Source organism: Ovis canadensis, chromosome 12 (assembly GCF_042477335.2).
Source record: "Ovis canadensis isolate MfBH-ARS-UI-01 breed Bighorn chromosome 12, ARS-UI_OviCan_v2, whole genome shotgun sequence".
Lineage (NCBI taxonomy): Eukaryota > Metazoa > Chordata > Mammalia > Artiodactyla > Bovidae > Ovis > Ovis canadensis.
The window spans coordinates 47064834-47136922 of record NC_091256.1 but is presented as its reverse complement, the minus strand read 5'-3'; the positions used below and the strand labels follow the sequence as shown (position 1 = coordinate 47136922).

The 72089-nt window shown below is 40.4% G+C and overlaps 1 long non-coding RNA gene across 1 annotated transcript; it reads right to left on the bottom strand.

Moving 5' to 3' along the window:
- Positions 1-49386: 49386 nt before the first annotated feature.
- Positions 49387-57045, bottom strand: LOC138415884 (uncharacterized). The gene is made up of 5 exons (XR_011247434.1): positions 56810-57045; positions 54164-54341; positions 53170-53241; positions 50680-50769; positions 49387-50580 (listed from the first exon to the last, which is right to left on the bottom strand). It is a non-coding gene; the product is annotated as an uncharacterized lncRNA (long non-coding RNA).
- Between the last annotated feature and the right edge of the window lie 15044 nt (positions 57046-72089).

Sequence of the window (72089 nt, the reverse complement as noted above, 5' to 3'; positions counted from 1 at the left end):
TAGCTAGGCTCCTCTGTCCATGGAATTCTCCAGGCAGTACTGGAGTGGTAGCCACTTCCTTCTCTAGAGGCATCTTACCAACCCAGGGATCCAGCTGGGGTCTCCCACATTGCAGGCAGAATCTTTACCATTTGAGCCAGATCTCAGTAAATATGTGTTGAATCTGTGAGTATATGACTCAGATTTTATACAATTATTTGGTCCAGATATATTGAAATAATACCAAAGCATCTAGCTAAACTGCAAAATGTGTTTTTTTGGTCAATATGGTGACATGGCAGAGCAGTTTTGTTGGTTGCTTAGAATGAAACATCTACCATCACAGACTTCTATCAATACATCTTATTCCTCAATACGATTCTTTTCTATATCCACAGTTTTCCCAAGTAAAGAGGCTTTAGATGGAAAGAAGGGAAGCAAAGAGGGAAGCAAAGAGGGACAGGCTAGTTCAACTGGGTTAGTCATCACTGCCACCATATAAATGATTTCTATGTTAAATATATAAAGGAAGGGTTTGGGCATTTTTTTTTTAAACAACTTTTTTTTCCTGTCATATTTTAACCCTAGGAAGCTCAGATAGGCCTAGGTTCTGCAACTTGCCATTTTGTGCACTAGGGCAAGTTACTCTGGGCTTCACTTTCTTCACATGTAGGATAAGATTACTCAGAGGTGGTGGGGAAGTGGAAGAGACCAGGGAAAGCTGAATTTCAAAGTAAAGCTTCAGCCTGGTCTATCTGTAGAGCTCTGGAGTGCTAGTGATCTTACTGCCAACTAGTCATTGCCAGGAAGAGATGGGGGAGAATGTAAATTACCAAGCTCCAGCGGCTTATGTTAGTCTTCTGAAAAAGAGTTTTAAGTGCCCAATTTAGGTGCTTGCACATATTAGAAGCTGGGGGAGGAAAACCTCAGACCAGTAAGAGGGGCCTAAGGAGATCTGAACAAAGTCCTACAGTGTTGCCTTCAGCCTGCTTTGAATGTTAGATGATACATACCTATAAAGCCCTTAGGATAGAATCTGGTACAGACTAAGTATGCATCCGGATGTTTGCTGCTATAATTAATACTTTTATCATCTTCTCTGCAGTATTAGAGTAAGTATTCCCCACAGCTTTCTTCCAAGCAGAGGTTACAAACCCTAAAAGTTTGGGGGTTATGTAAATTAGAGAAACTTCCAGAAAGAAGACCAGGAAGAGGTGGGGTAGGGTCACCTGGGGCACACCTGCTCCCTGCCATCAAAAATAAAGCCTCTGCAATCAAGTGTTTGCAAAACACTATGAAAAAGTCAAAGTCAAAACAAACCAAAACAAGAATTACATCTGGCTGGTGGATTGCCAGTTTGCCAGGCTTGCTCTAAACTTTGCTCACAGCCTCCATCCCGCAAGGCACTCTAGTCCTGGCAGGAAAGGATGGTGTATTTGGGGGCATGCTTGCTGAGGAGTGCTCCCTGCCAGGCTGCCTGGGAAGCTAGGAGACCCTGTGATGAATTTTACTTGGGTGGTCTGTCCTCTCCACCCTGGCCACCCACAGCCACCTCTGGTTGTGAGGATACAATACAACGGAGAGTGGGATTTGTTTTTTTGTACGTTCAAGGAGTATTTATTGAGCACTACCACATTCTATGTTGGCTGTGAAGGGTCCTAATGAGAAACAGGCTCTGTGTGTGTTTATGTGTCTGGAAGAGAGACTTTCTTTCAAATTAAAATGTGGTTGGGAAGATCCCCTTGCTTCCCTTCATTTCCCTCACAGGAAATACAAAGTTAGCAGTGGAAACAATTGCTTATCCGTGTTTCTGTCCTCATCTTGGGTCATTTAACTCACCTCTTTCTTAACACCTCTTAATATACTCTCCATCCTCACGTTGGCTGGTCCTGCCAGACTGGACCATTCAATATTATACTTGCCGTGCTTATAGTTCTATGCCTATTAGTTCAAGGTGGGAGTTTGTGTGCAAGAGAAAAATAAGTCATAATCCTGGGAAACAGGGTAGGCTCTCAAAGAACCATCCAGAGAGCTGTGACAATGTATAATAGCATGCTAACCTATAAAGTTGAGATATAAGAGTTGACAGTGAAGAGATGAAAGATGTGAGATGAAAAAGACTTTGGTTGTAACCTGACACTACTATCATCCGATTAGTACATTATATTCCTTTACTAGATTGATTTTATACTTTATACTATACCTTTATTAGATCTATATTTATATTAATATACGTTTTGTGATTAAAATTTAATGTGTTCACCATAGAAAATTTGAAAGCAAAGAAAACCAAAGAAGGAATTAAAAGTTTCTCATAATTCTATTATCCAGATGCCGCCACAGTACTTACCATTTCAGTACTTTTCCTTCTAGGTACATGCATTTTGACATTACTGGGATGATCTATTCTGAAACTTGATTGTTTCCCATTTAATAATTTATCCTTGAACTTTTCCCCATATAATTAAGTTACTGTCATACAACATGCTTCTTAATGGCTTATTTTGTCACACTGACATACTGCAATTTATTTAAGCAGACTTTCTTCCCTCCCCCAAATCTGTCTCCTTATTTCATATTCCAACTAAAGCCAGTTTTAAAGGTACACATAGGGCCCCAGAAACCAGCTATAGATGAGTGGCTCAATTCCTTCCCAAGAACTTCAAAGAACTGCAAGAGAAATCAGCTGTGATGCTCTATTTCACACTCTCTGGAGTGACAGCTCAGCTTGAGACTGCTACAGAGGTGGTCAAAGGCTAAGGTGGGGCATTTGGGAGACAAGCCTTGGAATTACAAGGTTTCCAATGACCAGATAGCAGTATGAAACCCTTCTCTTACAGGCTTCTTTCAGAAAGCAAAAGATACCAGATGAACTCTCAGGAGTGTTTTGAAAGGCAAGGCAAATGGCACATTTGAGAACTGAATTTGGCTCCATTTGTTCCAGGGAAGGTGGGTGGCTTCAGCTGCCTAGGAAACAGGCTTTGAATATGTGCTTCCTGGAATTCTTTATGCTTCTCTCCTGAAAGGGTTCCTAGTGTTCCTGATAAAGGATTCTTATTATTTGGCATTTGCAGGCAGCCTAGTTTTGGCTACATTCTGTTCAATTCTTTATGTTGGTGAGTTCTTATAAAGCCCTGTATCTCTTCAGAACTAGCCCAGAATTCTCCCTTCTCCCTGCCTCTTTCTCCTTCCCCGTCTCTGTCTCACTCCCACCTGCCAACCTTGCGCACACTTTTATTTTCTTTCCAATCTGAAAGCTGAAACTCTGGCACAGTTAGGTGAAGCCATACACAGAGCATCTGCTTCAATGTTTCAGGCTGCTTCTAGGAGAGTAAATAGCATATGCAAGGCGTGGGAGCTGTGTTGGAAGCGAAACAGGCACCACCGTGAATGGCTGCATGTTGACCATGAGGCAAAGCACATGGTCAGAACCTCCAAGACCTTGCACTCAAAGAAGCAAAAATAAGCCTTGACCTGTCCTTTCATACCATCCAGATCTAAGGTGTCGAAAGCAAAGAGAATGAGAGGAGGAGATCTATAAATAACAGCTGCATTCTTCATTCAATTCACTTGTATGTTCAGTAAATCTTAATTAAGCAACTATTAGTTTCAGTATTGTGCACTTGTGACAATCTGAGTCCTGGTGGGTAGGATACACTTTAGGTAAATGAGACCATGTATTGAAGGACCCAGTAAAGCACTGGTCACATAGTAGGCATTTAATATACATTAATAATACCTAACATATTCTGGACTTTCTACTTGCCAGTCACTATTCTAAGTATTTATATATAAATATATAAAGTTATATATAATAACATATTTAGTCATTAAAACAGTCTTTTGGAATAAGTTACCCAAATGCTCCAGATAAAGTTAAATAAAATGTCCAGTATCATTTGCTTAATTTCTTTGTCTTATCTTTATGTAATGTATGTCACAGGAATCCTGTCCTTTTCATTGAAGATTAGCTGAGCACTTGATCAGATTGGAGAAGCAGAACTTCTGTAGAAAGGTTAGGACCATGAATATTGTTGAGAAAGATGAGAAAGAAGAGAATCCTAAGAGAATATTCCATCCTAGTAGTCTCACCATAATCCTATTGGTTCAGCATGCTGGTAGAGGAAGGTGAGCCATATACATAGCGAGAGGGGCATACACGTACACTCGTATACATGCATATGCACACAGAGTTTCTGCAGCCAAGAATCTTGAAATCTTTTGTGGATACAAATCACAGATACTAGGAAAAAAATTCCACGGTAATGCAAAAACAGCAATTAGATTTACCATGCTAAGTTCTATGAGAATATGAAAGTAAGGGTTCCTTTCCTCAATAACTCAGTGATCTTGCTGGCTATATCTTTACATCATTTGTAAAATTTTGGAACTCAGACCAGTTGGTGTCTGCCCACATGAGCTACTTGCTGCAGTGTCCGAGTGCTCTGCCCAATGACAGGCAAGGTTCAGGCATATCCATATTTGCCACATGATCTTGTCAAAGAAACACAACCAATGGTTTAATAACAAGCTAATAGGCAGCATATTGCACTGGAATCATATGTTATAATTGATGCTTTTATTGTTTATTTTATGTTGGACTTGTTTGACTTTTATATTCATGATAAGAAGTTGCTTACTATTGTTAGATATTACTCCTCTTTAGAGCTTTTGGATCCATGTAATTGAAGCATAGCCTAAGATTGCAAGAGATGCTGTTAAAAACAAAATTATATTGAGGCTGATATAAAAATACAAATGTCATTCATAACCCCTGACTTCAAACTTCCATGTTCATCATTAGAGCTCCATTGTTCTATTTATCTGGCAGTTCACATTCAGCTTTATGAATGTTGGGAGGGTTCAAAATAAAGGAATATCCTTTTGAAATCTCCAGTGCAACAAATGAACACTTTCTGGTCTATCCCTTGTACACATCTTTCATATATAGTGAATTTCATTTGAAACTGTTTCATACCATGAAAGCAACTGAAAACCCCTGACACAGAGTATCAGCTCTGTGGGAAAAGTGGAGGAGAAGACTTGAAAGGCAGACTGAAGTCATATGACGATATTGGAAGCTATGACTGTAAATCTAGAAAGAGGTAGGAAATAGAAGCAGAATACAATGACACTATGCAAAATGTGGCCCTTCCAGAGAGGAGGAATATTTAGAAAGAATTCTATGGAGTCTAGTGGCTGACGCACAATTGAACCAATTGGATAATAAATCAGTCTCTATGGAATATTAAATTTTTCCATGTCAATCAGGCAATAAAGTTAAAATATCATAGGCAACATCGACCTGATGGACATGAGTTTGAGCAAGCTCCAGGAGTTGGTGAAGGATAGGGAGGCCTGGTGTGCTGCAGTCCATGGGGTTGCAAAGAGTCGGATATGACTGAACGACTAAACTGAACTGATTATAGATTTTAAAGAATTAAATGAAAACATCATTAGAAATTTGAGAGTGTAGTTGTGGAAAGAAACAACCCCATTTGAGGCACATGGATGGGCTTGCCAATGGGCAAATCATGTCATGCATAGGTCTCAGCTTTCAAAGTATGGCTCTGGATATGGCCAGTTCTAAAATTCACACCCCAGCCTAAGTCAACCTCTTTTAGTTAAGAATTTTAATAGCCTCCTTGTGCGTTCTAGTTCGCTTAGATGGTATTCCTGTTTCTTTTGTGAGTTGCGTCTTTTCACTCTCAGAAAAATTACACACTGGCTATAGATGAGATGCTATTTTCTATCCATCAAAAGTGGCAAAAGTTCATTAGCTTTACAAATTATATCAGTGAGGCTGGAGAAAGAAACATTTTCATACATTGCTGATGAAAATGTAAAACGTTACAAAACAGGTGTGAATTGTAAATGTTAGTATTAACCCTTTGACCCTAGGATCTACCTTGAGGATATACTTCTAACAATAAAATATATTGTTATTTGTGTTAAAGGTTATTTATTGCAGCATTGTTTATACTGTAAAATTTTGGAACTACCTAAATATCCCAGAATAGGAGATTGAATAAACAATTGTACATTCCCAAAAGAGAATGCTACATGGTTGTAAAAAAATAATGACATAAGAAAAGTCTCTGTGAAAGTATTGAGCAGTGATTACCAGGAGACTGTGTTAAGTGACAGAAAGGTAAGTACAAAAGAACACATATAGTATATTGCCCTTTGTGTAAAAAAGAGGAGGAAATTAAAAAAAGAACTTATGCATATAGTTGTTTATTTTTACAAGAAGAAACATGGGAAGAATAAGCAAGAAAACAATAAAGCTGGCTACCTGCAAGGGATGTTGGAAGGGAAATGAGATGGAAAGGATATGGAAGGGAGTTGCATACAAATTATTCTTAGAGAATAAAAACACCTTTTTGTTTATTTTTGCCTTTTGGAAGCATGTTTATGTACTGCATATTTAAAATATATACAATTGTCCCTTAGTATCCACAGCAGATTGGCTCCAGGACCATGCTACAGACATCAAAATCCATGGACGCTCAAGTGCTTTATATAAAATAGTGTAGTATTTGTATACAACCTGTGTACATCCTTCTGTGGAATTTAAATTGTCTCTAGATAATGAACTCAATTGAAATGAATCTGAGCAAATGCCAGGAGATAGTGAAGGACAAGGGAAGCCTGGTGTGCTGTAGCCCATGAGGTCGCAAAAAGTCAGACACAGTTTAGCCACTGAACAACCTCAGATTACTTAATGATACCTAATACAATATAAAAGCTATAAAATAGTTATAAATACAATGTAAATGTTGTGTTAATAGTTGCCAGCATGTGGCAAATCCAAGTTTTGCTTTTTGGAACTTTGTGGTGTTTTTTTGAGTTTTCAATCTGTGCTTGTTTGAATCCATGAATGTGGAAACTGTAGATACAGGGGGCAGACTGTGTAGAAAATATGCATTAGTTAAATCAGCAAAAATGAGAAAGGAAAAAACCCAAACATTGAAAGCGAACTGAAATATATGAACCTGATAGTATTTTGAAGAAATTCAGAATCTACTTCAGATGTATTCTAGGATTAAGGAAATGAGTAAATATATATATTTTGTTGGGATACAGATATCTCATTATGGAGAAGGCACATATATGGAATGGGAACAGGTAAGAAAAAACCTTTTAGGGTGGACTACATTTAATATTTAATATTGTCTGTGTGAACTCATTATTTCTAAACTATGTTTATGTATGCATAAATATACTGTATGTGCATTTGAGTACATGTTTGTATGTGTGTGTATATAATTATTCATATATTTTATAGCTTTATCCACAGCAAGGATCTAGAAGCAAAATCATCCCTGACAACATTCATAGTAATTAGGTCATCTTGGTTTCTTAACACTATTTCCCAATAAAAGGAATCAAGTCTCCTCAGAGAAATGGCAAATCCCAGGGCTAGGGTAGGGTAGGTAGAAAATGAGATATTTTGTTATGTTAGAAATTAAGGAAGCTAAAACACACACAAAAGACAGAGGATCCTACTTGAAGGGGCTCTCATTGACCAAATCTGGGATAATTTAAACATTAAAACAATTAAAGACAATAAGAAAATCATATAATAATCAATAGGTAGGTAAACAAGTAAATCAATGGATGAGAAGGGAGGGTTCTTGCCTACAGAAAGGCTGAGCTCTGTCTGGAGGAAATGTTGAAGATGGAAATCCGTCATTTTGCAATCTTCCTGGTCAAGATTGGTACAGGCAGGAACCATTAATAGATCTGAAACCTATTGGGACATTCAGGTAGCCCAGGCCTAGAAGTAGGTACTTCCACATGTATTCTATTGCACCAAACTCATTGACGGAGCCACACCTAATTTCAAAGGAGGCTGGAAAGTTGAATCTTGCAGTGTGCCCAAGAAAGATGAAGAGAGCACAGACATCAATGACCCTTCACAGTCCTCATCAGAGTTGGAGATTTTAGCATCGTGGTATCTCCAGCTATGATAGCTAGTTTCAAAGGAGGGTCCCCCAGTTACCCATACCTCCTGATGCTGGGTGCTCTTGTGTAACCCCCTCCCACATGGAATCTGGGCTGGGATCATCTTAACCAAGAGGAAGAGGCAGAAGTGACTCTGCTCCAGTTCTAGGCCTAACCATTAAGAGGACCTGAAAGTGACAGTCGCTCAGTTATGTCCAGCTCTTTGTGACGCCATGGACTATACAGTCCATGGAATTATTCAGGCCAGAATACTGGAGTGGGTAACCATACCTTTCTCCAGGGGATCTTCCCAACCCAGGGATCGAACCCAGGTCTCCTGCACTGCAGGCGGATTCTTTACCAGCTGAATCACCTGGTAAGCCCAAGAGGACTTAAAGCCTCTACTTTTTCTCTCTTGGAACCCTCACTTTTGGAAGTCATTCACCATCGCGTAAGAAGCCCAGCTTTCCTGCTGCAGAGCCCATGTGAAGAGCACTTGTGGAGAGGCCACACGGAGAAAAGACTTGGGAGCCAGGTGGAGCGAGCGAGCGAGAGAGAGAGAGAGAGAGAGAGAGAGAGAGAGAAAGAGAGAGAGGAAGAGCCACCCAACTGCCTCAGCAATCCCAGGGACATCTCCAGATGATTCTAGACAGAGCTCTGGGCCCAGAAGTATGACAGTATGTTTGGCAGGTAGATCATATGACAAAAAAGAGAGGAATTTCAGAAAACTGACCTCAGAATTCCCAGATTCTAAGTTAGAGATAAGATTTTCTGTGATGGGCTTTGTTTTTTGAAGAAGTGGAGATAAGGCCTGAAAACTCTCAAAATAAACACTTTAGAAAGTCTTACTCTGGGGCAATTGAGGAGGAACGATCCATCTTTACACATGATGCGCAAGCCTGTCACTGTGCAGTCTCAATCTTGGAACCGGTAGAAAGATTCCAGGAAGCTGGCTTACAGATAAAGCAGGCCAGGAAGCTGGTCCCTGGTCCGAATCCTCTGATTGGGTCACTCAGACCCAGAGACTGTGTGAAGGGGCCCCTTGGGCACAGATGACCCAATCCTTACAGGCCAATCAGATTAGTTAAGAGAAAAGGCCCAGCAGAGACCCAGTTATGAAAGGAGGGTGCTGTCCGCATCTTTGAGTTCTGCCAATTTAGTCCAGAAGAGAGGGATGTGCTCAGGGTGAACTTAAAGCCTGCAGAAAAGCCCACTGATTGTTGAAAGGGGTGGAGATGGAGGGTGGGAGCTGGAAATGCACAGAGAATGAAAAATAAAGGAGGAAGAAGAAGAACTAGGAGAAGAAAGGAGGAGGAAGGAGGTTTTGGGTTCAGCTCTGTCAATATCTACAGTCAGTGTCTATGTTTAGACAGCCAATAATTTATTTCCAGATCACTTATCCTGCCCTGCTGTCTGTGTGAAATCTCACACATACTTCACAGAAGTGGATTACATGACTGTGGGGGGTGGGGGTTTGGGGAGAGAGGAGATTTTAACCCACGCTCCTAGGCAGTGGAGCATCAGTATTTCTGTGTAGGAAGTACTCCAGATAGTAATGTAGCTGGAGAAGGGTCGGCTAGGAGACTTGCATCGAAATTGTGCTCAAATGTGAGAACATTCCCTCTCTCTCTATTTTTTTTTTTTTAGCTTATATTATATTATCTGTTTGTGATGGATTGGAAGGGGGTCTAAAGTGTCCCCAAGTCTCTACCCCACCCCCAGTCGGGACACGCTCCTCAGCAGGGACCAAGGCAGTTGCAAAATTGTAAGAGTGCCTCTCCGCATGTTTAGTTGAGTTGGCTAGTGGATAAGCTGATGGCAGACTGGCAGCCATTCTCCCCAGCACTCCCAGTGTTTGTAAGACCTTTGTAAGCTCAAGAATCCCCCTTTAAACTAGTCGCATAGGTCTTTTATTCAAGCCACTCAATTTCTGTTTTTTTTTTTTCCTACTGTATCCTTCTACTGCAGGAATGTGACTAACCTTGTCACACGTTTAACCATGTAGTTTTTAAAAGCCTCCACATCTTTATCTAAGATAACTGGACAGTTTTCATCAACTTTTCTCTACCCTTTGGACATTATATTCTACAGTAATGGTACTGGAAGTGTAGTGGCTGGACCAGCAGCATCAGCACCACCTGGGAGCATGTTAGAAATGCAGAATCACAGGCCCCACCCCAGATATACTGAATTGGAACCTCTGAGTCTAGGGTCTAGGAATCTGTTTTAACAAGTGCTCCAGGTGGTTTCGTTGCCATCCTAAAATTGGAGAAACACCATTCCCTTTGTCATTTTGTAATTTTAAAAATCAATGGATTGATTACTTTTTGGCTGTTCTGGGTCTTTGTTGCTGTGTGGACTTTGCTCGAGTTGCAGCAAAAAGGGTTACCCTCTAGCTGTGGCACACAGGTTTCTCATTGCAGTGGCTTCCCTTGTTGTGGAGCACAGGCTCTAGGGCTCACAGACCTCAGTGGCTGCAGCTGCTTGGCCCTAGCTCATAGGCTCAATAGTTGTGCACAGGTTTAGTGGCTCCAAGGCACGTGGGATCTTCCCAGATCAGGATTTGAATCTTTGTCTCCTGCTTTGGTTAGACACATCGTTTGCTACTGAGCCACCAGGGAATCCTTGTCATTTTTTTACCCCCTTTCTCTACTGATACTGTTATTACTGACTGAAACTTTTGAAGATAGGGATGAAACAAATAAATATCTGCTCAGGCAAGTTGATTTGAGATGTTCCATAAATTTTCACATGCCCAAAAGATGTCCCTAAACCACGATGTTGCCATGGTACTTTTGTAACAGGAGGGAAAGGGGCAGGGCACAATTTCTGAAAGAATGACATAGCCCAAGGACACAACACAGACCAATTGGAATCAAATGGGACCAAGATGGCAGGTAAGACTAGACCTTGATCCTCAATCAGCAAGCGAAATGGCACATCCAGAGGTGCCATGACAGTTCCAAGGCACTGTTAAAAGACCAAGGAGTAGGTGGCGGCCCAAATCCCGGAAATCTCTGTCCCTTCCCCAAAAGTTGGGATAATCCTCCCACTCACTAACATATGAAGTTGCCCAGCCTATAAAAACTAGCCACGCTACCTTCTGCAGCCACATTCGCCCTTTGCAATGGCTCACACTGTCTGTGGACTGTGCTTCTCTCTGTATCTGAATAAACCCACTTCTTACCTATCCCTTTGTCTCTCACTGAATTATTTCTGCAATGAGACATCAAGAACCTGAGCTTCATTAGATCCTGAAACCAGGTACTGTGGGTTTTGGCTGGGTTTGAGTCCCAGCCACGTGGATTCAAGTCCCAAGAATGGTTTTGACTGGGTTTGAGTCCCAACTGTGTGGATTTAAGTCCTAAACTGGCTTTTGGCTGGGTTCAAGTCCTAGCACATGGGTTTGAGTCCCAGTCTGTGGTAAATGGTGTCAGAAGGAAGGGAGCAACTGGAATACTTTTCCCCTGTCTGCTTCTGTCTCAATGCAGCCATTCTGTGTGTCTGAGATCCCAGCTGTCACTGGCTCCTGGGCTCTAGAAACACTGCTTCCTTTCTTCATCTTTCCAGTTCTCAGGTGGTAGTGGCTTCTTGCTGTTGTTACTCTCCAGATTTCTTCATCATAATGTTTGGTTTTTAAGTTCTTCCATCTTCTAGAATCAACTTGTTGTCTTAAAAACCCTCAGCTGCTAATAAGGTGGTCAAACACTGTCCCATATATCAAGGGGCTTTCCAGGTGGCTCGGGGGTAAAGAATTCTCCTGCCAATGCAGGAGACTTGGGTTCGATCCCTGAGTCAGGAAGATCCCCTGGAGGAAGGCATGGCAATCCACTCCAGTATTCTTGCCTGGAGTATCCCATGGGCAGAGGAGCCTGGCAGGCTACAGTCCTTGGACTCACAAAGAGTCAGACACGACTCAGAGACTACACAGCAACAATGTATCTAGGGGGGGATTCATAGAGGAAGTGACATTTGTTCTGGATCTTCAAGGTTTGCTGACTGATTGCTATTAATTCCAGTTTGGTATTTCTGGATCCCGAGTCTGGGAAGACACAAGGGAAGAAGTAGTTTGGGGCTCAGCTCATTTGGCACAGGATTAGCAGATCTCAGAGCTGTGGGTTTCGATTGCTTTCAATGAAGGGTTTCTGCATCTGACACACTATCGACATTGTGGGCCAGATAATTCTTTTTTTTAATTTTTAAAATTTTTATTGGATGATAGTTGTTTACAATTTTGGGTTAGTTTCTGCTCTACAGCAAAATGAATCAGCTGTACGTACACGTATATTCCCTCTGTTTTGGAATTCCTTCCCACTTAGGTCACCACAGAGTGGTTACCACTGAGTAGAGTGCCCTGTGGTATACAGCAGGTTCTCCTTAGTTATCTAATTTATACATAGTAGTGTGTATATGTCAGTACCAGTCACCTAATTCATCCCACCTCTTTCTTTCCCCAAAGCGTCCTTACATTTGTTCTCTACATCTGTGTCTCTCTCTTGCTTCGCAAATAGGTTCATCTGTACCATTTTTCTAGATTCCACAAACATGCGTTAATGGTATTTATTTTTCTCTTTCTAACTTACTTACTCTGTGTGACAGTCTCTATGTCCGTCCACATCTCTGCGAATGGCACAATTTTGTTCTTTTTAACTACTGAGTAATATTCCATTGTATACGTGTACCCCACCTTCTTTATCCACTCCTTTGCTGATGAGCATTTAGGTTGCTTTCATGTCCTGGCTCTTGTAAATAGTGTGGCAGTGAATACTAGGGTGCCTGTATCTTTTGGAATTATGGCTTAGTGGGATGCTGTCTTGTTATTTTAGGATGTTTAGCTCCTTGCTTGGCCTCTACCCACTAGATGCCATAGAATGCCCATCCTTGTCAAGTTATGATAACCAAAAATGTCTCCAGATATTGTGAAATGCGTCTGGGTGGGGTGGAGGTGAAGGACTGGGTGAAATCACTCCAGTTTACAAACACTATTCTGTGCTGATGGCTCAGCATCCAGGCACTGTACTGGAGAAGCTTTGAATTCTAAAGGTCAGAAAGTCACTACCTTCCAGAAAGGGCAGCTGCCACCCTGCCCCTCTCCTTCATCTCTACTTCCCTCAGCTGGTGCATGCCTTCAATTCTAATAAACATTGTCCACTAGAGAACAATGATCCCTTAGTCTCTAAGGGACTGTCAGGGTCAAACAATTGAATCCTTGCCAGAAGTGGTGACATGGGAAATGGGGAGTCATCACCATTACAGTATTTTAATTCTTCTCTGAATTATGAGATGAAAGTTGCAAAGCTCTGAAGGATGTTTAATTTTATCCTTACGATAACTTTTCTTTCATAAGACAAATTTTCTGCTTCTCCCATCCTCAAATGTACATCAGTCCTAGCCTTCTGAAAAATAAAGGAACAAGGAAAAACACTAATCCTGTCTGGGAAAAAAACAACACACTTACTACTATCATCATTCCATTAAGAACTGCCTACCACAAGTCAGACATCTTATAGCATGTCAACATAACTAATTAACCTTCAACATACCTGTTATGTCAAGATAGGCTTTTTGTATATTACAGCTAAGGAGCCAACTTGCATAAAGAAATACAGCTAATGTTGGTGAAGGTATTAAAAGCTCTATTACCAGTTAAAGATAACAGCAATCTTTTATATTTGCATTGTGCATTGTAATTTTTTAGCTATTATTTTTACACATGTTATCTAAATTGTACTTATATCTTCAGTACAATGAGAGTTAAGAAAAAGCCTTAAAATGCTTGGTGTGGTTGGAAGAAGTTTCGCAAAGAATTAGGAAATGAGTTGATCTCTGATGGTGACATAGGTCCGAGAACTGTTGCTGGTGTTATTAGTGGAGGTGATGGTAGAGAGTTTGTTTTAGACAGAAAATGTGAGCAAAGACCCAGAGTTACAAATAAGGGAGTGTACAATTTATTATTTTTTTTTCAGACTAATCCATCAGGAGCAGACGATTTGTGATGGTAGGGAGAGAGATGGGGTGTGTATACCTGGTGGGAGTAGATTATGCAGGACCTAGAAACCCAGGCAGGAAAGTGAGGATGTTATGAAATAGTCACGGAGAGGTGTTGGAAGTTTGTAAGCAGAGATGAACATTTTGCCTCCTGCTCAGTGTCACCGCCTCTCTGATGCTCTGATTTCGGTTTCAGTCTTTTGGTGTCCTGGGGCTCCCCTTGATCACGGCTTGACAAGACCGGGAGCTCTCTGGGGACAGAGTTCTGACTTACCCACCCTTGTGGCCCTGAGGCCTAGCACATAGGATCCCTTAGCAAATGGACTAAGTAGTAAGCAAATGGACAGAGACCACATGCTGCTGAATGCCCTTGGAAGAAGGATTCCAAAGAGAGGGAGGCCACTGGACACAGGAAAGCCAGATTTTGAAAGCAGGAAGATACACCAATGGACTCTCAAAGAGGTTCATTTGAGGAGAGCACAGTAGGAAAGGAAATGAACTGATGAAACTCCAGGTTGTGGGGGACAAGAAAATGTGGCTGAGAATCATCAGGGTAATCAAAATGAGAAGCATGACCATCTTCACCCATCCTGAGACATGATCCGTTTCAGATTACTAGACATGACCACTGCTACAATGAATATCCACTGCTCTTCTGTACGAAATGAAATAGTCATAATCTTGATTTTAAAAACTGAAGAAATATCCTTCTAAATGCTTCCTGCTTCCCGCATCCTCCACCCCCACCCATTCACATTGGTCTGTTGGACGTGCTCCCACCAAATGAGTCAGGCAGATTAGAACATTTGAGCAGATGTCACTTTAAAAAAACAACATTGCACCATTACACAAAGCTTACCAATAATGCCTGTCATGTAGCCATGGTGCTGATATAAAGAAAAGGAGTAATTTCGGTGAATTCAAAGGAGATAAGATTACTGTAATTATGGGCACTGCTTCTAAATAATCTCAGCTAAAAAAGAAAGGCTGTTTTGTATCATGTTGAGATACGGGAAGGAGGAGAGAAAGCCTGGCAAAGAGGTAGGCTGTCAGAGAGGAGGATGTGGGAGACAGCAGTGTTTACTGGTGGTGTTCTTGTGGCTGACTTAGCCTGCCTTGAGCTGAACACTTCCCTGAGAGAAAACAAGGTCTTATGAAGGTCGCTAGAGGGAAGAATCTCAAGGGTTTGCTCAGAATAAACTGCAACTCTCTCTCTTCACAGGTTGCCTAAATCCAACCCTTCTTTTCCAAAGCCCTGCTCAAATCCTTTCCCTCTGTGAAATCATCCCATTTCACTTCAAGTCTGCAGAACTCCGCTTCCTGAATGGCAGTACCAGTCACAGGGCAATTAATCAGAGTGAGTTTTGTTCCCTTTCCCAGGAAAGGGAAATGGCAACCCACTCCAGTATTCTTGCCTGGAGAACTCTATGGACAGAGGAGCCTGGCAGGCTACAGTCCATGGGATCACAAAAAGTCAGACATGACTGAGTGACTACCACACTTCCACTTTATGACTTCAGCAGTGATACACCCATATCTTCTGTTATTATTATTTAATCTTCTGTTCATATAGATTCCCTAAGCCCATTGGCATCTTTTTGAAGAAAGCATGGTGGCATATCCCACTCTAGGGTCTCCCAGAATGCCATGAATAAATTAGGTCCTCAATGAATCCTGGTTGGTTGATTAAGTATTAATGCAAGTGGCTGTCAGGTAAGGTGGTCTACCTCTTTGATGGGGGAGTGATGAAGTAGACAAAGGAAACTAACACCCATTGAGCATCTATGATCCAAACCCTTTTTCTAGGATTAGATTATCTCAGTTTAACCATTTGAAAATTCCTGTAAAGTAGATAACCTTCAATTAATGGTAAGGAAATGGAGACTTGGGGGAATTAAAGTGGGTTTCCCACTCTAAGTGATATATCACTCTAAGTGGCAAAATCAGGGCTTTAATCTTAGACTTGTCTGACTCCAAAGTTTGTGTATCTTTCAGATGAACCTTTAATCCTTTAATCCTCACCATCCCCCCGCCCCCCCTGCCCCACCAACCCCTACCCCAGCTACTTCATAGACTCTCTTTTCCTTCGACCAAGATCAGAAATTCTGGCAGTTTTCATCTGGTAGCTGAAAACTTTGATGCCTGTCAAAGTTTCAATACCTAGGAGTATTGAAAACACTCCTAGGGTGAGGGTGAGGTATAGTAGGTAGACTGATGTTTCCCACCCCCACCTCTAAATGAAAGTGAAAGTGAAGATCACTCAATCATGTCCAACTCTTTGCAACCCCATGCACTACACAGTCCATGGAATTTTCCAGGCCAGAATACTGGAGTGGGTTGAGTTTCCCTTCTTCAGGGGATCTTCCCAACCCAGGGATTGAACCCAGGTCTTCTGCATTGCAGGTGGATTCTTTACTAGCTGAGCCACAAGGGAAGCCCCCACCTCTAAATGCCCACATCCTAATCCCTGCAACCCCTGGGCTTTCCTGGTGGCTCAGAAGGTAAAGAATCTGCTTGCAATGTGGGAGACCTGGGTTGATCCCTGGGTTGGGAAGATCCCCTGGAGAAGGGTATGGCTACCCACTCCAGTATTCTGGCCTGGAGAATTCCATCGATAGAGGAGTCTGGCAGGCTACAGTCCATGGGGTAGTGGGACAGGACTGAGTGACTTTCACTTCACTTCACTTTAATCCCTGTAACCCCTGAATATGTTAGGTCACATAGCTTAAGGCAATCAAGGTTACAGGTTGACTCAAAGTTGCTAAATAGCTGACCTTAAAATAAGGAGTAATCCAATCCTATGCCCCAACCAGTAACGCTGAAGAAGCTGAAGTTGAAGGGTTCTATGAAGACCTACAAGGCCTTTTAGAACTAACACCCAAAAAAGATGTCCTTTTCATTATACGGGACTGGAATGCAAAAGTAGGAAGTCAAGAAACACCTGGAGTAACAGGCAAATTTGGCCTTGGAATACAGAATGAAGAGGGGCAAAGGCCAAAAGAGTTTTGCCAAGAGAACGCACTGGTCATGGCAGTTGTCGTTGCCCTGCTTCCAACAACACAAGAGAAGACTCTACACATGGACATCACCAGATGGCCAACACCAAAAGCAGACTGATTATATTCTTTGCAGCAAAAGATGGAGATGCTCTATACAGCCAGCAAAAACAAGACCGGGAGCTGACTGTGGCTCAGATCATGAGCTCCTTATTGCCAAATTCAGACTTAAATTGAAGAAGGTAAGGAAAACTACTAGACCATTCAGGTGTGACCTAAATCAAATCCTTTGTACAGTGGAAGTGAGAAATAGATTTAAGGGACTAGATCTGACAGATAGAGTGCCTGATGAACTATGGACAGAGGTTCATGACATTGTACAGGAGACAGGGATCAAGACCATCCCCATGAAAAAGAAATGCAAAAAAGCAACATGGCTGTCTGAGGGGGCTTTACAAATAGCTGTGAAAAGAAGAGAAGCGAAAAGCAAAGGAGAAAAGGAAAGATATAAGCATCTGAATGCAGAGTTCCAAAGAATAGCAAGGAGAGACAAGAAAGCCTTCCTCAGTGATCAACGCAAAGAAATAGAGGAAAACAACAGAATGGGAAAGACTAGAGATCTCTTCAAGGAAATTAGAGATACCAAGGGAACATTTCATGCAAAGATGGGCTCAATAAAGGACAGAAATGGTCTGGACCTAACAGAAGCAGAAGATATTAAGAAGAGGTGGCAAGAATACACAGAAGAACTGTACAAAAAAGATCTTCATGACCCAGATAACCATGAAGGTGTGATCACTCACCTACAGCCAGACATCCTGGAATGTGAAGTCAAGTGGGCCTTAGGAAGCATCACTACGAACAAAGCTAGTGGAGGTGATGGCATTCCAGTTGAGCTATTTCAAATCCTGAAAGATGATGCTGTGAAAGTGCTGCACTCAATATGCCAGCACATTTGGAAAACTCAGCAGTGGCCACAGGACTGGAAAAGGTCAGTTTTCATTCCAATCCCAAAGAAAGGCAATGCCAAAGAATGCTCAAACTACCACACAATTGCACTCATCTCACACACTAGTAAAGTAATGCTCAAAATTCTCCAAGCCAGGCTTCAGCAATACATGAACCATGAACTTCCAGATGTTCAAGCTGGTTTTAGAAAAGGCAGAGGAACCAGAGATCAAATTGCCAACATCTGCTGGATCATGGAAAAGGCAAGAGAGTTCCAGAAAAAACATCTATTTCTGCTTTATTGACTATGTCAAAGCCTTTGACTGTGTGGATCACAATAAACTGTGGACAATTCTTCAAGAGATAGGAATACCAGACCACCTGACCTGCCTCTTGAGAAACCTATATGCAGGTCAGGACGCAACAGTTAGAACTGGACATGGAGCAATAGACTGGTTCCAAATAGGAAAAGGAGTATGTCAAGGCTGTATATTGTCACCCTGCTTATTTAACTTCTAAGCAGAGTACATCATGAGAAACGCTGGGCTGGAAGAAGCACAAGCTGGAATCAAGATTGCTGGGAGAAATATCAAGAACCTCAGATATGCAGATGACACCACCCTTATGGCAGAAAGTGAAGAGGAGCTAAAGAGCCTCTTGATGAAAGTGAAAGAGGAGAGTGAAAAAGTTGGCTTAAAGCTCAACATTCAGAAAACTAAGACCATGGCATCCAGTCCCATCACTTCATTGGAAGTAGATGGGGAAACAGTGGAACAGTGTCAGACTTTATTTTTTGGGGCTCCAAAAATCACTGCAGATGGTGACTGTAGCCATGAAATTAAAAGACTCTTACTCCTTGGAAGGAAAGTTATGACCAACCTAGATAGCATATTGAAAAGCAGAGATATTAGTTTGCCAACAAAGGTCTGTCTAGTCAAGGCTATGGTTTTTCCAGTAGTCATGTATGCATGTGAGAGTTGGACTGTTAAGAAAGCTGAGTGCCGAAGAACTGATGCTTTTGAACTGTGGTGTTGGAGAAGACTCTTGAGAGTCCCTTGGCCTGTAAGGAGATTCAACCAGTCTATTCTAAAGGAGATCAGCCCTGGGATTTCTTTGGAGGGAATGATGTTGAAGCTGAAACTCCAATCCTTTGGCCACCTCATGTGAAGAGTTGACTCATTGGAAAAGACTGTGATGCTGGGAGGGATTGGGGGCAGGAGGAGAAGGGGATGACAGAGAATGAGATTGCTGGATGGCATCACTGACTTGATGGACATGAGTTTGAGTGAACTCCGGGAGTTGGTGATGGACAGGGAGGCCTGGCGTGCTGCGATTCATGGGGTCACAAAGAGTCGGATAGGACTGAGCGAATGAACTGAACTGAATTGAAAATAAGGAGATTATATTGGATTACCTGGGTGTGCCCAATGTTTTCACTGCTGCTGCTGCTGCTGCTGCTGCTGCTGCTGCTAAGTCACTTAAGTCGTGTCCAACTCTGTGCAACCCCATAGATAGCAGCTCACCAGGCTCCCCCATCCCTGGGTTTCTCCAGGCAAGAACACTGCAGCGGCTTGCCATTCTTCACCAGCGTTTGAAAGTGAAAAGTGAAAGTGAAGTCACTCAGTCGTGTCTGACCCTCAGTGACCCCATGAATTGCAGCATGCCAGGCCTTCCAGGCTCCTCTGTCCATGGGATTCTCCAGGCAAGAGTACTGGAGTGGGGTACCATCTCTCACAAGGGTTGTTAAATGATGGAAGAGGAAGACAGAAGAGATAGTGAGTGATTCAATGTGAGAAGGTCTTGATATGATGTTACTGGCTTTGAAGATGGAGGAAGGAGCTAGAAGTCAAGGAATGTGAGAAACCTTTAGAAAATGGTAAAGGCAAGGACATGAATTATCCCCCAGAGCCTCAAGAGAGGAACAGAGCTCTTCTGACACCTTGATTTTCTCTTAATTTTTTATTTTGTGTTGGGGTACAGCCGATTAACCTTGTGATAGTTTCAGGTGAACAGCAAAGTGACTCAGCCATACTCGTACATGTATCCATTCTCTCCCAACTCCCCTCTTATTCAGGCTGCCACATAACACTGAGCAGAGTTCCAAGTGCTGCACAGTAGGTCCTGTTGGCAACTTGATCTTAGCCCAGTGAGACCTGTATCAGATCCTGACATCCAGAACTGTTAGATAATGCATGTGTTTAAGACACTAAGTTTGCCACAGTTTCTTACAGCAGCAAGCAGAAACTGATACATGAAGCAACAATAAACGGGTGTGTGTTCTTGCTACAAACTTATGGGGGTTTTAAGAACAGATCTGAAGGGCTTGAGGAAGAGAACAAGAGTCTGCTGAACTTGGACAAAGAGGTGGAGAGAAAGGAAAACAAAGGCCAGGATAAAAATAAAAGGGTGAATCAGAGGTCAGGATGAGGGTGAGAACTCCTAGGAGGCAGGAATCACATGCATCCACTAAGGCATCCTCAGTGCCATACACAGGGCCTGGGATATACCAGGTGTTCCCTTCAAGAATCATTGATTCAATGGGATGAACGAATTAGCAGAGGAAATGATGAATGAAGGAAGAAGAGAATGACCGGAGAAAAGAAGAGAGAGAGAAGAGAAAGTAAGCGAATGTGTTTGGAGATGAGTGGTGAAGAGGGAAATAAGGTGGGGAAACAGCTGGACTGATGCTTCTGGAGTACATTTATGCTAAAGCAAGGAGAGATAAGAAAGCTTTCCTCAGTGATCAAGGCAAAGAAATAGAGGAAAAGAACAGAATGGGAAAGACTAGAGATCTCTTCAAGAAAATTAGAAATACCAAGGGAATATTTCATGTAAAGATGGGCACAATAAGGGACAGAAATGGTATGAGCCTAACCAGAAGCAAAAGATATTAAGAAGAGGTGGCAAGAACACACAGAAGAACCATACATAAAAGATCTTCATAACCCAGATAACCACGATGGTGTGATCACTCACCTAGAGCCAAACATCCTAGAATGTGAAGTTAAGTGGGCCTTAGGAAGCATCACTATGAACAAAGCTAGTGGAGGTGATGGCATTCCTGTTGAGCTGTTTCAAATCCTGAAAGATGATGCTGTGAAAATGCTGCACTCAATATACCAGCAAATTTGGAAAACTCAACAGTGACCACAGGACTGGAAAAGGTCCATTTTCATTCCAATCCCAAAGAATGCCAAAGAATGTTCAAACTACCACACAATTGTACTCATCTCATATGGTAACACAGTAATGCTCAAAATTCTCCAAGCCTGGCTTCAACAGTATGTGAATCATGAACTTGCAGATGTACAAGCTGGATTTAGAAAAGGCAGAGGAACCAGAAATCAAACTGCCAACATCCATTGGATCATTGAAAAAGCAAGAGAGTTCCAGAAAAAACATCTACTTCTGCTTTATTGACTACACCAAAGCCTTTGACTGTGTGGATCACAACAAACTGTGGAAAATTCTAACAGATGGGAATACCAGACCACCTGACCTGCCTCCTGAGAAATCTGTATGGAGGTCAAGAAGCAACAGTTAGAACTGGACATGAAACAAAAGACTGGTTCCAAATCGGGAAAGGAGTATGTAAAGGCTGTATATTGTCACCCTGCTTGTTTAACTTATATGCAGAGTACATCTTGAGAAACGCTGGGATGGATAAAGCACAGGCTGGAATCAAGATTGCTGAGGGAAATATCAATAACCTCACATATGCAGATGACACCTCCCTTATGGCAGAAAGTAAAGAAGAACTAAAGAGCCTCTTGGTGAAAGGGGAAGAGGAGAGAAAAAAAGCTGGCTTAAAGCTCAACATTCATAAAACTAAGATCATGGAATCCAGCCCCATCACTTCATGGCAAACAGATGGGAAAATAATGGAAACAGTGACAGACTTTTATTTTTTTGGGCTCCAAAATCACTGCAGATGGTGACTGCAGCCATGAAATTGAAAGACGCTTGCTTCTTGGAGGAAAAGCTATATCCAACCTAGACAGCACATTAAAAAGCAGAGACATTACTTTGCCAACAAAGGTCCATCTAGTCAAAGCTATGGTTTTTCGAGTAGTCATGTACAGATGTGAGAATTGGACTATAAAGAAAGCTGAGCACCGAAGAACTGATGCTTTTGAACTGTGGTGTTGAAGAAGACTCTTGAGAGTCTCTTGGACTGCAAGGAGATCCAACCAGTCCATCCTAAAGGAAATCAGTCCTGAATATTCATTGGAAGGACTATGTTGAAGCTGAAACTCCAATCCTTTGGCCAGCTCATGTGAAGAGCTGACTCATTGGAAAAGACCCTGTTGCTGGGAAAGATTGAAGGTGGGAGGAGAAGGTGCAACAGAGGGTGAGATGACTGGATGACATCACCAACTCCATGGACATGAGTTTGAGTAAGCTCCAGGAGTTGGTGATGGACAGGGAGGCTTGGCGTGCTACGGTCCATGGGGTTGTGAAGAGTTGGACACAACTTGGCAGTTAAACAACAGTCCTTCAGTGAAGTGTGCAACCTAATCTAGAAATGCAATAAACAGTAAAATTCTTGCAAGCTCTTCACCAATATCATCACTGGTTCTAAGTTTTTCAACCCACTATTTCTCATATATTATTTGAAAGAAAAAATAATCAAATAGAAACACAATCCTTCAGTATGACAGTCAAAGGAATGTAGCAGCACTGCTTAAAAACAATGGTTTTGCAGATAATGGATTTGAAAAAATACAGTGTATTTTCTGACATCTCAACTTTTTGCTCCAGTGAAACTTCATTCAGAACACACACTTGAAGGATCAAGTGATAATCTCCTTTTCACCTAGACTTGTCTTCATTAAACTTATTCTTCTATTGGAATGATTTAAATAGGATGCTAAAAGCGGATTCCTCATTGCTTCTTCTTAAATCCTCTCAGTTCCCAAACACTTGGAGAAAAGATCTCCGAGTCTGACAATATCCAAATACAAGTATTGTTACCTGTCTCTTAGCAGTCTGGCCAACAGATTTTTTTGTTTGTTTGTTTTGGCCAACAGATTTTTTAAAAGACACATAATATTTATTGCTAGCATTGCAATATGAAAATTGATATATAGAGATTCATTTTCTCTGAGCATTAAAAATATTGATTATATAAGAACTGGAGTCTCAAATTCAGAATACGAAAAATGTTAAAAATCGAAATCATTCCAAGCATCTTTTCTGACCATAATGCATTAAGATTAGATCTCAATTACAGGAGAAAAACTATTAAAAATTCCAACATATGCAGGTTGAACAACACACTTCTGAATAACCAACAAATCACAGAAGAAATCAAAAAAGAAATCAAAATATGCATAGAAACTAATGATAATGAAAACACAACAACCCAAAACCTGTGGGACACTATAAAAGCAGTGCTAAGAGGAAAGTTCATAGCAATACAGGCATACCTCAAGAAACAAGAAAAAAGTCAAATAAATAACCTAGCTCTACAACTAAAGCAACTAGAAAAGGAAGAACTGGAGAACCCCAGAGTTAGTAGAAGGAAAGAAATCTTAAAAACTAGGGCAGAAATAAATGCAAAAGAAACAAAAGAGACCATAGCAAAAATCAACAAAGCCAAAAGCTGGTTCTTTGAAAGGATAAATAAAATTGACAAACCATTAGCCAGACTCATCAAGAAGCAAAGAGAGAAAAATCAAATCAATAAAATTAGAAATGAAAATGGAGAGATCACAACAGACAACACAGAAATACAAAGGATCATAAGAGACTACTATCAGCAGTTGTATGCCAATAAAATGGACAACGTGGAAGAAATGGACAAATTCTTAGAAAAGTACAATTTTCCAAAACTGAACCAGGAAGAAATAGAAAATCTTAACAGACCCATCACAAGCATGGAAATTGAAACTGTAATCAGAAATCTTCCAGCAAACAAAAGCCCAGGTCCAGATGGCTTCACAGCTGAATTCTACCAAAAATTTCAAGAAGAGCTAACACCTATCCTCCTCAAACTCTTCCAGAAAATTGCAGAGGAAGGTAAACTTCCAAACTCATTCTATGAGGCCACCATTACCCTAATACCAAAACCTGACAAAGATGTCACAAAAAAAGAAAACTACAGGCCAATATCACTGATGAACATAGATGCAAAAATCCTCAACAAAATTCTAGCAATCAGAATCCAACAACACATTAAAAAGATCATACACCATGACCAAGTGGGCTTTATCCCAGGGATGCAAGGATTCTTCAATATCCACAAATCAAACAATGTAATTCACCACATTAACAAATTGAAAAATAAAAACCATATGATTATCTCAATAGATGCAGAGAAGGCCTTTGACAAAATTCAACATCCATTTATGATAAAAACTCTCCAGAAAGCAGGAATAGAAGGAACATACCTCAACATAATAAAAGCTATATATGACAACCCCACAGCAAACATTATCCTCAATGGTGAAAAATTGAAAGCATTTCCCCTAAAGTCAGGAACAAGACAAGGGTGTCCACTTTCACCGCTACTATTCAACATAGTTCTGGAAGTTTTGGCCACAGCAATCAGAGCAGAAAAAGAAATAAAAGGAATCCAAATTGGAAAAGAAGAAGTAAAACTCTCACTGTTTGCAGATGACATGATCCTCTACATGGAAAACCCTAAAGACTCCACCAGAAAATTACTAGAGCTAATCAATGAATATAGTAAAGTTGTAGGATATAAGATCAACACACAGAAATCCCTTGCATTCCTATACACGAATAATGAGAAAGTAGAAAAAGAAATTAAGGAAACAATTCCATTCACCATTGCAACGAAAAGAATAAAATACTTAGGAATATATCTACCTAAAGAAACTAAAGACCTATGTATAGAAAACTATAAAACACTGGTGAAAGAAATCAAAGAGGACACTAATAGATGGAGAAATATACCATGTTCATGGATCGGAAGAATCAATATAGTGAAAATGAGTATACTACCCAAAGCAATTTACAAATTCAATGCAATCCCTATCAAGCTACCAGCCACATTTTTCACAGAACTAGAACAAATAATTTCAAGATTTGTATGGAAATACAAAAAACCTCGAATAGCCAAAGCAATCTTGAGAAAGAAGAATGGAACTGGAGGAATCAACTTGCCTGACTTCAGGCTCTACTACAAAGCCACAGTCATCAAGACAGTATGGTACTGGCACAAAGACAGACATATAGATCAATGGAACAAAATAGAAAGCCCAGAGATAAATCCACACACATATGGACACCTTATCTTTGACAAAGGAGGCAAGAATATACAATGGAGTAAAGACAATCTCTTTAACAAGTGGTGCTGGGAAAACTGGTCAACCACTTGTAAAAGAATGAAACTAGATCACTTTCTAACACCATACACAAAAATAAACTCAAAATGGATTAAAGATCTAAATGTAAGACCAGAAACTATAAAACTCCTAGAGGAGAACATAGGCAAAACACTCTCAGACATAAATCACAGCAGGATCCTCTATGATCCACCTCCCAGAATTCTGGAAATAAAAGCAAAAATAAACAAATGGGATCTAATTAAAATTAAAAGCTTTTGCACAACAAAGGAAAATATAAGCAAGATGAAAAGACAGCCTTCTGAATGGGAGAAAATAATAGCAAATGAAGCAACTGACAAACAACTAATCTCAAAAATATACAAGCAACTTATGCAGCTCAATTCCAGAAAAATAAACGACCCAATCAAAAAATGGGCCAAAGAACCAAATAGACATTTCTCCAAAGAAGACATACGAATGGCTAACAAACACATGAAAAGATGCTCAACATCACTCATTATTAGAGAAATGCAAATCAAAACCACAATGAGGTACCACTTCACACCAGTCAGAATGGCTGCGATCCAAAAATCTGCAAGCAATAAATGCTGGAGAGGGTGTGGAGAAAAGGGAACCCTCCTACACTGTTGGTGGGAATGCAAACTAGTACAGCCACTATGGAGAACAGTGTGGAGATTCCTTAAAAAATTGCAAATAGAACTACCTTATGACCCAGCAATCCCACTGCTGGGCATACACACCAAGGAAACCAGAATGGAAAGAGTCACATGTACCCCAATGTTCATCACAGCACTGTTTATAATAGCCAGGATATGGAAACAACCTAGATGTCCATCAGCAGATGAATGGATAAGAAAGCTGTAGTACATATACACAATGGAGTATTACTCAGCTGTTAAAAAGAATACATTTGAATCAGTTCTGATGAGATGGATGAAACTGGAGCCGATTATACAGAGTGAAGTAAGCCAGAAAGAGAAAAACACCAATACAGTATACTAACACATATATATGGAATTTAGGAAGATGGCAATGATGACCCTGTATGCAAGACAGGAAAAAAGACACAGATGTGTATAACGGACTTTTGGACTCAGAGGGAGAGGGAGAGGGTGGGATGATTTGGGAGAATGGCATTCTAACATGTATACTATCATGTAAGAATTGAATCGCCAGTCTATGTCTGACGCAGGATGCAGCATGCTTGGGGCTGGTGCATGGGGATGACCCAGAGAGATGTTATGGGGAGAGAGGTGGGAGGGGGTTCATGTTTGGGAACGCATGTAAGAATTAAAGATTTTAAAATTTAAAAAATAAAAAACTAAAAAAAAAAGAAAAAAAAAGAAAAATGTTAAGTACTTGCTCTTTTGTTTCTCTTTAATACTTCTATATTTTCATTCTTCTTTACTTTTTCTTTTTCATAGCCTGGACATGCATGTTTGCATACACACACACACACATACCTCTAACACCTAAATTTTAATCTGCATTTAGTAATCCACAGAATTTAAGAATCCATTGGCATCATCTAACTCAGTCTCTTTCTATAGATAATGAGATGAGATAATGTTAGTGACAGCAAGAAACCCAAATTCAGGACTTCTGATTCCCCTCAGATTCATGTGTTTTCCACTACAAGAAACCACCCCAAGTGCAATAAATATGCCTATGAAAATACCTGGAGCCCCTGTATCGTGTCTCTTCCACCTCCTTTCCCTGCTTCCTCATCCCTCTGCTTAGATTGCATTCTTTGTTAATCAGATCCATCATTATTTTTTTAAACCACGCAGGTGAGGAATCTGATGTTTTACTGTTTTGCAGAGGCCCTGCCAAACGGATGCAAAAGGATGGACAAATGCTAATGTGGTAGAGTTAAAGTGAAAGTGAAAGTCACTCAGTCATGTCAGACTGTATGTGACCCCAGGAACTATATAGTCCATGGAATTCTCCAGGCCAGAATACTGGAGTGGACAGCTTTTCTCTTCTCCAGGGGCTCTCCCCAGCCCAGGGATCAAACCGAGGTCTCCTGCATTGCAGGGGGATTCTTAACACCACAAGGGAAGCCCAAGAATACTGAAGTTGGGTAGCCTCCATTTTCCAGCGGATCTTCCCAATCCAGGAATCAAACCAGGGTCTCCTGCATTGCAGGTGGATTCTTTACCAACTGAGTTATCAGGGAAGCCAGTTGGGAAAATTATGTTTGTTATTACTATCAAACCCATGAAAATGAATGTCTCAAGTAGAAATCATAAATTAGCTATATATATATATATGAATAGAAAAGGTGTCTCTGGTATGAGAAATGAGAAAATTAAATTGCAGAATGCAATGTATACAGTTGCATTTTTGTTAAAATAGATGGAAAAATATGTGGAGGTGTACACACCAAATTGATTTTATTGGTTATATAAGTGGAGTAAGATTATGTAAAAGATGAACTCTTACTTTTTCACTTTAGGAACTTCTTTTTGTAACTTAAACACCATTAGCAAAGAAGTGAGAGAGCCTGAAGGACGGATCTTTTTCTTTATAGTTTTCTTTATTTTATTTTTGGCTGTGATGGGTCTTCATAGCCTCACTGCTGCACAGGCTTTTCTCTAGTTGCGGAGAGTAGGGGCTCCTCTATAGCAGCGATGCGCAGGCTTCTCATTGTGGTGGCTTCTCTTGCTGCGGAGTTTGGGCTCTAGAGCACTGGGGCTTCAATAGTGACACGTGAACTCAGTAGTTGTGGCTCCGACTCTAGAGTGCAGGCTCAATAGTTTGGCCCACAGATTTATTTGCTCCATGACATGTAGGATCTTCCCAGGTCAGGGATCGAACCCATGTCTCCTGCATTAGCAGGCAGATTCTTTACCACTGAGCCACCAGGGAAGCCCTGGAGTCTGGATCTTAACTGGACAAACAGTGACCACAGATCCAGCAGCTGGAGCCACATCCTCGATGACCACTGTGATCAGGCTCATCCTATGTCACTTCCCCACCTTGGCATCTGAGCCAGTCCTGACAGAACTGAGTCCAGTTCTTTATTAAACACATACACCACCTCTTTCCTTTGCTTCTTGCCTCCTTCGGCACTGTCTGGTAAATGAAATCTTACTCTAAGACTGAGATTCAAGTGGCCCTGCCAAGATTTCTGGGAACCTCTGTTGCCTCCACAAGGCTGACACCCAGGCCCTGGTTCTGTGTGATTAGTCAGGGAAGGTATGTGAGCCCTTACACAGCCATTGCATATGGCTTTCTGCATTAGCCTCACTCAAAATCTGGGTTTTTGTGGATGGTTTCTGTTTTATCCTTGAGCACTGGCAAACTCACTAGGGCCCTGCATATTATCCTTGTTCATACTAGTCCCTGCTTTGGGGTTGGATGGCTCCCTCATAGCTCCAGCTTGAGGCTGGTTTCTATGGATGGACAAATCTACATAGAATGCTGCCATTGTCTTATTTGACCTCTTGCTAAGGCTCTATATTGCCTGCAACCCAGGGTACTCAGATGTGGTTAGTTTCTAAAATTCAACAAATGGTTCTATTATGCCCTTTTTGTGCCTCACACCTGGACCTTCTATTGCTTTGGACCTTTTATTGTTTTTCCCATAATCAGTTTTTATAAGGCCAACCTCCACTCTGCCCTAGATTTTTTCTTTTCCATCACCACACCATGTGATATTTCTCCTTGACAACCCTGGACTCGGGTGTGACCCACAAAGCCAAGAGACCAGACTTAAATAAAATAGTTTGGTACAATTTCACTCTGATGAATTCTTGAAGTGTCTCTGCCTTCCAACTGGATAGAGTCCCAGGATGTAGGGTGCCATTGTAAGTTACCAAGACTTCTGAAGAGCTTACAGTTTGTCACTTGATACCCTCCCCCAGGGGAGACTGAATGCCGAGATATTGAACTAGAGGACAATCAATTGTGTTCCTGAAACACCAGAGCACTCTATCTCCCAATCCAGGATGCAGTAAGACAGCATGTCACTCTCTAGCCAGTTTCACTCAATAATAGAATAACTTTAGCTTTGGATTTCAGGAGACCTTGTCTTTAATCCTAGAAGTTTTACTTGATAGGCTTCTGCCATCACTTGACCTCTCTGAGCCTAATTTTTTTGGATTATGATTGAGAATACCCACTTGGCAAGCCTCTTGGGAAGGCCAGAGATAATGTTTGTGTAAAATGACTGAAAGTAGAGCTTCTGGGGTTGAAACAAAGGTTGTGATCCTGGAATTCTGCCTGCTTTATCCTTATCCATACATCCCATTAGCACCAGCTCCTCCATCTCTGGTCTCCCCAGAGCTCTGTTACTTCTCTGGACACGGTGCAAAGGCCACTGCTCTAGATAACATGATATTAACATGATATTAAGCTCAGAACTAGAAGGCATTAATATACCTTAATACTGAATCTGTACACATGCCTATAGCTTCAAAGATAGATAAAGGTACTATGACCAACTGTCCTGATGCTCCTAGGACTATCCCAGTTTTTGCACTGAAAGTCCAGCATCCTAGGAAATGCCTCAGAACAGGGCATACCACAACAGTTGGCTATCCTAAGAGAAGAAGGCAGATTCAAGGTGAGGGTCAAAAGATAATGCCCAACCATTATAGAGAAGATTTGTATACAAGGATATTGATCAGAGCATTTATTTAAAATATAAAGGAGCTAGAGGGGGAAAAAACAAAATCAATTTCAACCAAAGAGGAATGGTTAAAATTACAGTATATTTATTCACATGGGCTATCAGTCAGTTGCTAAAAAAACATATTTTGATGTACATTTAGAAATAAGAGAAATTTTCATGATATATTGCTAAATGAAAAAGCACAGTACAAAAGTATTTATGTAGTATAAGGGCAATATTATTGGTGATTTTTCTTCCCTAAACGTTTTCTACAGTTTGTAATACTTTTATAATCAGACAAAATAGTCAATGATACTATGCTTAATGAGAGGATTCAGCATAGGGAGTCCCAATTCCTAGAGTATCAGTAGCCCCAAAGGATGCCCCCTGGGGTGAACAATCATTTGGATGGAGGATGTTCTTGGGATGCAAAATTTTCAGTGTGAAAACTGGGAAAGTCCTGCTTACACCAAGATGAGTTGGGCATTTCAGCTTCACTATCTATCTCTTCACTATCTATCTCTATCTCCCAAGCATGTCTTACAACTTCTCTGTAACTTGTTGGCAATGTGAGAAACAGCTGAGATATTTGTGGGTCTAGTGCGTAGACAAAGAGCCTGTGAAAAAAAGTAGCTGGACTTCTCAACTCAAGCATCTGCTCAAGATTGCAAAGATCTATCCAACTGGTAGAACCAAGTAGAGAGTAAGTATCATGGACCTTGGATCCCTAGGACTCCACCCAGTACCTCAGCCAGAATTTATGTAATAGGTGAGTTTGCCTAGCTAAAATCACAATACTAAAAGCCACTGATAGAGCAGGGATCCCAGTAAAGCTTTATTAGCCCCATGGGAAGAGACTATTCTTCACAATTGGGGCCAGAATCAGAATATTCATATGAAAAAGAGCTGTTCTGATGATGAGGGCTGACCAGTTTCCATAAAATTTTTCTTTGGGCAACTGAAAAGGAGCCCCATGAAAGAGTTACTAAGGGGCACTGGGCTTTCTGCATCTCTAACCAATAAATCCTCAAAGAACATTTCCACTGATGCTCCAGATGCTATAGTATTAGCTAAGCTCCATGGAAGCCCCATTCAATACCTTCAGGTTCCTAATCCTTAAAGGCAAGTAACATTAGAAGTGTAGCTCAGATGACTTGTACTGAGGAAACACACTGCCAGTATCATCTCTGAGTGATTTTTGCCAAGCTCTTTTCCTAAAACTAATACATACATCTGTGTGTGTGTAATTTATTGAGATAAAAGCTATGAGATATTAAAACACCCAAGTCTCAAGTATATAGGCTCAATAAATTTTGACAAATGGCCACACTCTTGTAGCCAAGCTCAAAAAACAGAATATTTCTACCACCTCAGAAAGTTTCTTTATTTTTGTTCCCACTCAAAACTCTACTATTCATCAGAAGCAACCACTGTCCTGATTTGCATTTTCATAGACTAAATGAAAATTAGATTAACTCAGAAATGTGACTACAGAACTTGGGAAAGAACTTGAAATTTAAAAATCATTTGGAAATGAAAACTAAACCAGAAAGAACACAAGAGTGGCTAAAACCAACATAAAATAACACTAGAAAAGCTGAAGGTGAAAAAGTAGAAATATTTAAAAATCAAAAAGAAATGAAGGGATAATAGGATTTGAGAGAAAGGGGCAAATATTGAAAAGAGTCAAAGAAGACCTAACATGGATGCTAGGAACCACCATACAAATGAGCTTCTCAGGCAGTGCTAATCGTAAAGAATCCGTCTGCCAATACTGGAGACGTGAGAGACGTGGTTCAATCCCTAGAAAATTCCCTGGAGGAGGGCATAGCAACCCACTCCAGTACTCTTGCCTGGAGAATCCCATGGACGGAGGAGCCTGGTGAGCTACAGCCCATATGGTCACAAAGAGTCAGACATGACTGAAGTAACTTAGCAGGCACACACCATGCAAATACTAGCTATTTACTCATATAATTGTATCCCATCTCCCTAGCTCCTCTCTGTTAGATTCCCTTTCTTCTCTGAGTTCATTCACCACCCACCACACAGTAAACACTTAAAAAAATATTAAAACTGAGGAAAGGAAGAAATACAAAAGTAAAGAGAATGTAAAGGAAGGAAGAAAATCAGGAAAACATGTACAAGCCCTTCCAACTCTGAATCTATGAATCTGGTTAGACTTGGCAAGGAGAAGAAGGCTGGCTGTCAACATTTCTATAACTCTACAGGTGATAGTCCCTCAAAAATAATCTTCATGTTTAAAAATAGCAGTTTCTGAGTGCTATAATCCCTTAGCACACCAGGTGTGCTAAGCGACATTTGGACTGGGATAGTGTAAGATTTTGCTATCATAAATAATACCTCTTATTTATAAGAAAAGTTTTGGAAGTCATGGCTATGCCCTCATCACTGATCACTGATATAGTGAATCCAGGGCATTGATGAATACTCATATCCATTCTTTCAAATCATCAATTACCTATCTTGCTCCTTGATCCTAAAAATGGCACTTATGTAAAACATGTGTGATGATGTTGGTGTTCTGCCCAGGCTCAAGGTGAAGACCGACAAAAGGACCTTGGCTCAGCCTCTATCTTGCTGCTTCACTTGAGCGGGCCACTTGACCTCTCTCCTCCACGCCTGGCAGATGCTTCTTCTCGCACAGACTGCTAAACCACTTGGACATTTTTCTCGGTATCCGCAGAGTCCTTTCCTTCTTTTGTTTCATTTGCTAATGGATGACACACCAGCTAAATGAATATCCTATGGTATATTGGTCGTCTTTTGGGAGTGGGCAGTACGATGTAGAGGAAAAGAGATTAACTAGATCTACATTCAAGTTCTGGCTTTACCATTTTTAAGGTGTACGATCTCAGTTCCCTTATCTCTTAAAGGCAAATGGAATAACAATATCTGCCTCTCAAGACCATCATGGACATCAACACAAGATAATACATGTGAAAGAGTTTAACATGTAGTTGGTTCTCAGTAAATGTCGGTTTCTGTTTTTTTGTTTTTTGTTTTTTTTTCCACCAGATGGACTGTGGGCCGATGGATGTCGAGATGAACTAATGTTTGTAGGGTGACATTATTTGTGCCATCTGTAGTAATTTAGTGCTGATTAGGAGTTCAAACAAAATGAGAGACACGAATGCATGGCATGGATTGGTCTGATATTTGTGATATCCCAGTTTTGTTTTGTTTCAGATTTAGAAAATGGATAGGTTTTGCTTGAATTTATACTATGTTTTAAATAAACAACCCCATATATCTTTAATCTAGGTAATCACACAGGACAAGAAGAATTCCTTCTTCTTAGAATTAATATTATTTATTTCACTTGATTTTGGCTCATATGACTCTTTTGTTTAAAGTTCTTTCCTCTTTTATCATACACGCACACACCTCAATATTAGTATATTGCCAAAGGTAAATATAACTGGATTTATTATTGAACTTGTATCTCTATATAATGATCTTTAAACCAGAAGGAATGATTGTCTTTGACAAAGAAAAGACTGTTTTTACCTATCATAGTTTTTAAGAGATAAATTACTCAGATAATCAGAGCCTGGCTGCCTGGGGATTCAGTAACAGGAATGGTCAGATGGCAAGTGTCAGGGTAGGCCATTTGTCATTAGCAATTATTATTATTAGGAAAATGGGCAATTTTCCTATGACAGGGAAGTCAGGATGATACCATCGAAAGAGTGGTTACAGTTCTGCTGCTAATCCTATGACCTTGGGCAAATCATATCATTTCTAAGAAGCTTTAGTTTTCAATCTATAAAATGAGGCACTTCATGTAAATGATTTCTAGGCTCTCTTCCAGCTCTGTAATTCCATGGTTCCTTGAATACAAAAGTGGTAATGCAACAAAAATCAACTGCCAGGAACAATAATGGAAGCCAGATGAGCTAGCCTGAGAATACTAACACAATGAACTTAAAATGGATCTGAAAAGCAAAGAAAAAGGTTCTATGGCTTGAGAATGTGCAAATTAAAAGATGGGGGAAATATTGATTTAAACAGAACAATGCATAATTGGCAAGGAGGATACTTCATCATAATCTCTCTTCTAGGTTTTGATCTTTGCATTCTACTCTCCCACTGATAGAACCCAATGAATATCATAGATTGGGCTTCCCTTGTGCCTCAGTGGATAAGAATCTGCCTGCCGATGCAGGAGAAACAGGAAGATCTTCCCTGATTCGGGAAGATTCCACTCACCGCAGAGCAACTGAGCCTTTCTGCCCCAACTGTTGAGCCCAACTAGAACCTGGGAGCCACAATTACTGAGCCCGTGTGATGCAACTACTAAAGCCTGTGTGCCCTAGAGCCCACGCTCCACAACAAGAGAAGCCAACGCAACGAGAAGTCTGAGCACCAAAACCGACTGTAGCCCCCACTCACCACAACTAGAGAAAAGCCAGTGCAACAATGAAGACCTAGAACAGCCAAAATTAAATAAAGTTATATTTAAAAAACTCATAGGTTACATTTGAAATGGAGCCATTGAATAATGCTACAAGGTGAAGTAATATACAGTGATAAATAATGGGAACAATGACATGTCCAAATAAGGTAATTAGGGAAAAAAAGCACGATTGGATCCAAGTTGGGGGTTACTGTGGATGGTAATGAGGCATCTACTAAACAGAGAAAAAGTCAGGAAAGAGAGTTTTCAGAACATGAAGCAAATGTTTCAGGTCTTTTCCTATAATAGAGAAAAATGGGAGGCACGAGGGAAAATCACAGAACATGTGAATTACATATCCTCATAGCATCCATGACAATGGCAATTTTTCCCAGAAATGTTTTTTGTGTGTGCGTGTTTAACTGTGTGTTTCCCCGGTGGCACAGTGGTAAAGAATCCACCTGCCAATGCAGGATATGCTAGAGACTCAGGTTCAACTCCTGGGTCAGGAAGATCCTCTGGAGAAGGAAATGGCCACCCACTCCAGTATTCTTGCCTGGAGAATTCCATGGAAGGGGAGCTTGGTGGGCTATAGTCCATGGGGTCTCAAAAAGTCAGACATGACTGAGCATGCAGGCACGTGTTTACTGAGTTGGATGGCATCTCCATTAACAAGAATCTTCCCACCACCCCACACAACTCATTCCATTTTCAGTTGAATCCAGTTTTTAGTTGTTTCTTCTAGGGGCTAAAATATAGAATTCTGTAGCACTGAATTGTTGGTCCTCATTTCATTTTCAGGATGAGAGAGGCTAGAACTCTGAGTCTCCTTAACTTCTAAGATAGCTGGTGTGCACATTTGGAGTCTCTTTTCTTCATTGGTAACTTCTGTTTCCCCTTAGGGGTCAAGTATCCACATCCCTCACCCTTCTTTTCTCAGAAGTTTTATTACCTGAACCTGGCTTTCTGTAGCAGTCCTAGATCCTCTTATTTCTGTCTCCATGTCTTCTTCAGGTTCTTTGCTGAGGTTGCATTTCCTTGTTTGGTTCTTTCATAGGAAATTTATACATCCTGACATATGCAGGCTTCAGCCCATGAATCATGTGGGTAAGGCCCCCATCTCAATCTGCAAGGTAAGCGCTACAGTGCAGTTGACGAGATCTAAGTGCTGTCTCCACCATTTCCAGATTGAAAATATGGGTTGCCCAGAGTTTTCTTCTTGAAAAGTTCATGGACTTGCCGCTCTGGTACCACCAAGCAATTGCTGACAGTCCCGTTAAACACTCATTCTTTAACACGCCCACAGATTGATTTGGCTGTGTAACCTCATACAACAACACATCACGTATCTAGTGCAGCATTAGACTCTGGGAAGAAAACTCAATGCCTTATTAAAGGCAAATTTGTCAACGTATTATTCAATATATTGGGCTACTGTGCTAAGACCCATCATATGTGTCCGACTCTTTGCGGCCTATAGCCCACCAGGCTCCTCTCTCCGTGGGTGTGGGGAGAAAGAAAATTAGCCAAGATGGTGTGTTCAGGCTCATTCGCCCCACATTTTGTAAATGATGATTACATAACAGCTGAGATTTATAGCGCCGCGCATGCGCATCATGGGGTACTGGCTCGGTCACGAGCTACTTTGTGCTGTGCACGTATGTGAGCTCCATTCGAAAGTGACAGCATTACTGCTGCGTCATGGCTGTGTCCAGTGGGTCAGCCAGGAGAGGAGAGCATATAGCATGTCTGCTGTTACGGCTGGAGAAGGAAATGGCAACCCACTCCAGTATTCTTGCCTGCACAATCCCAGGGACAGGGGAGCCTGATGGGCTGCTGTCAATGGGGTCGCACAGAGTTGGACACGACTGAAGTGACTTAGCAGCAGCAGCAGCTGCTACGGCTGCTGCGCCAGCCAGGAGAGAATAAATGCGCCTGCAGTTCCTATGCCTCCTCGGCGTCTTCTTCCAGCTTCTTAGCTCCCACTTTGCCTATTGTGGGCGCAGCAAACAGGGCGGACAGTGTGAACAACAAGATAATTGGCATCAGGAACAGGGTCAGCAATACAATGGGATTTTCCAGGCGAGAATACTGGAGGGGGTTGCCATTTACTCCGCCAGGGGATCTTCCTGACCCAGTGATCGAACCTGTCTCTCTTGTGTCTGGCATAGCAGGCAGACTCTTTACCAGCTGAGCCATAGGGGAAGCCATATTAAACAGGTTAATATAGTAGGGTGAGCATGGATTTGGAATCGTGAAGATTTGAGTTCAAATTGTAGCTGCCACTTTTTTAAAAAAATTGGAATATAACTGCTTTATTAATACAATGCTGTGTTAGTTTCCACTGTACAATGAAGTGAATCAGCTGTATGCATACATCTATTCCTTCTCTCTTAGACCTCCCTCCCTTCCACCCTACCCTCATCCCACCCATCTAGGTCATCAAAGAGCACTGAGCTGAGCTTCCTGTGCTTTACAGCAGCTTCCCACTAGCTATCTCTTCTACACGTGGTAGTGTATCTGTGTCAATTGTAATCTCCCTCTTCTCACCCTCCACTTCCCTCCCCACCCTGCATGTCCACAACTCTGTTCTCTACATCTGCATCTCTATTCTTGCCCTGCAAATATGTCCATCAGTACCATTTTTCTAGATTCCATATATATGTGTTAATGTATATTTTTCTCTTTCTGACTTACTTCACTCTGTATGACAAACACTACTTCCATCCAGTTCTCTACAAATGACCCCACTTTGTTCCTTTTGCCACTTACTGTTTGGTGACCTTTGACTTTGTGGTATCGTCTCTGCTGCCTGGTTGTTGTTTAGTCACTCAGTTGTGTCCTGCCCTTTTGTGATCTCATGGACTACAGCCCACCAGGCTCCTCTGTTGGTGGGATTTCTCAGGCAAGAATACTGGACTGGGTTGCCATTTCCTTCTCCAGGGAATCTTCCCCATGCAGGAATGGAACCTGTGTCTCCTGCGTAAGCAAGTGGATTCTTTACTACTAAACCACCTGGGAAGCCCATGATATTCAGTAGCTGCACAGGAATTGCTACTACCTTTATTCCTTTCCTGGGAGCCAATCTTACATTGTGTTTCCCGAGACTCCTTAGAAATCTCAAAACTATACACTTACATATCTTCATTTGGAATAGCATTTCCTAGCTAACAAATACATCTAAGACATCTGCCTCTTTATACGTTTCCTTAACAGTATAATTACTGACTCTGGACCCCTTGGAGTGATTTTTCTTCTCTAGGCATGTACTCAGTCTGACTGCTCCACTGCACACATCACCAGCTCTTGCACTTAATCATCTGTGTCACTCTCACGACTTTAAATTAGCTGCAGTGGAATAAACAGAAGATTGCTTGGCATGTGGCCGAGGCTGAGTGAGCATTTCTAATGGTGGCTGAGCTGGGGTTTCTGAACTTTCGAAGTTCTTGCTGCAAACTGAAGAAAGAAAGTTAATTTCACTTTTGGATAATGTTGAAAATCTGGAACAGGACCAAAAATTTAAAAACAAACAGATTTTAGTTTTTATTTACTATTTTTAATACTGTCAAAAAGGATTTATTGTTTCATAGTAATACATCTAGTGTCTTACGTCTTGTGTTGCGGTACTTAATAAGCACTTTGTGTAACAGGGCTAACAGCCTTAACATAGAGATTAACCAAAAATAAAGTGGATGATCTGATATCAACAAAAACTGACCTAATATCCAGCATGATCAGAGACTTGTAGGGTGTATAAAAAGAACACTTAGTTTTTAAAAAGTATTTAGCATCATATGACCAAACTTGCTATAAGCCATATTTATTTTGTATTTTTTGATAAGCGTGAACAGCTAAAATTTGGTTTTGATGGATTAAGAGAAAGGAAATATTACTATGACACAAAATAAAAAGAGGTAGCCAGCTAGATCTCTAGGGTCTATCTCATTTTATAATGATGAAATTCAATGAAATACTAAATCATCTGGTGCCAGCAGGTTCTTGAGATAACTCTCATTCCAGTAATATGTAGACTGTATGTAAAGAAATGGATGTGGACAGTGATTTTTTTAAAACGGGCTTCCCCGGTGACTCAGCGGTAAAGAATCTGCCTCATTGTAGGAGCTATGGGAGATGTGAGTTCAGTTCCTGGGTTTGGAAGATCCCATGGAGAAGGGAATAGCAACCCACTCTGAGTATTCTTGCCTGGAGAATCCCATGGACAGAGGAGCCTGGCAGACTATAGTCCACAGGGTTGCAAAAGGTTGGACATGACTGTAAGCGACTTAGCACACATGCATTGCTTTTTTATGGTTTCCAACTTTATTCTAAGACTGCAGCCTTTGTGATTAGAGACTTCTCATACATTACTGGGTTTTATTCTAACTCCTCTCTGCCAGATGAAAAGTATGGTGTTTGAGACAGAGGTTCTAGAATCAGGTTCATTTTGTTCAAATCCTGGCTTAAACATTTGTCTAATGTATGACTTTGGGCAAGGTATATGATCTGTGTGTCTCAGTTACCTCATCTATGAAATGGAATTAATAATACAACCTCTTTCATAGAGTGTGAGAATTAAATGTAATGATATGTGTAAGATAAAACAGAATAAGTATTATACACTGTTCAAATTATGTATAAGATTGTTACTATAGTCAAACCTCTGATAAAATACCTAACCTCAGAAGGGATCACTAGCTTCCATTCCACAACTGAACTACAGTAATTGCTGATAAGTTCTTTCTTATTTTTATTGATTTTTATGATACCAATATCATTGATAATTTAGAAAGTTCCAAGCGCTATTGCAGGTAACAGAGGCAAATAATTCTAGCAAAGGCCTTGCTTTCAGTGCTCAGAATCTGCCTCTTATAAATTCTACATGTTGGTCTTAGTTTTACACATGGAATCATATGCAATAAATTTGCTTCCTGTTCTGCAGGGCTGCAGCTCTTTAATGTGAGGATGGTTCTAACTCTTTAGCTTTGTCTTTTCTAATTAAACAGGTGCATTCTTTCAACAGCTCCTGATATGGTGGATGCTTTCCAGCTGTGTTCCTGAAACCCTTTAAGGAGCCAGGAGAGGAAAGTGAGAGCTACGTGGACTTTAACCCAGGTTAACACAGTCTTGTTTTGTTTTTGGTAGTCCTCTGGGTTCTGCCTGCTTTCGCTCTTGACCTTCTTGCTTTTGCTCTAGAATTAGCTTTCTCACTTTGTATCTTTAGTAGGACTTTGGCTCAAGTCTGTTCTGTGGTTTTTCTGCACCTGCTTGCTTTTTTTTTTTTTTTTTTTTTTATCATCCTGGCACTGGGACCCTACCCAAACAAGACCTCCATTGTCCTAATTAGGTCCAACCCAGCTGACAACCTAATGGGTTTTAAGTCACTGTAAGTTTTCAGTTTTTGTAAATGTTTTGTTTTAAACTCCTTGGCTTCTGACCTTGACTTTCTCATAATGAACAAGGGAACAAAATCAATGGCCCTCATATTAGGGAATCCAAGATGCGACTGGCTGTAAGAAACACCAATATTTTATGCAACACACATACACACAAAGTGTGGTCAAGTAAATCATGACCCAATGCTGCTTATCACTTAGAATTTTAATTTATATTTACTGAAGGAGCTCTTTTAGACTTATTTAGCAATAGACTTTTTGGTCTTATTCACCCTATTGCATAAATAACCAAACCTATCACGTTTCAAAAGTTTATTTTCAAGTTGTTCACATTTATCTGTAAAAAGCCCCAAGGGTCAACATATTAGGTTGGCTAGGAGAGCCACTGGACTTCTATGTTTATCTAGTCCTTCATCAGCTCAGAGATCATCCTTTTAGTCATCTCTGCATGCATGGTGACATCTGAGAATTTGAGGCAAAAGTGGGCTTATTTGTAGCTAATGACTTAGGATTCAGGGCTCCTCACTAGCGTAAAGCCCCTTCCTATTTCTTTATAGCCTATGTTATCACAGAATTTTGTCATGAAAAGGTGATCAAAAAATACATAGCTACAATATCAAGGGAAATACATGAAGTCATGCCAAGCATCTAATTAATAAAAATAATATCTTAAAAATTAGTTTTGTCACCTTTTAAAAATGTGTAATTTGTCATAATTTCCTCTTTCTTAACAGTCACTATTGTACTTATTTTTTATTCATAATTTTTTACTTAATTTTTATTTACAACTTTGTATTTTGTTTTTTTTTTTTACCTAAAGAGGGGTTCTATCAGTTGCACAAATCTAGTGATCAGAAATACCTAGATTAACCCCATTCTAAGGTACAATTTTCTTGGTTTAGATTTAAACCTGGTGGCAGCTCTAGGCCATTGGTAATATATACACTATCACAGTAATATGCTGCTTTTATGACCCATTCTTAAATTTTTACGTGTGTAACTCCTTTAACACTGATGGAATTGTTTTGAGGTGTATTGAAGTACAAACCACGATTTCATGAGCATTTTCTTTTTGACTAAGCTCAGTGTTTTTTCCTTAATTGAATTACATGTTGTTGGAAGTTAAGCTTCTGTTCAAAGTTAGCTGGAAATTTCTGATGAATTGATGTTCTGCCTCGTGTATGCATAGGTAACTCCAGCCTCCCATTGTTTTAAAATCCTTTTATGTATTTCCAGACATTTGGGTGTTTTTCTCTTGCCTTTAGCTGATATATAATAGTCATTTTTATTTTTGTATTCTTAATAATTTCAAGCTTACAGAAAAATGGTAAAAATGCTGTGAAGAATTCTTTTATACTTTCTCCTCAGATACTCCAAATATTAATACTTTCTCATGTTTATTTATCATTCTCTGTCTCCCTACCTTTATATATAGTTGTTCTCAACCATTCAAAAGTAAGTTAAAGATATGATGTCCATTACTCCTTAATGCCTCAGTGTGTATTTTCTAAAAACACTCTCCTAAATAACCACAGTATATAACCATGGAAACCAGGATATTCATGTTGGTGTTGATACCATGCAATTCATTGACCCTATTCAAACTTTGCCAATTATCCCAATAATGTCCTTTTTAAGGTCTAGGATCCAATCAAGAATGATGCATTGTATTTACTTGACAATATCTCTTTCGTCTCTTTTGATCTAGACTATTTCCTCAGGTTTTTCTTCCTTTATGACATGATGTGTTTGAGTCCAAATCAGTTATTCTGAAGAATATCCTTCTATTTGAGTTTCTCTCTTGTTTTCTCATAATTATATTCATGTTTTGCATCTCTGGCAGGAATATTATAGAAATGATGCTGTGTTCTCCTTGTATTATTTCAGATGACATGTGATTTCTGGTGATACTAATCTTACCACTTGGCTGATAACGTGTCTTCTAGGCATCTTTACAATGAAGTTAATAATTACATATTAAGCATGTGTATGTATTTTGTGGGAGTACATTTTAAGATTATGTAAATATCTCATTCATTCTCAAATTTTAGCTACTAGTTTTAGGTTCCATTGAATACTTGTGGACTATTTTTATAAAGTCTTATAGAAAAACAACCATGCCAAGTCTTTTACGTAATTTCTGCTGCTGCTTCTTTGCTACCACAGCAGAATTTAGTATTTGTGACAGAAGCTATCCCTCAAAGCTTAAATTATTTACTATATGACTTTTTAAAGAGGACAAGCTTTATGTCTGACCAAGTTTTTGAATGCTTATCCCAGGTGTTACACATTAATTACCACCTACCAAGATTTTAGAATCTTGGTTAGAGTCAGTCACCACATCACTCTGTGAATGTCTTCTGTTATGAGAATAGAAGCTTCCTCCCACACCAGATTCTAGTTCATAAAATGCTAAATTTTCCTTCCTGGTTCTTGTGCTTGAAGCAATGGCTGATTGGTTTCTTATTTTTCCCTCCTCCTTGTATTAAATACTTTATTTAATTCTATTGTCCACTGGCAGCTCAGGTTTAACTAGAAATCCCAGTGACTCATATCTGTTTTGATTCTATAAACAAAAAAGCCACAGAATAAGAATAAAACATAGACTCCAATAAATCTTCCTCTTGCAATGAAGAGGAAGAGCATGTCAATATTTATTGAAGGCAGAAAACACACCCCAACAGGTGCGTTTTATGAATTACTTTATGAATGGGGCCTGGACTCACTCATTCCTGCCCAGATTACTCGGGATTGCCTCTCTTCAGATTGCCTCTCTTCATTAGCTTGTGATATCATGTATCTTTGCAAGAAAGTCATTTTGAATATAACGGCCAGAAATATCAAATGGAAAAGTTACTAAAAAAGCCACCACTCATGTTGTTAATATAGTAAAGTTTCAAATTAGTTATCAAATAGCCCTTCAGTGTTTGGTTTCTTAAAATGGTATTAATTTGATTGTGAGAATCTGTGTGTATATTTTCTTAAAGTGACTGTCCCATCTTGAATGTCTCTTTTCATCGGTGATTATCCTTAAAGATAGAAATAAATGTTCAGAGTATGTGGTAATGGTTCTGAGAGCACTCAGGGGACTCACATCCACTGAGCAGTACACAATGGACTGATGATTTAAATGCAGTCTGTCCACTAAGTGCTCCGCTTATGATAATCCTTAATGAACTAACTTCACCTAAACTATATCGTCTCATGCATTGATTGAAAGGAATAATTCTTATCCTCTCCATCACCAGAAGGCATACAAGTGTTTTGGGGGCCATTCATATAAGTTGAAAAAGTGTAATCACTATTAAAATGTCATTTTTGACTGATTAAAATCTCTATTATTCTGTTATTTCTACAATAAAAACTTCTGAGAGAAGACTTTATTTAAGTGCAATAGCGTAAAATTGGTATTTTTACTACAAGAAGTAGATACTGAGCTCTTGTAACCTACTTGGCACCTTAGATGGCTAAGCCCTCTATGTTGAATAATACTCAGGGACAGACATGGGTTTTGGGAGCCTGAAGCATAATTTGGAGAAATGACACAAAAATGTAGTACTTTTATAAATTTTATAATATGTAACCATATTGCTTGGACCTTTCTCAAGAGTTTGGAAGAACCTGTGCAAGTATAATACCTAACACTTGAGTTTGCTGCTGCCGCCAGTAACACTTTAAGAAAGAAGTAACAACATGAATTAATATCTTCATGATAGAAAAGAGGAACGCTTTGGGGATCCTGAACTCTGAAGGTCTCCATCAGGAGCCTGTAATTTTCATATGTTCACAGAGAGTTGTCCAGAGAGTTAATCAATGAAAGATTGCAGAAGTATGACTTGTACTCAGGAGAGGTCAGTTGGGGTCCTTTTTCTCTCTCCAAGAGGATATATTTAATGAGTAGCCTCATGCTTCTCCTTTTCCTGGACCCAACTCTTAATCTTGACCATGGATTTTTCACCATTTTGTTGAGGAGAAACAAAGCAGAAGGAAAAGTACAGACGTGAGGGGGAATACATTTATTTATTTTTAGTTGGAGGATAATTGCTTTACAATGTTGTGTTGGTTTCTGCCACAAATCAACATGAATCAGCCATAGGTATACCTATGTCCCCTCCATCTTGAATAACCCTCCCCGCTTCCACCCCATCCCACCCCTCTAGGTGGTCGCAGAACACTGGGTTGAGCTCCCTGTGTCACACAGAAAATTCCCACTGGCTATTTGTTTTACAGATGGTAATGCATATGCTTCGGTGCTGTGGGTTTCTTCCTAAAGTCAAGGGGGTAACTGCCTTAACACCATCAGTTTTCATTTTTTAAACTTTTAATTTTGTACTGGGGTACAGCTGATTAACAATGTTGTGGTAGTTTCAGGTGAACAGTGAAGGGACCCAGGTATACATACATGTATCCATGTCCCCCCAAACTCTCCTTCCATCCAGGCTGCCATATAACACTGAGCACAGTTCCAGGTGATATACAGTAGGTCCTTACTGGTTATCCATTTTAAATATCAGTTCAGTTAAGTCACTCAGTCATGTCTGACTCTTGCCACCCCATGAATCGCAGCACGCCAGGCCTCCCTGTCCATCACCATCTCCCGGAGTTCACCCAGACTACGTCCATTGAGTCAGTGATGCGATCCAGCCATCTCATCCTCTGTCATCCCCTTCTCTTCCTGCCCCCAACCCCTCCCAGCATCAGAGTCTTTTCCAATGAGTTAACTCTTCGCATGAGGAGGCCAAAGTACTGGAGTTTCAGCTTTAGCATCAGTCCTTCCAAAGAAATCCCAGGGCTGATCCCCTTCAGAATGGACTGGTTGGATATCCTTGCAGTCCAAGGGACTCTCAAGAGTCTTCTCCAGCACCACAGTTCAAAGCATCAATTCTTCGGGGCTCAGCTTTCTTCACAGTCCAACTCTCACATGCATACATGACTACTGGAAAAAATATAGCCTTGACTAGACAGACCTTTGTTGGCAAAGTAATGTCTCTACTTTTCAATATGCTATCTAGGTTGGTCATAACTTTTCTTCCAAGGAGTAAGAGTCTTTTAATTTCATGGCTGCAATCACCATCTGAAGTGATTTTGGAGCTCAGAAAAATAAAGTCTGACACTACTTCCACAGTTTCCCCATCCATTTCCCACGAAGTGATGGGACCAGATGCCATGATCTTCATTTTCTGAATGTTGAGCTTTAAGCCAACTTTTTCACTCTCCACTTTCACTTTCATCAAGAGGCTTTTTAGTTCCTCTTCACTTTCTGCCATAAGGGTGGTGTCATCTGCATAGCTGAGGTTATTGATATTTCTCCCAGCAATCTTGATTCCAGCTTGTGCTTCTTCCAGCCCAGCATTTCTCATGATGTACTCTGCATATAAGTTAAATAAGCAGGGTGACAATATACAGCCTTGACGTACTCCTTTTCCTATTTGGAACCAGTCTGTTGTTCCATGTCCAGTTCTAACTGTTGCTTCCTGATCTGCATATAGGTTTCTCAAGAGGCAGGTCAGGTGGTCTGGTGTTCCCATCTCTTTCAAAATTTTCCACAGTTTATTGTGATCCACACAGTCAAAGGCTTTGGTATAGTCAATAAAGCAGAAATAGATGTTTTTCTGGAATTCTCTTGCTTTTTTGATGATCCAGCGAATGTTGGCAATTTGATCTCTAGTTCCTCTGCTTTTTCTAAAACCAGCTTAAACATCTGAAAGTTCACTGTTCACATGTTGCTGAAGCCTGGCTTGGAGAATTTTGAGCATTACTTTACTAGCGTGTGAGATGACTGCAATTGTGCAGTAGTTTGAGCATTCTTTGGCATTGCCTTTCTTTGTAATTGGAATGAAAACTGACCTTTTCCAGTCCTGTGGCCCCTGCTGAGTTTTCCAAATGTGCTGGCATATTGAGTGCAGCACTTTCACAGCATCATCTTTCAGGATTTGAAACAGCTCAACTGGAATGCCATCACCTCCACTAGCTTTGTTCATAGTGATGTTTTCTAAGGCCCACTTGACTTCACATTCCAGGATGTCTGGCTCTAGGTGAGTGATCACACCATCGTGATTATCCAGGTCGTGAAGATCTATTTTGTACAGTTCTTCTGTGTATTCTTGCCATCTCTTCTTAATATCTTCTGCTTCTGTTAGGTCCATACCATTTCTGTCCTTTATCGAGCTTATCTTTGCATGAATGTTCCCTTGGTATCTCTAATTTTCTTGAAGAAATCTCTAGTTTTTCCCATTCTATTGTTTTCCTCTATTTCTTTGCGTTTATCGCTGAGGAAGGCTTTCTTATCTCTTCTTGCTATTTTTGGAACTCTGCATTCAGATGCTTATATCTTTCCTTTTCTCCTTTGCTTTTCACTTCTCTTCTTTTCACAGCTATTTGTAAGGCCTCCCCAGACAGCCATGTTGCTTTTTTGCATTTCTTTTCCATGAGGATGGTCTTGATCCCTATAGCAGTGCTTAATACCTTCATTTAGATCTTCCCAGGGTAAAGAATTCTCTACCCCAGGTCCATCTTATACTAAATACACAGAAAAACAATTCTAAGAAGTTCCTTCCATAGCAGGAGCACAGAGAGATGGCTTAGAAGAGGAGGGCCTAAGGATGTAACCATCCCTTTATCTCTATTCTGCTATGCACCATGTCTTCATAGCTCCTTTCACTCTCTGAAATTCTTTTTGTTAGTTCATGTTTTTCTGTATCCTTCACTAGAATGTAGTTTTCATGAGAGTATGAAACTTGTCTGTCTTGTCTACCTTTGTAGTCCACGTGCCTAAAACATACTAAGTGTTAGTTGCTCCGTCATGTCCAACTCTTTGTAACCCCATGGACTGTAACCCACCAGGCTCCTCTATCCATGGAATTCTCAGGCAAGAATATTGGAGTGGGTAGGCATTACCTTCTCCAGGGACTACTCCCTAACCCAGGTCTCCTACATTGCTGGTGGAATCTTTGACTGTCTGAGCCCCCAGAGAAGCCCCAAACATAATAGGTCTTCCTTAAATATTTGTTCGAGAGTTATATGGCAAGTATTCTAATGCTTTTCTGGGACTAGACTTAGGGGGCTGGGATGGGTGAACCAACCTCTAATATCTAGAGATAAGTTGCACCATATTCTGCCTCACTGTGACTATTTTAGTTGACTTCAGAACCTCTGGCAGAATAACAGAGTATAATCTCGGGATCAGAGAATAATAAGAGATTTTCTCAATCTCGTGTTTACTGCTTCCGCTATATCAAGTCCAATTCTAAAATAAATGTCCCTGGAGCTTATATATTTCATGTGTCTTATGACTTTGTAATATCTTCTTTCGTTTTCTCTCAATTGTGTTCCTTCCATGACTATAAAAATTTGCATCCCATAATGAGCTGAGGTTTTCACTTTGTGCTCCCTGGAGCCCCAGGGTAATTTTGGAGGTGCCGCCAGGGCTATTAAGGAGGATGAGAGTAGAATTACCTACAGCCCCAAGCCATCTATCCTTTCTTTTGATCACAATAGCTCTTTGAGTTGTTTTTCTGTTTTGTCCTTGTCTGTATGATTTGACTTGATGCCTCCTGATTCCAAGTTTAAACAAAATATTTGAACACCATTCATCTTTGACATCATCTTCTGGCCATGAAAAATCCCAGATGCGTCTATGAAATTCTAAACATCTGAGTCCCCTGAAAGATACTTCAAATCTGAATGTTCTTCCCACAGTGTTTGGCTCTTTTGCATTAAAGTCTAATTAATTATGCAAGTTTGTTTCAAAAATAAAGAAAAGATAATGTATTTTTGCTTATTTATACCATAATCACAAAGAGGATATGACAAGTACCAAGAAAAAAGTAAGAATACTTCTACACCCTTTCCTAGAAATTAAAAAAATAAGTACAGAATGTGAGATAATACATTTTTTTTAGAAAAAAAGTTTTGACTAGGAGGATAAAGATAGGCACCAGAGAAATGGTCTGGCTTTACTTTTATTCATTACAGTGGCTTTTAGTTAGAATACAAAAAGGAGAAATCCTGAGCCATTCAAGCTGTGATCCCAGTTGAGGTTATTGCATTTCTGATTGTTGTTGTGTTAGCTGCTCAGTTGTGTCCAACTCTTTGCGACCCTATGGACTGTAGTCTGCCAGGCTTCTCTGTCCATGGTATTCTCCAGGCAAAAATACTGGAGTGGGGTGGGTTGCCATTCCCTTCTCCAATTTCTGATTAAGCATTCCTTTTTAAAACTCTCAACAGATGCCAGGCACTCTATGAATACTGCTTTTCTACAGATACCTAATACATATGATTAATGTGCTTTCTTACTTTACCCTTTCAGCTATTTGAATAATATGGCTTTCTTTTATTCAATATAGCCCTTGTTTATTTACATTATAAAAATACCATTATTCAAGATGTTAACAATTTGATTTGTTTCTAATAATTTTGAAAATTTAAATATTTAATTCTAAAATATAATGATTGAAAAAATGCTTTAGCACATTTTATGTATGTATGTATGTGTGTGTGTGTTTTACTTGAAATTCAATGCTTTAGAACAGTTGTTATTCTTGAAGTATACAAACAATAAGCAACTATCAACTTATCAGTTGCAGATGAGATTTTTACGGTGTCCTTGCAGTTATACCTTACATTCTGCGTTATTCAGTCTGTATCATGCAGGTCCAGTCTGCATGGAATCACTGACTGGCCATTCTTGGCTGAGCAGATTCTATTTTCTCGATGCACTGTGCTTTAGTAAGTCATTTTATTCATTATATTGGTGTAACTTTGAAAATGGGTGATCATAAAAACAATCTATATTTAGAATAACTTTATTATTAAATCTTTATGGTGTTTTCATTCCCAGATAAACACTATTCTACAATATTATTATGTTCAGTATAGGGCTTATATGTAGCCAGTTTTCTTTATATCATCAGTTATATCTAATCACAGGTAAGTAAGTCCCTCAATGGAAGGAGCTGAGGTCTTAATATCTTAATGGCCCATACAATGTCTAGTTCAAGGTTTCCATTTAGTCAGGCTTATGGTGGGGTAGAGGTAGCTTTGTGGTGTGCAGATATCACTAACAAGAGATTTTCCTGGTCTTCTTGGTTCAAGGAGATGGGAAAAATGACTATGCCAGTCAGGAGATGGAACTAGAGCCATGAAGTATGGTGGTCAATAACTATCTGGGACAGTCTTGAGTTTAGGAAAACTTTTGAGGAAGGATGGAGAGGGAAGATATTGAACGCCAAAATGAGGAGACGGCAGAGGAAATCCTGGGCTCAGATGGAGCCAAAGAACATATGAGTATCACTCCTTACTAGACTGAGGATGAGCAAAAGCATGGAAGCCAGGGACCAAAGCTATCAAGCTGATCAGGAAGAGGGCAGGGTTAGGGCAGGCCCAAAGGCTGGCAACATAAAGGAGAAGGATTAAATCTGGAGGAACAGAGTGGGCAGTGAAAGAAAAATGAGAACAAACCCGAAAAGAGGCCCAGAGGAGAGCAGATGTCTGAGTTCCACTCCAGTTGTATTCATTCCTGATCATCACATGTCCCTGAGCCTTAGAGGCACCAGGCAGAGCCTCCGATAAATGCCTATAATCAAATATGGTTTCTGTTTCTGTCTCTGGACTTTGCTTGCCCTCATTTGCTCTCTTATTGTCTTTCCTTCTAGCTCCCTCATTTTTGCTCTTGCGCACTCATTCTACAGGATCATAAAAATACAGTTAATATGCAATTCAAGTCATTACTGTATCAACTGAAAAAAAAAATATAAAGCACCACAACACCACACAACCTAAATGTTGAGAGTGATGTTTTATTTGGTGGAAATTTTTATAACTTCAAGGTTGGGAAACAGTGTCTCAAGTAATCCTGAGAGAACTGCTCTGAGGAGGTGAGGGGAAGAACCCAGTTATATACAAATTTTGCAACAAAAGGCAGGTAGTCTGGATGTCAAAAAATTATTGTAAATTAAAGAAAACCAGATATCCCAAGTTAAGGAGTTTAGCATTTTTTCATGTATGGGAAGATGCAAGAGTCTGGGCTCACTGAAATCGTTTTTTTGATATGCACCCCAGCTATCTGGGGCCAGTATCCTTGTTTCCACATCAGGAGTTTCCTCAGGGTTCACTGTAGGGAGTGGCTGCAGTCTGGTGGCTGCTGGATGGCAGGTATTCTTTCCTTCCGGAGTTCCCTCAGGAAGTTCCCAGCTTACTATTGGTGGTGTGCAATCGCTGGCAATAGTGACATCCTTTGTTTACTTATGTGGCAGGAAATATTCCATTTCTCAGCTGTCATAGATAGTTAAAACTAAGGAAATGATACCACAGGCTCAGCAGGCTACATGAAAAAAAGCAGAAGATAAGATACATGGTATGATCCAGGATAGTTACAGAGATGAGGAAAAATGGAGAAATGAGGAGGGCAATTCAGAAAGGTCTGATGACTGAACTTCCTATGTGCCAGACACCAGTCCAGTATCTCTCTACATATTAATTCTAACTTTGAAATGGTGCTAGAAGAAGAAGGAGTAACTTGTTCAAGGTCATACAACTCCATGACCAAACCAGTATTCAAGTCTGTTGTTGTTCAGTCGCTCAGTCATGTCTGACTTTTTGTGACTCCATGGACTGCAGCACAGGGTTCCTTGCCCTTCACCATCCCCTGGAATTTGCTCAAAGTCCATTGAGTCAGTGATGCCATTCCACCATCTCATCCTCTGTCATCCCCTTCTCCATCTGTTTTCAATCTTTCCAAGCATCAGGGTCTTTTCCAATGAATCAACTCTTCACATCAGGTGGCCAAAGTATTGGAGCTTCAGCATCAGTCCTTCTAATGAATATTCAGGATTTATTTCCTTTAGAATTGACTGGTTTGATCTCCTTGCAGTCCAAGGGACTCTCTAGAGTCTTTTCCAAACCCACAGCTCAAAAGCATCAACTCTTCGGTGTCCAGGCCTCTTCATGGTCCAACTCTCACATCCATATATGACTACTGGAAAAACCATAGCTTTGACTATATAAATTCAATTCTGGTTTCCTCTATTCAATACTATACATATTCAAGTCTGGGTTCCTCTATTTTATAACCTACCTTCTGCTTCTTCTAAGGAAATTCTCTACTTTGGAAAGCTCCAATAGCTTCTGAATCCACGAGAGCAGTCCTTTCTTCATGCCCCTTTTCCTGATATTGGTGAAGACACAGTTATTAGTATAGTCTAATCCATTTGCTTTTGGATATTCTGTGGTATCCTCTAGAGCAGGGGCCCCAAACTTTGGGATCTAACACTGAAAATCTGAGATGGAACTGATGTAATAATAATAGAAATAAAGTACATAATAAATTAAATGTGCTTGAGTCATCCAGAGACCATCTCCCACCCCTGGTCCATGGAAAAATTGTTTATCACAAAACTGGTCCTTGGTGTCAAAAAGGTTGGGGACCTGCTGCTCTAGAGCCTTTCTTTCTTGACACTTCCTTCACCTTCCCTTAATATTACAAATGTAAAAGCATAAATGAAAACAGCTTTTGAATAAATATAACGTGACTCAAACAGCTTATGTAATGGGTCTTGAATACAAGGTCTGCTGCTTCCTGTCTGTTGTGTTCAGTCGTGTCTCTTTGTGACCCCCATGGACTATAGCTGGCCAGGCTCCTCTTCCATGGGAGTTCCCAGGCAAGAATGCTGGAGTGGGTTGCCATTTCCTACTCCAGAAGGTCTTTCCAATCCAGGAATTGAACTGGGTCTACTGCATGAGCAGGCAGATTCTTTACCACTGAACCTGGGAAGGGTGGATGTAATTCTTAATTCTTCTTAAGTTGCAGAAGAACTTTAGTAGTCACTATTCTCTGCCTCTGGCCATTTGTTTCCAACAGGAACATTATTTATAGAATCTCTGGGAAGATGAAGAAACTGTATCCTATCTCCCCATGCTGGCAGAGACAACTGTTGTAAGCTGCTAGGAAATTGCCAAGCACTGTTGTGATGATTTTTGTGTCTGATCCAAGAGGCTATTTACTCATGAGGCCCATATCTTTCCGGTCCGAGGAAATACAAGTGATCCTTGGCTGAAGTTAGTATACCAAAGACACTAAGAAGCTATTCAGATTCTCATTTTGAAAACCTCTAATGATAATCCAAGAAAAGCCAAGCCCTGACACTGTATTTGGAAGATAAGGCTGTGATTAAAAAACAAAACAAAACAAAACTCATCACAAATCCAGATTTTGTCTGGTTCACCTTCTGAGTTGTGCTGTCTGGGAGTGTATGTTTCCTTGGGAAGGAAGTTGAGACAGAAGTCGATTTGTGAGTCTGTGTGTTCCTGCTTGCCTCACAGGCTTGCTGTCTTTATTCCCCATGAAGTTGATTCATTTACCTTCTGATTCATTCGTTGAACGAGACAAGTTAAACATCTACTATGTGCTTGGCTCTATGTAGGAACAGGGAAAATAATGCTAAACAGAAGCAAACATGCTTTTACACTCAAGGAGCATACAGTTTAGTAAAGGGAAAACAGAACAAAGAATCACAGAGCTATGTAATTTCTTCCTGTGAGTGATGAGAAAATGCCAGCCGGACTTTGAGAGAGTCTAACATAGACTGAATCTAGTCTGCAGAATTGGCATAGATGTCCCTGAGAAAAGATATTTGAGTGGTGATTTGAGAAACATGTATGCCTTCACAGATGCTTGGAACTGGTAATGAATTGAGACTAGGATTTAGTAAACCACTGGGGGTGTGCACATACTCACATCTGAGCAATCAGCAGAGAGCTTGCTTGTTTTTTTTTTCTCTTAAGATGGCAGCATTTTGGCAAAGAGAGGAGGAGCTCATACTTGTGTAGACCCAGCCTCATCCAAGTGGCTTTTATATCCCTTCTCCAGATCATCTCTTGACACCAGTTTAGTTTTACTCAGGCTTCAACTTATTTCCTCCATTGGTTTTACAATGTGGGTCAACTAGTCAACTCCCTATGGAAAGTCTTGGCTGAGCTGGTTTCTTCCTTTCCAGTTTCCCACCTCTCCACATCACCATTCTGACTTCCTCCCTTACCACATTCATTCCAATACTCTCTGTCTCTTCTGTTGTTGACTTATACATATATCCTTTGAGATTTCTAGGTCATGACTGTGACCACAGTAAAGAGTTAAGATCAATTTCTGGGTCACATGCTTCTCTGGTTAGAGAAATGCAGATAGCACATCACCTTATATGGTTTTTTCCACCATATACTAAAATCTGGATGTAGCTGAATCACTTTTATGATGAGATTTGTCTAGATCTATCCTCCTGTGGATTATATTTACCCAGAAAATTCATGATCTGGGACATTTTGATAAAAGAACTGTAGTTTTCTTTGTTCATTATGTTTCACTCAGGCTGGAGGATGTGGGGGTGTGACGTATAAGTGGGAAGTAAATTTAATAGGAAACTTAGCTTTTGTTTCCCTAGCAACACTAGTCTTCTTACAAATGGAAATGAGACTAGAGGCCTTTGTTTCTGCATTCCCAGCTCTACAGGGCGAGGTGACATGCTGAGTGCCCTGGAAACAGTGCTGTGTCATACAGTCCTGTGACACTCACTTTAGAACCTTCCTGCGCTAAATCTCAAACACTCTCGTGGGCATTATGCTGCAGTTGATATTCATCTGTTTGCTGAAAAAATAGGAACAAAAGGTTATTTCACGTTGTGACTTAGTACGCAAGGACATGTTTGTCAGCAGGGCAGAGTGCATTAGAATGAGGAGTTTGGTGGGTCAGGAACAGAGTGGCTGGAAGGTCAAGATTAACACGTGCAATGGTCCAGTAGTTCATACATTGAGGGCTGGAGCACCAGTATATAGGAACAGTAACCACATCACATATACAGGCACTGGTTCTTATCTCTCATGTCTATTTTGAACATTTTATAAATTACCAGGATGAATTTCAATAAGAATCCTGGAAGATATATTAAACCACTTGTATCTATTTGAATAACATGCATTCAAGAGGCTTTGATAAGATTCGGTCTATTTTCTAGATTTAGGAGATTTCATAGATGTATTTCTGCTGGGAGGTTTTATAATGCAGTGGTAAATTTGGAGGTTCCAGTGACAGACTGTCAAGGTTTAAATCTTGGTTCTACCATTTAAGCTGTGAGACCTGAGAAGACTCTTACTTTTCTGTGCCTCAGTTTTCTCATCTGTAAAATGATTGTAATCATAGTGGAGGGTTGCAGAGATGGTTCAATGAAGATATCTACACAAAGCACAGAGAACAGGACTCAGAGTCTTGTTGTAGGTGCTTACTATGTGTTAGATGCCAGCCTGCCACCTGCTCCCACCTATTTGTCACAGGGAGAGAGGGGACTTGTGAGATATTTTTGAGTCCTTGAGAAAATTTCTTAAGGACCAACAATATGCAAGTTTTTCCCAAACTAATTCCATGAGGATTTGACTGTTTCTGTTTTGTAGCTGCTCCTTTAACCATGTGATGGAACAAGGGCCTGAGATTGTGGAGGAGAAGTAGGGACAGGAGATGGAGGAGGAAGAGGCGAGGAGGCGATGAGAAATCTCATGGCCTTGGAGCTGCTTACAGATTGGCACCCACAAGCCTCCTTCCTCCCCCTCTCTCTCAGCATGGTTTGCTCATTCTCAGTAACTAGAGATCCTGCTTTGGACTGTGAGTTGCTTTTATTCTCCAGACATCCAAGAGCCACGTCTGAAACACAACTCCTCAGTGTGAAGTTACGGGTGATCACGTAGCGCTGCATCCTGCAATGAGAACACAGATTAGCACAGCCCTGTTAACAGGAGGAACCCAGGGTTCGGTGTGGGTGTGCAGATGTGAAGGAAGATTTATTTTTCACCCTTAAGGTTAAGCTCAGAACAAAACAAAACAAAAAGAACAAAACCCCTGTCTTTATCTGTCTTTCTTAAACACTTACCTTGCAATTTTAGAAAATCAGAGGGCACAGTTTTCATTTAAGGCAGTGTTAAGACTTCCTACCAAAATCAACTAATACCAGGCAGAAAAGAACAAATGCCACAAATTCCGTTTTCTTGTTTATAACCGAGGATAAATGTTACTTTCCTGAAATCATAATTGCTGGGTGTTCCTCTTTGTCTTGTCAGTCCACATTCTCATGTTCCGGAGTGATATGAGAGCACACAAGACATTCTGGCCTGATGCGTGCTGCCTGTTCTTGGAGAGAAATTCTATCCCAAATACAGACACTTGAAAGGGCGTGCTTGGCTGTCGTAACTTGACCCCTGCCCTCTGCAGACATCCCCCCATACTTCCCCTCCTCACGTATCTCCCACTTTACTCTCCAGCAACACTAATGATCTCAGGACTCTCTCCTGTCTCTGGCTCTTAGCTTGTGCTGATATTTGCACCCTAAGGATGTTCCCACCTTCTTCTCACACTCTCACCCTCAACCTATCCTTTTGCTCTTTGTCAAGAGTGAAATACAAGGGTTAGATGCACCAGGCTGTAATATAAACAGCTCCCTCTTAGTCTCTGTGCTGACCAGGATGGGGAAGGTGGCAAGAGCCAGTAGTTTTTTTTTTAATTAATTTTTTAATTGGAGGTTAGTTGTTTTACAATATTAAATTGGTTTCTATCATACAACAATATGAATCAGTCACGAGTATGTATACACACACACACACACACACGTATATATATATTTATGTATCCCCTCCCCATTGAGCCTCCTTCCCTTCCAACCCCTCTGGGTTGTCACATAACACCTGGCTGAGCGCCTTTCCACCATATCTGCTCTGCACAAGGCAATGCATGCATTTCAATGCTACCCTCTTAATTCGTCCCACCCTCTCCTCCCCCAACTGTGTCCACAAGTCCGTTCCCTGTATCTGTTCCTCTATTCCTACCCTGCAAACAGGTTCATCAGTACCATTTTTTTAGACTCCATATACATGCATTAGGGATTTTCTGGTGGCTCGAATTGTAGAGTCTGCCTTCCAGGGTCAGGAAGATCCCCTGGAGAATACTCTATTTGTTTTTCTCTTTCTGACTTACTTCATTCTGTATGACAAGAAGAGCAGACTTTTCTTGACGGTTATTGGTCTCAGTGCTTAACAGGCATTCTCTCATCTCAGTTATGAAGTATGAGGTCTGAAATATTATCCCTGTTTTTACAAATGAAGCTGAGACTCATGTTGGTTAAGTAACTTGTCCAAGTTTTCACAGCCCACACATGTCAGAAGTGTCAGAGCCAGGACTCAGATGTAGGTCTGTCTGACAGTCTAACACTCCACAGGGCTACAACCCAGGACCCTGGCTCACACTGACATCCCTTTCTGTTCTCAGGATTTCTGAGTAACTGGAGGTGGCATCAGTAGTTGGGAACAGAAGAGATACTCGAAAATCTATATTTATACAAAAGATAAAATAAGGCTGATCATTTGCATGAAAAGATTTAACATAGTGTTATTTTTGGAGAAAGTTCCCCAGAAAGACAGAAAATATCAATTGTAAAGAGATTCACATCACACATATTTTTTTTTTTTCAAGCCCATAAAGCAAAGGAAGACTGGATTTTAGTAACTGGCCTAAGGCATAGTATTTGTATCCTGAAGCCACCTTGAAATTGTTGCTATGTTTATTTGAATTGTTTTGGTTTTCTGTGATAATTCAGTAAAATCATTCTGGCACTTTTATAGATTTTCCTTGTCTAGTCTACAGTTTGGGTTTATCAGAACAGTTATCTTATAAAATACATTTATCTTTTTATCTTCTTGTGTATCTTCTTTAAGCAAGTACATGTCCTGTAATGCTTATAATAGTAGGACATCAAGGTTTACCTAATTAAGGAGTTGGCGTTTTTTTTTGTATGCAGCATTATAAATCTGACTCAGTTGCCTGCATTTCCCCTTGTAACTGGGCCACCTAAATTATTTACATTTAGGTACAAAAGATGGTATTAGAGCTCTCCCATGTACCTCTTATGTTACCCTAGTTCATCCTTATAGAAACTCCATCCTACAAATGGAATTTGGCAGATGGCAGCCACAAGGCTCAGAGCTCAGTAGTGACCAGGCACAAGGTGGTATCAGCAGCTGGGATTCCAACTCAATCCAAACTTTGCACCAAGAACAATGTACTTTATCACATCAGAGTTCCAGTCCCTGTTTTCAGTGCATGCATAGCATCTTATTTCTCAATGGTTTATGGTACCTTAAAAAAAACAGTTATGTAAATACAAATCAGAATCTACCTCATTCTGTTGTTGATGTGTTCATCAGTTATCTCCAACACAACATTGGCCCGGTCATGCTCATTATGTGAGTTTGGTGATTATAGGCAGAAGGCTCATGTTCTAGCAGAGAGTGGATTTGGAGGTGGAAGGCTTTCAGGAAGGCTCAGGTCTTCAGCCCCTCCAATCCCCATAATTATCCCTCTAAGTAATTACTTTGTGCCCTTTGGTGGAGGCAAACAATAGCCACATTGAAATAAGCTATTTGTGTAAATGATGGTGGGGTTTTTTAAAAAAGGTTTATTTTTAACTTCTAGTTTTTGAAAAGAGCACAGTGAAGAATAATTGTCTAAAACTGGGGCCTACATTCTTCACCTCAACTGAAAATCTACCCAGCTGGATAATTTCTTTAAAATCATGTCAGAATTCTTGCCCTTTGTCTCTTCCTTTCAGCCCAGAATCCAAAGTGCTATTGGCAGTGGCCCCAGCAGTGAATGCTGAAGGAGGGTCCAAGATCCAGGGTGTCAAGGCGGCTCTTTTCAAGACTCTCCTGTGCTGCTAGTATTCAGTGGGGACCTTCTTTGAATACTGGGGCAATCTGATACGTCATTTGGCAAACAATATAGTAGAATGTGCAGATGAACAGCACCTTCCTCTCCATTGTAAGAGCTGCTGGGTAACTGTTTTCTCTTTTGCACATAAACTTGATGTCAATGCAGTTTTGGCCAGTTTGTTTGGCTAATTAATGTGCATCCTGATGAAGCCAGACTTGTGCATATAATCCCTATATAGACCACTTAGCTTTCTTTATTCTGTGCTGGCTGATTGCTCTCCCGAATCTCATAAATCTAGGGCTTGGATCAGCAGGCTGAGCAGTTGAGAGACTCGAAGGATGCTTGCTATTCTATCTCTCTCACTGATAAGTAGCATGTTGTATCTGTCTACCCAAGGGTAAGTCTTTCTTTGAATATGAACAGTGAATCGCTTCAGAAGCAATTTCAGTGGTATTCTAAATCTCTGCAAAGTATACTGAAAATTGTCCTCCTAACTGAAATGCAAAGGGCGCAGTGTTCTATGCTCAGAACCTTTAGTCAGTAATTGCACACAGAATCTTAGATTGCATTGACTCCAAAGGCTGCCATTATTTTTCATGGAGTCTTTTCACATAGGGAGGGGACTTTAGACTTTAAGAGCATAGGCACTGGTGGCCCCTGAAGTGCCTTAGTTTGATTTCTGGCCAAACCTCTTTGTTAACTATGAAACCCTGGGCAAGTCTTTATTTTTTTGAAGCTTCATATTCATTATCTCGAAAATGGTGTAAGTAGCCAGACCTGCCTCATAAGGCTGTGTTAAGTGTGAAACAAGGTCATCCAGGCAAACAGCTCTCAGCTGTTTTATTTACAGTGTCTTGTAAATAATAAATACTCAAATAAGTGTTAATAATGATTAACATGTTAATTTACATTTATGGAAGGGAAAATGAGGATGTGTTAGATGAGATAATTTATCAAGTGATGTTTTGATGTGAGATCTGAATTAATGAAATGCTGAAATAGAGTCTGTAAAAAGGTTAACTTTCTGCTGTTGAGAGGCAGTTGAGATCACTGGTTAAATAACATATTTAATGTATGGGGAACACATGCAAAAGAAGAGTCAGAATTATCACATTTTTACTTTTTATTTTAAAATTTTTGGCGAGAACCACTGTACCAATCAGTCTTCATAGTTTTCTTTGGCAGCAGAACATTCTAAAGATTCCTTGGTTCATCATGGATCATTGACTAACTAGAGACTCATGCTGAGTCACTTACTTGCTTGGAACCAGTCTTTTCATTGCAAAAAGGGGGTAAGAAATCTTAGTTCACTGGGTTCTCAGGAGGAATGAGTAGGATAACATATATAAAAGAATTTCCTAATCCACACAATGCTTTAAAAAGTATTTTATATTATTATCATTTGTGGCTGAGAAGTTTAAGTTATGTAATTCCTTGGAAACAGCATCAAGAGTGAATACTGAAGGTCAGTGCCAATGTAGTCTCAGCTTTTCTTTTTCTGGATCCATATTATTGATCCTCTGCTGGACAGATGGCAAGGGGTGAAGTGGATCTGCTCCAAAATCTTACTAGTGGCATGTCCACCATTCTACTCCTTCCCTCACTGACCACATATGACAGAACTACTCAGAAGCTAGAAGAGAACTAATTCTTCCCTTTGGGTATCTTGGTTTTTTGCAGGGAAGAAGTCTGTCTTTTTAAGGAACTGAAATCCATTTTTTGATATGGAAGTTATATACCTCATTGGGAAAAAGTTATTTGCAAAGAGAGTCTTACTAAAAAACTCCCTACAAACAAACAAAAAAAAAACCCACTGAATCAGCTGATATTCCTGCAGATTTATTAATAAAAAACAGCTACCCTTCTATTAGACGGTGTGGGTGAGGGTCCTCAGGGCACCTGTTTGTGATTGTCAGTGAAGTTGTGTCACTCAACTTTAGCTGGAAAGAGATAGAAAACTATCTTAGGCTCACATTTACCTCACCGGTTATGATCTCAGGGGTGGCCCCATAAAGTGATATTCTGCAGCTGTGTTTATGATATTCATTTTGGGTAAATTTTATCATAATTACTTTCCCTAGTGAAAACCAAACCATAGTCAAGACTATCTTTTGAGTTAGGAAAAGCTTTTGGTAATGAAATATTGGCAAAAAGGAAGGGGGAGAAAAAGAGTAAGCAAGGTGTATTTCACCTGTGAGATGTCAAATATTTGTTTTTAATAGATTAAATATTAGCACTTTGATGCACTGTAGCTTGGTCTACTTCAGTTTCTTCTGAAAATGGCCAACTCTTGAAGTCAATCCATCACTTCACCTCCTAGACCCACCAATTCTCACTTAGTTACATGGAAGAAAAAAGATCAGCTAAGAACACTTACCATGCGTGTGGAGAGGATAAATAACTGGTTAGTCTCCAACTGGGTTTTTTTGTTACCTTTTGATGTTAAAACCATTGGAAGAGGGACAAGCTGTCACCTTGCAGCTACCTCATTTCTCCCCAGCTGCTGCCCAGAAGCAGCTCCTGGGATCTGTGGGGATGTGAAGTAGGTGATTGAATAGGGGAGGAGAGGAAAGGGAAGGTAAATACATCTGAAATGTGACAATGAGTGTACTCACAGATAGCTACTTTTAACTCATGCATCCATATCAAGGATGAATTCAATGAGTGGGAGAAGAGTATGGGCTTGGTGGAACATGCTTAGGGGGTGGGGGAGATTAACCCTGGCCACAGGTTCTTCAGGTTGAACCTAAAAAACTGTATTCAGCTAGTTAGATACCAACACACCTACCCAATGCAACCTTATGAGCTGCACATTTCAGGTACTTATATTAAAGCTCCCAACAGAAATGTAGATGGGCACCTACTCTAAGACAACTATGAGGAAACCATGGCAATGGAAGGAGGCAATGGCAGAGAAAATAATAAATGGTATAAGTAGCCAGAAAAGTAGCCCTGGAATCCTTGAATTGCCTACTGAAAACCAGAATGTGGTACTTCTACCCTGAGCCTTCACAGTTCACGTGGGTCATAGCCCTGAGAATAGCTGCAACTGCACCAAAAAAGAAAAAAAAAAAGGCTAAATGTAGCAGGATATCATCAAACTAGTTTGATGACTGATATTTGCCTAGTGCTTTGACACTTTTGAAAGAAACATGAAATCAAAGGGTAAGTTATTAGGATAGTACACAGAGCAGGTAGCTGACTGGCATACCTTTAAGAGAATCCAAAGTCTATGCTTCTATGTGAAAAGAACAAGTAGGCTATTGACAAGACTTTCATAATTTATTTAGAAAGGATCTTGTGTTCTTAAGAAAGGACTGCTTTTTTCTTTGTTAGAGGTGAGCAAACACTCAACTTCAAAGCCATGAGATCAGAAGTGATTAGCAGAATATTACCTCATTATTCCACACCCCAGCTGCTGAGTGTGAGAAAGGAAGCAAAAAGCCACCTAAGTGAGAGACTGTGGCTTATTAGCACAAGGAGGAAACCACCATTATTTCTGCTCTCTGCTTTACATTTCTATAAAAATGAATACTTCCTAATATAATTTTATATCAAACTTGACAGCTTTGAGTACCACAAAGTTAAAAAAATAGATACCATATCCCATTTGTAGGTGAAAAAAACTACAAAAACAAGGACTCAGGCTCAAATGCTCAGAGTAAGTGCTTTAGCTCCTCTCAGTTCAGTTCAGTTGCTCAGTCATGTCCAACTCTTTGTGATCACGTGGACGGCAGCATGCCAGGCTTCCCTGTCCATAACCAATTCCCAGACCTTGCTCAAACTCATGTCCATCTAATCGGTGATGTCATCCAACCATCTCATTCTCTGCCATCCCCTTCTCCTGCCTTCAATCTTTCCCAGCATCATGGTCTCTTCCAGTGAGTCAGTTCTTCACATCAGGTGGCCAGAGAATTGGAGTTTCAGCTTCAGCATCAGTCCTTCAAATGAATATTCAGGACTGATTTCTTTTAGGATTGACAGGTTGGATCTACTTACAGTCCAAGGGACTCTCAAGAGTCTTCTTCAACACCACAGTTCAAAAGCATCTATTCTTCATTGCTCACCTTTCTTTATAGTCCAACTCTCACATCCATACATGACTACTAGAAAAACCATAGCTTTGACTAGATGGACTTTTGTTGGCAAAGTAATGTCTCCACTTTTTAATATGCTGTCTAGGTTGTTCATACCTTTTCTTTCAAGGAGCAAGAGTCTTTTAATTTCATGGCTGCAGTCACCATCTGCTGTGATTTTGGAGCCCCCCGAAATAAAACCTGTCACTGTTTCCATTATTTTCCCATCTGTTTGCCACAAAGTGATGTGACCAGATGCCATGGTCTTAATTTTCTTAATGTTGAGTTTTAAGCCAACTTTTTCACTTTCCTCTTTTACTTTCATCAAGAGGCTCTTTAGTTCTTCTTCACTTTCTGCCATAAGGGAGGTGTCATCTGCATATCTGAGGTTCTTGATATTTCTCCTGGCAATCTTGATTCCAGCTTGTGCTTCACCCAACATGGCATTTCACATAATGTACTCTGCGTATAAGTTAAATAAACAGGGTGACAATATACAGCATTGACATACTTCTTTCCCATTTGGAACCAGTCTATTGTTCCATGTCCAGTTCTAAATGTTGCTTCTTGACCTCCATACAGATTTCTCAGGAGGCAGGTCAGGTGGTCTGATATACCCATCTCAGAATTTTCTGTAGTTTGTTATAATCTGCACAGTCAAAGGCTTTGGGGTAGTCAATAAAGCAGAAGTAGATATTTTTCTGGAACTCTCTTGTTTTTTGATGATCCAACGGATGTGGGCAATTTGATATTTGGTTCCTCTGCCTTTTCTAAATCCAGATTGAACATCTGGAAGTTCATGGTTCATGTACTGTTAAAGCCTGGCCTGGAGATTTTTGAGCATTACTTTACTAGTGTGTGAGATGAGTGCAATTGTGTGGTAATTTGCATTCTTTGGCGTTGCCTTTCTTTGGGATTGGAATGAAAATGGACCCTTTCCAGGCCTGTGGCCACTGTTGAGTTTTCCAAATTTGCTGGCATATTGAGTGCAGCACTTTCACAGCATCATCTTTCAGGATTTGAAATAGCTCAACTGGAATTCCATCACCTCCACAAGCTTTGTTTGTAGTAATCCTTCCTAAGGCTCACTTGCCTTCACATTCCAGGATGTCTGGCTCTAGGTGAGTGATCACACCATTGTGGTTATCTGAGTCATGAAGATCTTTTTTGTATAGTTTTCTTTGTGTTCTTGCCACCTCTTCTTAATATCTTATTCTTCTGTTAGGTCCATATAATTTTTGTCCTTAATTGTGCCCATCTTTGCATGAAATGTTCCTTTATCTCTAATTGTCTTGAAGAGATGTCTAGTCTTTCCCATTCTATTGTTTTCCTCTATTTCTTTGCACTGATCACTGAGGAAGGTTTTCTTATCTGTCCTGGCTATTCTTTGGTACTCTGCATTCAAATGGGTATATCTTTCTTTTTCTCCTTTGCCTTTTGCTTCTTTTCTTTTCTCAGCTATTTGTAAGTCCTTCTCAGACAACCATTTTTCCTTTTTGCTTTTCTTTTTCTTGAGGATGGTCTTGATCACTGCTTCCTGTACAATGTCACGAACCTCCATCCATAGTTCTTCAGGCACTCTGTCTATCAGATCTGATCCCTTGAATCTATTTCTTACTTCCACTATATAATCATGAGGGATTTGATTTAGGTCATACCTGAATGGTCTAGTGGTTTTCCCTACTTTCTTCAATTTAAGTCTGAATTTGGCAATAAGAAGTTCATTATCTGAGCCACAGTCAGCTCCCAGTCTTGTTTTTGCTTACTGTATAGAGCTTTTCCATCTTTGGCTGCAAAGAACATAATCAATCTGATTTTAATATTGACCATCTGTCATCTCTTGTGTTGTTGGAAGACGGTGTTTCCTATGACCAGTGCATTCTCTTGGCAAAACTCTATTAGCCTTTGACCTGCTTTGTTTTGTACTCCAAGGTCAAATTTGCCTGGTACTCCAGGTATGTCTTGACTTCCTACTTTTGCATTCCAGTTCCCTATAATTGTCAGGGAATGTTCAACAGGAGGATTCCTCCGTGTTGTTTCTCATAAATTCTGTGTTCCTTATCAGTTCCTGTTCTGAGAATGAGTAGAACTGCATGCAGCTCTCAGGACTGAGACCATGAGAAACAGTATCTGCTTGGATTCCTTTCAGTAACTCCCTTCAGCAACTCTTTTCAGCGTCAGCGACCTTGTACATATTCAGTTCAGTTCAGTTCAGTTCAGTCACTCAGTCATGTCTGACTCCTTGCGACCCCATGAATCGCAGCACACCAGGCCTCCCTGTCCATCACCAACTCCTGGAGTTCACTCAGACTCATGTCCATTGAGTCAGTGGTGCCATCCAGCCTCTCATCCTCTGTCGTCCCCTTCTCCTCCTGCCCCCAATCCCTCTCAGCATCAGAGTCTTTTCCAATGAGTCAACTCTTTGCATGAGGTGGCCAAAGTACTGGAGTTTCAGCTTTAGCATTATTCCTTCCAAAAAATACCCAGGACTGATCTCCTTTAGAATGGACTGGTTGGATCTCCTTGCAGTCCAAGGGACTCTCAAGAGTCTTCTCCAACACCACATTGTGGCTATTGATAAAATTTCATCCTGTGTAATAGCTGAGTGATCATCTTACTAAAGATATATAAGCCTGCATTTCTGCTAATAAAATACCTTTGTTCCATCAGAGCTTGGGTCCCCGTGTCTTTCTTGCTTTCTTTCTTTTCTTTCTCTCTCTCTCTGTCTCTCTCCCTCCCTCCGGCTCTCTCTCATTTTCTTATTGTTGACTCCAGACCACCAGGTTCCTGTCCATTAAAGGACCCCAACAGGATATATTTTATGGGTGTTAGTTCTAGAAGGTCTTGTAGGTCTTCATAGAACCTTTCAACTTTAGCTTCTTCAGCATTACTGATTGGGACATAGACTTGGATTGCTGTGATATTGAATGGTTTGCCTTGGAAACAAACAGAACATTCTGTTGTTTTTGACATTGCATCCAAGTACTGCATTTCAGACTCTTTTCTTGACTATGATGTCTACTCCATTTCTTCTAAGGGATTCTTGCCCACAGTAGTAAATATAATGGTCATCTGAGTTGAATCCACCCATTCCAGTCTATTTTAGTTCATGATTCCTAAAATGTCGATGTTCACTCTTGCCATCTCCTGTTTCACCACTTCCAATTTGCCTTGATTCATGGACCTAACATTCCAGGTTCCTATTCAATATAGTTCTTTACAGCATCAGACTTTACTTCCATCCCCAGTCACATCCACAACTGGGTGTTGTTTTTGCTTTGGCTCCATCCCTTCATTCTTTCTAGAGTTATTTCTCCACTGATCTCCAGTAGCATATTGGGCACGTACTGACCTGGGGAGTTCATCTTTCAGTGTCCTATCTTTTTTCCTTTTCATACTGTTCATGGGGTTCTCGGGTGCCATGTAGGGCCACCCAAGACGGATGGGTTATGGCGGAGAATTCTGACAAAATGTGATCCACTGGAGAAGGGAATGGCAAACCACTTCAGTATTCTTGCCTTGAGAACCCAGAGAACCCGCCAAATCTAGCTTCATCCTTTCAAATCATGATTGCTTCATGATTGTTTCATCCTCACAATAACCTCTGAAGTCGGTATTATTATAACTCATTTTATAGATGAAGACTGATGCACAAATATGAAGCAACTTTCCCAAGGTCACACAGTAATTGTAAACCCATCTAGATCTGCACTTGTAGGCTTAATAATTAATACTTTGTTCTTAACTTTGTTGTCCATGCCCTTCTTAAGTTTGAATTTAGAAGAACAATTTTTTTTTTTAATGTCACTCAGTCGTGTCCAACTCTTTGCGACCCCATGGACTGTAGCCTACCAGATTCCTCCATCCATGGGATTTTCCAGGCAAGAATACTGGAGTGGGTTTAATGCGGTAGAAAAAGAACACAGATTCAGAGTCAAGTGACCTGGAGTTCTAGTTCCAAATCCGAAACTGATTAGCTGTGCATCTAATTTTCACTTTCTCATCTGCAAAATGAAGGTTTGGCTCTTCAAAATCTCCATGGTTCCTTACAAATCTAATGGGGTATATTTGACTAGAGACTCTGCTCTCTTAGATCCTCAAGGGTCTTCATTTCCTAAACTAAAGTCTGAAGATTCTCTCTGGGCTTCTGAAATTCCGAAAAACTACCCTAATTACCTTGGAGAAACCAAATGTTTGAGAACTATTTTATTTAGTGCTCGAGTCTATAGAACTCCTAAGAATGTTGATAACTCATCCTTTCATGAGCTCATAGACTTATGTTGATTTTGACATCCAGTGTCTAATGACTCCTTGTGTCAGTTCTGAGATTCAGGTGGGAGATGATGGCTGACTGCAGCAAGGAAAAGCATTACCACCGTTCAGACACCTCTCCTTTGACAGTTTTTGGCAGCTTAACAAGCTTCACGAGTGGCTCAGTAGTAAAGAATCTGCCTGCCAATGCAGGAGATGTAGGAGACATGAGTTCGATTCCTGGGTTGGGAAGATTCCCCCAGAGGAGGAAATGGCAATGCACTCTAGTATTCTTGCCTCTGAAATCACGAGGACAGAGAGCCTGATGGGCTACAGTCCATAGGGTTGCAAAGAGAGTTAGACATGGCTGAGCAACTGCACACATACACATGGCAGCTTAAAAATCACTTCCACAGATCACAACACCCTGTGAGGCAGGTGCTACTATTCTCATTTTATAGGTTAAGAAATTAAACACCAGAAAGTGGTATGTCTTGGCTCTAAATGCTTATAAGTGAAGACCTGGATCCTAAACCCCATTTTTGACTCTAAATCTAAATGCATTTCCCTTGCCTCTTGTAAAGAAGACAGGGCTCTATAGGGTAGGTAAGATTCATAACTCCACTCTTTACCTTCCACATGATCTTGAGTGAGTCAACCAATCTTTATGCATCTCATCTGTGAAATAGGTTAATAATATTGCCATGCAATGGTCATGGCTCAGAAATCACATTCAAAATTACCTAGTAGAATAGCTGGTACAAAGTAGATACTTAAAATTACTCTTATTTCCATTTCTCCATGTTTGAAAACTTAGTATTTTCTTTCGCTTACAAGAAGTCTATGGTTTTTTCTTTATAGTCTAATTACTATACAAACAAAGAACGGATATTTTAAAGTTTTCCTGTAGAAATGGTTTTATTGCCAGTGGAGAGAAAGAAGAGGATAGATTAGAAATATGGAACAATGTCAGTTTAATCAGGATCATATGGGACTACAGAGTCACAACTTTCTTGCTCTAAGTCTTTATTCTCTTAGCTTCTAAATCTCATTTTCTATCTTTTAGACTCACCTTTAAAAAGTGAACTCACAAATAATATAATGTATTAGTCAAGCTGCTCTCTCAGGCATTAAGTCCAGAAATGTAAACTCTAATGGAAACTCAGGCATTGATAAATCTATATTCAGCATATACAGCTGTGCCCGTGGTGAAACATTTGCCTGTTCTCAATTTACAGTGTAATAAGCAAAAGACTAGTGCCCGAAGAGAATAAACATGTCTCCAAGCTAGATTTTTCAATTTTTTATATTATTATTTATGTGAAAGTGAAGTCACTCAGTTATGTCCAACTCTTTGCGACCCCATGGACTGTAGCCTGCCTGGTCTCTCTGTCCATGGGATTTTCCAAGAAAGAATACTGGAGTGGGTTGCCATTTCCTTCTCCAGGAGATCTTCCCAATCCAGGGATTGAACCTGGGTCTACCACATTGTAGGCAGATGCTTTACCATCTAAGTCACCAGCGAAGTACATTATTTATGTACATTTATTTAAAAACAGAACATTTTATTTTAAATCACCGTTATTATTGTTCAATTCCAGAAGTTTGGTGTCCTGCTGGTTTTCTCATTTGATTAACACAGTTGGTTTCTGATGTTGGGGAAGGGAAGGCAAGCTATCATTTATTGACCTACTATGTGTATAAGATTCTTTGCATTATCACATTTAACTCATTTGACTCCAAAGAGGAGTGTGCAGAGCTTCACAGTGTTGTCTGACTCCAGAGTCTGTGGTCTTCACTTCATCACATTACCTCCAGGATTCCTCTGTGATCTTTGTCAGGACCTCTGGTGGAGCAAACAAAACTGGAATGATTTCTCAGGAAATGATATAACTTCAAGATTGTTTCCATTGAGGCTGTCCTCTCTTAAAGTAAAAGAACGGAAATCCACTTGTCGGAGGAATTCTCTGGGTGGAAGGAGACATGAAAGTACAAAGGGAGTGTGATGGACGAGAAGTAGGACCGCTGCGTCTGAGACCTGACTCCAGCGCCATCCCTTTGAGGTTTGGGGTAAATTTTAAACTCTTTCTGAGCCCTGGTTTCCTCTTCTATTAAAATAAAGACTTGGAATCATAAATTTCTTACTTGCCTTCTAGTTCTAGGATCTTATGGTCTAAAATGAGTCTTATATGACTCTGCTAAGTCACCGCAGTCACGTCCGGCTCTGTGCGACCCCAGAGACGGCAGCCCACCAGGCTCCCCCGTCCCTGGGATTCTCCAGGCAAGAACACTGGAGTGGGTTGCCATTTCCTTCTCCAAAGCATGAAAGTGAAAAGTGAAAGTGAAGGCGCTCAGTTGTGTCCGACCCTCAGCGACCCCATGGACTGAAGCCTAACAGGCTCCTCCGCCCACTGGATTTTCCAGGCAAGAGTACTGGAGTGGGGTGCCATTGCCTTCTCCGTTAATGGTAAAACAATTCAGGCTTGAGAACAGCTGTGTTAAGTACGCTACCCTTTTAAGGACTCAATTTGGTTCTGTATAATAATGGGTTTAACAAAAACTAGAAATGATGAAAGATGGGTAGCTAAAACCCTCATTTATCTTCTCTGCAGACAAAGGGTTGGCAGTTTGCCAGACAAAATTTATTTTTCTAGCAACATGCCAGAAAAGCAGAGTGGGTTTGGTAGCATAGAAGGTGCAACCACTTTGTGATTTTTGCTTGCATAGTGTAATCAGATTCTCACAGTCCCCGTGTGCGTGCCCTTAGAGTTGAGCTGGAAATTATAAAGCAGTGGTCATCTCATAAGTTTAAGCCAAGATCCATATTCTATGAGGTACCTCCTGCTCAGTGACTAATGAGTTTCATGAGTTGTTGTGGTTACTAGGAGGCAGAGGAGGGAATAATCACTCAGTGTTAAAGTTGTTGGAGAAGGTTAGAGGTCATTCTGTAGAGGTAAGTGGAAGACTGAACATTCTTTGAAGGTTGAATGTGACCCAGATAAATGGAGGAGAGTTGGGGGCTAAGAGGATAGAATGACATGAAGAACACAGTGCAGCTGGAGATAAATGAATAATTTAGTTAACTGCAGGCAACGCAGTTGCAGAGGTCTTGAATTAAACCCAGAATTTCTAGGCTCTAAAGAAATATGGAGTTATGTAGGTGAGTCACAGTAAATGGACTAAAATTTTTTCAGTTCTATTCAGTTATCCTTTATGTGAGTGATTTTTGTTCAGTGACAGTAAAGGTAATAACCAAACTCTATAGTCTTGCTTTTGTCAAATTCGTTTGACAGAGACCACTCTGAAGATGGTAACTTTGTTACCTTCACAGGAATGTGCTTGCCTTTGACCTATTTGCTGACATTATGGTCTCTACAGAAAATAATGCTAGAGCTTCCTTGATGGCTCAGTGGTAAAGAATCTGCTTGCAAATTCGGGAGACATGGATTCGATACCTGATCTGGGAAGATGCACATACTGTGGAGGAACTAAGCCCATGTGCTGCAACTATTGAGCCTGTACTCTATAGCCTGGGAACCCTAACTACTGAAGCTCCCACGCCTACAGCTTGTGCTCCACAACAAGAGAAGCCACCACAGTAAGAAGCCCACACTGCAACTAGAGAGTAGCCTGTGCAGCAGTGAAGACCCAGCACAGCCAAACATGAATAAATAAATTTAAAAAGTATTTATAAAATGATGCTATTAAAAATTTCATGTGGCAGTTAGGTCTTAGATATTTTGGCATCAGTTGCTTCCATCAATTTGTCACAAAGAAGCTATATTCTCCTTCTTAAACTCTTTGAGCTTAAAGTACAAGCTGTCCAATTGAATGAGTTGTGTGGGACCATTTTCAAGTCTAGAAGCACTTTACAATGCTCCTGAGTATATGGTGTCCCACCATATGTATATGGGGTCATGCTGTTCATCAGCTGAGGATAATGACAGAAAATAAAGCTCTAATAACATCATTGTGAATCAGTTCAGTTCAGTTGCTCAGTTGTGTCTGACTCTTTGTGACCTCATGGACTGCAGCACGCCAGGTTTCCCTGTCCATCACCAACTCGTGGAGCTTGCTCAAACTCATGTCCATCGAATTGGTGATGCCATCCAACCATCTCATCCTCTGTCCCCTCTCCTCCTGCTTTCAATCTTTCCCAGCCTCAGGGTGTTTCCCAATGAGTCAGTTCTTCGCATCAGGTGGCCAAAGTATTGGACCTTCAGCTTCAGCTTCAGCATCAGTCCTTCTAGTGAATATTCAGGACTGATTTCCTTTAGCATTGACTGGTTGGATCTGTCCAAGTATGACATAAATATCTCCTTCTTCCTGCTCACACATACCAATCATAAAATAATTTGCTTGTAAAATATTATTTTCCAAAAGACTCCAATATCACAAAAATGATCCCCTTATGGAAAATATGCAGATTCTATATAATACATGTAATTTTTATAATATATGGTCTATATAATTTATAAGATATGTGTGTGCTCAGTCATGTCCAACTGTTCGTAACCCCATGGACTGTAGTCCACCAGGCTCCTCTGTCTATGAGATTTCCCAAGCAACAATACTGGAATGGGTTGCCATTTCCTGCTATTGGGGATCTTCCCAGCCCAGGGATCAAACCCACATCACTTACGTTGGCAAGCAGATTCTTTACCACTAGCACCACATAATGTATATTATGTATGTAATACCCAAAAAAAGTATTATGTAGACTCTATAGGCTTTAGTTTAGAGTCTTTGTTAATGTTAACATTCTCATTTTTGTCATAGTTGATTTCTTCTAACTAGACCAGTTAATATTCATGCATAAGCTATATCTTTCAAACTTGACTAGCTAAGGAAAACTTCAGAATTTGTTTTTCTTTTTGCCCTTGTATATTTTAAAATCAAGATTTTATCATCAGTAACTTAGATGATTTGACTATACAGACCTTTGTTGGCAAAGTAATTTCTCTGCTTTTCAATATACTATCTAGGTTGGTCATAATTTTTCTTCCAAGGAGTAAGTGTATTTTAATTTCATGGCTGCAGTCACCATCTGAAGTGATTTTGGAGCCTCCAAAAATAAAGTCTGACACTGCTTCCACAGTTTCCCCATCTATTTGCCATGAAGTGATGAGACCAGATGCCGTGATCTTCATTTTCTGAATGTTGAGCTTTAAGCTAACTTTTTCACTCTCCTCTTTTACTTTCATCAATAAGCTTTTGAGTTCCTCTTCACTTTCTGCCATAAGGGTGGTGTCATCTGCATATCTGAGGTTCTTGATATTTCTCCTGGCAATCTTGATTCCAGCTTGTGCTTCTTCCAGCCCAGCATTTCTCATGATGTACTCTGCATAGAAGTTAAATAAGCAGGGTGACAATATACAGCCTTGACGTACTCCTTTTCCTCTTTGTAACCAGTCTGTTGTTCCATGTCCAGTTCTAACTGTTGCTTCCTGACCTGCATATAGGTTTCTCAAGAGGCAAGTCAGAGATATTACTTTGCTAACAAAGGTCCATCTAGTCAAGGCTATGATTTTTCCAGTGGTCTTATATGGATGTGAGAGTTGGACTGTGAAGAAAGCTGAGCACCGAAGAATTGATGCTTTTGAACTGTGGTGTTGGAGAAGACTCTTGAGAGTCCCTTGGACTGCAGGGAGATTTAACCAGTCTATCCTAAAGGAGATCAGTCCTGGGTGTTCATTGGAAGGACTGATGCTGAAGCTGAAACTCCAGTACTTTGGCTGCCTCATGCGAAGAGTTGACTCATTGGAAAAGACCCTGATGCTGGGAGGGATTGGGGGCAGGAGGAGAAGGGGACGACAGAGGATGAGAAGGTTGGATTGTATCACCGACTTGATGGATATGAGTTTGAGTGAACTCCAGGAGCTGGTGATGGACAGGGAGGCCTGGCGTGCTGTGATTCATGGGGTCGCAAAGAGTCGGACACGACTGAGCGACTGAACTCAATTGAACTGAACTTAGATAAACTTTTCTCACAGATGTTTCCATCATATAAGATGCTAAAGTAGTATTTCAGAGCTTGAGAACTGGTCTTTGGTGCCAAAACTCTTTAGTTATTCAAAGAATCATGAAGTACTCCCTTCCTTTCTTCAAGCACAACAAAATTTAGCATGGCATGTGAATACATTTAAGCAAACAAAGCATGGGTAATTCAAGACAAATAATCTCCAAATCCACGCTTTTAAGAAATGCAGAATCTGAGTTAGACCCAAATAAGTAATCATACAGGCCACACATCAGCTGAATTACCCTGGCCATTAAGATTCAATGTGTTTGCTTCCAGTCCTAATCTATAAGCAATGATAGCCTTCAATCCCTCTCAATCTTTCCAGAAGAACTGTTTGAAGAGGGAACAAAAGGAAGTAGGGGCTTGGTTAGGATGATACTTACAGTCCCTCTCATCAC